The sequence below is a fragment of the Neltuma alba genome, unplaced genomic scaffold (assembly GCF_004799145.2).
Source record: "Neltuma alba isolate B1F8T4 unplaced genomic scaffold, ASM479914v2 tig00010387_pilon, whole genome shotgun sequence".
Lineage (NCBI taxonomy): Eukaryota > Viridiplantae > Streptophyta > Magnoliopsida > Fabales > Fabaceae > Neltuma > Neltuma alba.
The window spans coordinates 1-53,309 of NW_021635290.1; the positions used below are offsets into that span (position 1 = coordinate 1).

The following is a 53,309-nucleotide window of genomic DNA, read 5'->3' on the forward strand; positions in this document are numbered from 1 at the left end:
ATATACGTGCACCGGCAGTGCTCACCTTCTTATAGACGATACAAATAATATTTCCATAGAGCAAGTAAAGTTACATGCCCATATAACATATATAATAAAATAAGTATTAACTTATTAAGATATTTTGCTACATATTTACAGAATATAACAGTTATTTCTGCTCTTCAACCAGCTCACCTTCTTCTCAAACAACCTCCTTATCCTTCGAGCTACTAGCCTTAACTGTTCATCATAAAATGGAGGGTGAGATTCTAAAGAATCCCCGTAGTAATAATTTCCATCAAACAAATGTGCAGATTACATAAAGCATGCAAAACAAGCCAAAGTGGAACATAACCTTGCAAGCTAATGCAATTAAATATTTATGTGCAATGACGTATAGACAATCTGAATAAATAATGCACAATAATTGGCAAATACTGCCCCATGTCTATCAGCTACACGTGATCATGGCTGAATATCCATGCAAGGAATTAAGGATTACATGTTCTCATGCTTTAGAAAAGCAATATGGCACAAATAGATATGCAGCAATCATACACAAGTGTAAGGTAGGAAAGAACTACTACTTGGCTGTTTCCCTCCAAATCAAACCTTACCGTTCTCCTTTCTTTCCGCTTCTTGGTGGGCTTGAGCAGATATAAAACATATCATATTGGTAAGGGTAGATTAACACTTGATCCAACTGTGTCTCATAAATTAAGTAACTCTTTAGATCTCAAATCTTCTTTAATCTCTACCCTTTTGGTAGTAGCCGGTCATCCTGGACAATTTTTTTTCTGTTTAAACCATTCTCTTTGGAAGGCTTCCTCCCTTATCTTAACCCATTCTCAATCCATAATGTTACTTTACTTAGTAACTAGTCATCTTGATTAAATATATTATCTTTAATTATTGCATTTAAGGGTAACTCCGTGTCCCCAATTCCAAATTAAGTTCCACTATTAAGTGGTTGGTTTCATGGAAAAAGTACAGATATATACATACACACACACACAACACATTTATGTGTATTACTTTAATCCTCATTTAACTTCATTTTTTCCAAAATAATTCCATAAGCTCTCTTAGTTTTTATTCACAATTAACTTAATACTTATCATTTGATTCCAAGCTAGGAGATTTCAATTTCTAACCATCTATTGATCTTCTTAATCTTTGATCTAACATTCCTCCAACCACCTTTCCAATAACTTCTATTGATTGTCACTTGTTAACCCATACCTTAAAATAATTTCCAAACATCATAAACATTAGTCCATTTACAATGTCCATTCACTATTTGGAAACCTCAAACAAACCCCAACAATGAATTTCAAATCAATTCCTAGCTTAATTCCCTTCATCCTCAAAACAGCCACCAAATTAATTCCTAAGTTCAATCATTTAATCTTTAAAACTTCCTATTGTTTTCTTTCTATTACGATTGATCTATTCCTTACTATTCTGTTAATCCTTTCCCAAAATCTTTCTGCAATATCTCCATTCAAAACCCCAGGCTCTAGCCTGTTCACAACCCATAGTACTAAATTCCAACTTAACAATCCATTAAAAACCCGACTTCACACTCAACAAAACAGGAAGTTTAAGTTTAACCATTACTTCCACAAACAAACACCTACTGTATTGCATCTAGATATTTTAAACTTATTCTTACTTATCATTCCCAACACCTATGCATTCAGAAACTTAAACTCCTGTTCGACCTTCATTGAGCAATATCAAACGGTAAGCATTTGGACACAAGCATCACATATATATCTATATATTTCACGGTTCTAGTCCCCCATAGATTATCCTATCAGACACGCTCTCAGAAAACAACAACCGCATTCCGTCACCGTTTTGGAATTGTCCCAGCATCAACTTTCAACTTAAATTCTATTTTTGAATCATCATTTTCGAAACATAGCAGCAACTTCGCATACAGCCAGCAATTGCACATGCATAAATACCGTGTTATTACTTTCTTCCATCTCTAAGTTTCAACACCACCCAGAGGCTCATTTTAATCCCTGTTTCGGTCGAACCAGAACAGGGGAAAAGAGTTATGCACGTCTATATCCTTATATCAGTTTCAGCCTTCAACTTAGCTCCATAAACTCGAAGCTTATGAACCATAGAGCATATACCCCCACACACTCTGTTAAGACAGTAACGTAGAGGCAAAGAAAGGGACATGCAAGCTCAAAAACAAGCATCATACACTTCAATCTACCCATAGAATTCGAATCCATCGATCCATCTCTTCACTGGTTCATTTTCTCTCTCTAAGCTCATCTCTCTCTCTCCCCTCAACTTCGCCGGTAACGTGAACCAAAACCAGAAAATGAAGACAGCAATAAACTCGTGAAGCTCACCTTGTGCAGGATCCAATCTTGCATGCAATGGATACCACCTCCGGTCACTCCTCCAGCTCCGCCAACTCAGTTTCTCCCGTGCTCTCCCTCTCTCGCTCTCCATCTCTATCTCTCTTTTCTTTTGGACACCGAACGAAATGAATTAAGCGCATGGGTGATCAGCTGTTAAATGGAGGAGTGAATCAGGTGGCTAAAAGAGAAGGCAGCACGTGTGTTACAAAGTTCTTGGACCATTTTGCCCTTACACTCAATGCTTTCTTTCATTTTCATCCTTCCTCTATAATTCTGAGATAAATAGATAAACCCAAAAATTATTCTCCCATGTTTTATATGGAGCTTTCTTTCCATTAGCTTCTTTGACCCATAAAATAATTTCTCTAAAAATTTTGGGTAAAAAATTAACTCATAACTATGTTTCTTGAATTTTTCAAGAAAATAACTCTTAATTCCAGAAATTAATCCTTAACCCATTTTAAGGATTTTATGCCTCAAATAACTTCTTCACCTCATAATATAATTTCTCTAAAATTTTCTAGTTAATTAGAAACCTCTAAGTATTTTCTAAGAAAATAACCCATTGTGCTATGAAAATAGCTTTAAAATCATTTAAGTAACTTTTTGGGGAATGAACTTTTCCAAAATATTTCTAAACCTTGAAAATCAATATTCCATAATTTTCCCCAATTGTGCTTGAGCTATTAAATAATTTTAATGAATTTTCTCTTTTCTGTTTATCCTGAGTCAGAAAATTCAAGATGTTACAACACTCATCATACGCACAACCTACTTATTATCATGGGATATAGAACCTATGGTCTCTTTTATGAAAGAAGACATGGGGTGCCAGTTGAGCTATAAGCTCTTGACGCTTGTAGCTGAATTAAGAAGAGACTTGGGATCCATACAAAGCAACATGAGCTTAAAGCTTTACCAAGTTTTTTTTTTAATAAGCTTCACTACTATCAAATCCTTCTATTCAGGACATACAAACACTTTTCATTTACAGTTTATACCAGAGGAAAACATTATATTCATAACCCTAGCAGAGCCTCTCTCTCTTCCTTCAGATTTTCTAATTTTCGCACATCTGACCCCTCCAGCGACTATATAGATTCAACCCCTTTCGCCGCGGCAAACCTGGAACTTTGCCACGGCGAACTAATCCCGAGAGGGATTACTCGCCTATTACTCGCCGAGGCAAACTCCAATCTTTGCCACAATGAAAGCTTCTCAAGAGGAAACTCTCGCTCGCCCAGAAAATCTTCGCCGCAGCGTGCCCTAACTTCGCCGCGGCAAGACCTTCTCGACAGGGAAACCTCGCTCACTTGAACAACTTCACCATGGTCAAACCTTCTCGAAAAGACACTCCCCCCTGGAACTCCCGGTTCGCCACAGCGAACATACCCTGAGAGGGGTTTGTTCACCTATTCCTCCAACATACCTTAATTCCAACCCAAACATCAAGATCAACATTAAATCACTAATCTATCCTCAAAATCAACCAAAAAGAGGCTATTAAAACTCGATAAAACTCAGGATGTTATAGCCACAGCAACTCTAACAAAGAGGAAGGATAGCATTTGGTGTGAGGCGTCGTGGTGCCTGTTCTTACCCACCACGGTGCCCAATCTACCTCAAGAACCAGCTATTCAGTGTAATCCATCACGGCCTTTGCTCACATCCGCCGCGATGCCAAGACTGCTTCAAGGAGCTACCATTCGGTGTAGGTCATCACAGCACCTGACCATATTCGCTGTAGTGCCTGACAAACTCAATTATTTTTATATATTTTGATATCTTTTATATGGGTTTTGTCAACTTAATTAATTCTTTTGGCCTCAATTGATTTAATATATTTTATTTTGAATTATTATTTTATAGGGGCAAAAATGTCATATTTTAGTTTAATTGTGACTAACTGATTTTTGAAGACAATTAATGTTACATTATCTTTAAATTTTGTTTGCAGGTTTTTGGAAGAATTAAAAATAAAAATAAAAATAAAAAATATAATAAAAATAAATTATATATAATAATAATAAAAGGGGGAGCAAAACGTAGTGTTTTGCCCCCCAACCTAATCTACTATTATCATCAACACCTTCATATTCAAGAGATGGGGCCAAAGGACGTGCTCATGAGCTGGACGGCGAGGAAAAAAAACAGGGAGAGGACCAACGGTGAGCAAGAGAGAACAAAGGACCATAGATTCACGGCGATCACACTTCCATTCCTTTGAGTCTTCATCTTCCATCGACAGCATCTCTTCTTCTTTCTTCTCTACGACTTCTTCCTGGTGGCAGGGACAGATCAACAATGACAGAGAAAAAGGAGAGATCAGTGACGGCGTGATAGCACCAGAGACTAGAAAATAGTGAGCTTCCGTGGTGAAATCGCTCCTCCAGATTCCATCTCTGTTGGTCTTCATGGCTAAACCAAATTGGAATATTAGTGGAGCTGTAGTGATGGTTAGGAGTAGCTAAATCCTTCCAATTCTCTAGAGCAATGGTTATGGCTTGAAGTTAAAGCTTCAAAGGGGAGTTTCAGCTCTTCCAATCTTTACTTCTTTCATTGTAATTGTGATTTCTAGGTCTTAAAATAAATTTTATAATGTTTGAATGTACTGTGATGATTTATATTTATATTGAAATTGGTTATAGTTGATGGGATCTTTGATTAGCATTTAACATTATGCTGTGATTAGCTTTAATTTCTTTACATTTTACTGGGTGGGACTATGTTTTAAAATTATTGTGAACATTCAGTGGTAATTCAAGGTGGCTTGGTTATTGAACTAAAAATGTTAATTGCTTTTCTTTGATTCTCTTTGGCTAATTGTGCTGAAACAGTTTAATTATGAGTAATTAATAAGTAAGGTGGCTTAGTATTGATTATTCTAATTAAATCGAGTCTAAGGGGTGGCCCTTAGAGTCTTTTGAATTTAGCTAACTTCCAAATTAGTTGAAGTAATGATAACCTTAATCATTGTACTAGAGGATTGCTTTTCCATTTGCTGTCACTTGTTAATTCTCTTTGTTTATTTCATTCATATCCATTTTATAAACCAAAAATCCAAAAATTATTTACTCATTTTACATCCTTTTAAATTTCGCCAATTAGTTACTTAAAAAGAAAATCAACTCCTTTCAAGTCAATTTTTTTATTTTTGATACTTAGTTTGCTTAGAATTTCAAATAAAGGCTCCTCAAAGTGAAACGACATGAGTTTTGCACTATATTGCATTACTTGGATTTATTTTTGATTGGGGAACCCCAAGACGAACGACAAAGGCTCTCATCAGCACGCAACCCTTTCCTTAAGAACCCTATTTGGCATAATCCGCCGCAACGGATGACCATATCTGTTGCGGCGTCTACCTCCTCATAGCTATGCATTTTGCAATGTAACTTAAAAAGTAGGGCATATATGTGGGGAGACTCGTGGGATTCAGATATACTTTGATTTTGGGGCTTATTTGGAGGCTTGCTCTACTAGGGTTTGGAGGTTTTAAAGCTTGGGAACATTGGGCTTGAAGTTACAAGAGATTGAAAGCTTCTTCCTTCATTTTTCTTGGTTTTCTTCTTCTCCTCTCCTTTGTTTCTGTAATGGTTAGGAACTATCTTTATAGTTGTGGCTCTTTGCTAAACATGTGCAGCTAGAATAGTCATCCTAGGGTTTATTTTGACCTATTGTGTGGATTAAGACTTGTTTTAACTCTCTTTTTAGTGCTAATGATAATGTTATGTTGTTTTTTTAGCTTGAGCTTAATGCTTCCTTGTGATTGGCCACCATTCGAAATGATTAGTTGATTGGTTGAAGCTTGAGAAAGTTAAATTAATCCTTGAACTTAGGTAAAAATGTGCTAGACTAGAAATTTATCATATTAAATGGAAGGTTTGTTGATAGAATAGAGATATATCTATTGATCTAGCATAGTCTAAAAAGGGTTTTGGTTTTCAAAGTGCAACATTTTCAAACAAATGCAAGAGATCTCTATATTTTATTGAGATTGCAAAAATTTGGTTTTGACTTGAGAAAGTTTAATCAATTTTGTGAATCTCAGGCTAACTGAACTTATTGTTAACCACTATTTGAGAAGTGTCTAATCAAGTGTTATGAAGTATATTAGTGAAAATAACCCTAGACCCTTATTTGTCTCAAAATCAAGTTTATTTCACTTCAATTCAAATCTTTGTTTTTTCTGATCTCATTACACAACCTCTTTTACAACTTTTGCTTCACTTGACCTAATCAAGAACACAATTATGATTTTTAACTCGTCTGACCTTAGTCTCTGAGGGAATGATACTTTTTATATTACTTGTGACTCGACCGCTTGCGATTAAGCTATTTGGCGAATAGCAATACAGGCCAAAGTAGAACACAACATTATAGTGCAGATAGTTAACATTTTTGAGAAATCCATAGATTAAATAAGGGTAAAATTTAAAAAGTTATTTTTTAATAGAGAATTAATACAATTTAAAATTTTTTTTAGCTTTGGTCTATATGAAAAATATCGATGGTGTCTTCTAAATTCTAAATAGTACTAAGAGTATATAGGTGGGAAACATATTATAACAACCATAGTAAAATGGGAGAATTTTAGTAGAGGACCATTGTAGCATCTTATTTTTAAAAAGGACCAAAAATTTTTGAAATCTCAGTTCAGACTTTAAAGTTTGAAATGAAAATAAGTTTGAAAACAAAATATTCAAAATACTCTTAACTTGAAATAAAGAGCCAGAAAAAAAAATGAAAAATTTGAGGGGGGGGGGGGGAAAGAAAAGATGGGTACATCAAATCTACAATAATGGCCGAATGGGGTGTCGCGTGTTGTATTATTAAGTACGTTATATATTTTACATTTCATTTAATTTACATTTTTGTCATTTATTCTGTTAAATTGTCTTAAACTCCTCTAAAATTGAAAGGATTAGTAGTGTTTCAATAATTATAATATATTAATTTGAAAAAATAAATTAATAATTTTATTTAATTCTACTTAGTTTTATTAATTTTCTCATTCTAAAAATTATAGTCTATTTTATCTTTTTTTTTTTGCATCATATATGATTAAATAGATTAGATGGGCAAAAAGATAACTCGAAAGTACGTCTATGAAAATAAATATTTATAAGATTTTTCATATCATAACACTTGCTATTCTGCATATGATGACTTGTTAAAATATTTATTAACAGTTATAAATTCATTAACGAATACAATAAGCTATAATTTTTAGAATGAGAAAATGAATAAAATTAAGTAAGATTAAAGAAAAGTATTAATATTTTTTTTCAAATTGACATATTATAATTATTTAAACATCACAAATCCTTTCAATTTTAGAGGAGTTTTAGAAAATTTTGTAAGAATAAAATAAATTACAAAAATATAAATTATATGAAATGTAAAATATATAACACAAACTTAATAATACGACTTAACAGTGCGACACTCCATTAAGCCATTATTGTAAAGATTTCATCTAGTTCTAGCTGGTCTTTTGATTTTTCTTGCTCAAGTTTTTTAGTTTTTTTTTCCCTGGCTCTTTATTCAAGTCAATGGTATTTTGGACATTCTGTTTTCATTTTTTTTTTCATTTCAGACCTCAAGGTTTGAATTGAGATTTCAGAACCTTTTTGGTCCTTCTTTTTAAAACAGATGTTACAATGGTCCTTTATTAAAATGCTTCCCAGTAAAATAGTCACTGACAATGTGCCTGTGTGATAAGGCATTTGAGGGAGGAAAAAGTAACTTATAGGTGTAATAAGACAGTTTACAAATTAGAGAGTTATTTCTCATAGCTTTTGATTAATCTAACTTAGGGTCAAAAGTTATTTTCTTAAACACGATTATAAAAGCACCTAAAACTTATTTATGACTCATGCAAAAGTCGCTTTTTAAAATTAAAAGATATTTTTGCCCTTATATTTATGTCTTATTTATGCTTCTCTCTCTATATATATTTCTGTGCTTTCTAATTAGTTTTTAGTTATGTTTTTAATATTCTCTTAAATAAAAATAATTTTTAACAGTTTTTTAAAAAAATTATTTTTAATTTTATAATATTTTTTAATTTTTACTATTATTTTATTTTATATTTACATAAATTATGTAGAGTATATCATTCAATTATTTATGTAATATTATTTGGTTAAAAAATTTTCACATTACAATGATTTCTAATTTAAATATATTTTATTCATTAAATATAACTTCTTCCTATTATAGTAGTTTAAAATTATTATATTTTATAAATTCATATTTTTAATCATTTTTTATTATTTAATATAAGTCATACCCAATTTGGTCATTCTACAAACTAAGCTTACTTATTCAATCATTATTTATTTTATAATAAGGACTATATTAGACTTTAATTTTTGCCTGTTGTGATGCTTAAAATACTCATATGTGAGCCCAAGAAGTGAAGGGAGGTGACAATAATCATGGGGAAAAACTTTGTTGAACAGCTCTTCAGTAAGAAAGAATGAAAGTTAATTCTCAAGTAAAAGCAAATCTTGAAGTATAGAATCCGTTAACCATGGCTGTGACAATTTAGCATCGCTGTACACCACATCCATCTCATAAGACATGACAAAGAGTTCAATAATGAAGTCAGAATCCATTAATGTTAGTTTCACGAGTTCTTGTTCAGTAAGGTTAATGGTCTTTGACAAAGTACAGAATTTTGGCTCTAATTGTTTTACAAAATGAACCAGATCTTTCAAGTTTGACAAAGCTCTTTGAGTAAATCTTTTGACAATATTTGTTTATCCCTTTCCATCTCTTATAGCCGCTCATTACCATAATAATAATGAGAAGGGCCATTTGAGACAATTCTGGAGTGCAAGCCTCTTCTTCCATGGGCACCCTGTAGATAAACATTCTAATAATAGAAAATGTTGATGTCTATGGTCACCTCATCTTCCGCTCAAGACGATTGGTTTAGAATGAAACTAGAAATTACATAATATACACACATGCAAACATAGAAAGAGTCTCCTGTTCCAAAATTTAAGATTAAAAAAAGGAACACGCCACCACAAAAATGAGCTTTTTAACGCTTCAAACTTGATTGTTAAATAGAAAAGCACAGAATAAGTTGAGGTAGAGGTCGAGGAGTACTTAATTGATGATTATTAATTCGACCAACAAATTTATTGACAAAATATTTGGTAATTAAATAAATAACTGTCAGATAAGTTTAATTTTTTTATTTCTTTAAATTTTTTTATTAATTGATCATTGTTCATAAACAACCATCAAATAGTTATTGGAGACAAATTTGATAGCCTTTTTTATAAGAATAATTAATCTCCAAGTCCTTATAATTTTATCTGATTATTAACCAGGTCCAGATAAATTTTTTTCTTTTTATTAGATCCTTTCAATTTCATGTGTTTTTAATAGGTCCCTTTTTTTTTCTTTTTATCATACCCTTATAGTTTCATTTATTTTTTATTTAGGTCCTTTGTAGTTTTAAAAAAATTATTTATTAACTTTATTCTTTAAAATTAATTTCATTTTTAAATTAATAATTATATAATTGGACAAAATAATTAATAATTAATCAGAGCAATCAATTATCCTTAACTATAAATTATTTATAATTATATTCTAATTTTAGAAAATTTAATTATTATAATTTCAATTTTGTAATTATAAAAATTTGAATTGAAAAAATAATATATATTTAACTAAAATTTTAAAAGAATATTAACATAAGATTATTATAATAATTTATTATTTATAGAATTATTATTTATAAAATAAAGAATAAAACTACAAGGATGTAATTAAAAATAAGTTAAACAATAAGGACTTGATTAAAAACATATGAAATTATAAGGGCTTGATAAAAAAAAAAAATTATAATGACATGATTAAAAATCGGTTGAAACTATAAAGACTTGCATATTAATTATCCTTTTTTGTAAATAACCATCAAATGTTAACTATTTAATTTTTTTTATAGTTAACTGACAAATATTCCATTTGAAAATCTAGTTTCAAGACCCATTTTCATTTCTAAACTTTGCCTGATGATCAAAAGAAACAAGGATGATAAAAAAAAAAATTCTAAACTTTGCCTCAAATCACTTTGTTCTATTTGTTGGACATAATAGCCTATGGCATTATATTTAATATAAGTTTTGATTTTAAATGTTAAAGAAGTTAACTATAATAAAGATTTATCGTTTTAATATATGTGTGTGTGTGAGACAATGGATTTGGGTGTTATATATAAGACCAAATTAAATATACAACTAGTTCTTAAGAATTGAAAATAGTAGTAGTTAACCACAACTATACATGGAAGAAGTGTTTAAAGTGTTTTTACTCATCTTATTCCATATTATTTATATATGGAAAAAATTAATTAATTGCATACAACTTACTTCTATATTTTATCAAATCACTGTTCTCCTTGAAGTCTTGCTTTTTAAGGTATTTATATGTATCCAAGCTATATATGTTCAAAAGATATGTCATTACATAAATTATAAGACTTCTCATATCCATGACATAGTAGCATCGCATTCGTTATTCCGATTCATCATTACTCTCATGGAGATTGACACTTAAACTAACGTCTTGATTTACGTAGACTTCATAGGACAAATGACTGAAAGTTGTCCAAAGTAGAGGAAAAGAGAGCATCAAATGAAAGAATTGAAGATATCATTAGTTCATTACCGTGTCATGTAAAGAATGAAGAACTTAGGACCCGTTTGGTTCAATCCCATATGTGTAATAATAATCCTTATCACACTATCATAGACGACATGTTTGGTTGCATTTAATGATGATAAAAAAGATGAAATTGGTAATAAAGATTGCACATTTTTGGATAATACCTATTTCTAAGGGGGACCCTATGAATGATCATTGCAAAGCTGCAATTCCTTATAAAATGTCCATTTAGTCCACAACAACCCATGTGAAAAGAAGGTACCTTCTCCCCCCCCCCCAAAAGAAACCTCTTCCCCCGTCTCCCTCCTTCCATTACCATCATTGCTCCCTCTCCAGCCGCATTTTCCTGCCTCAATTATCATCATTGCATTACATGGATTCCCCTTACTTGTGCCTACTTTTCCACATCACTAATGGAGGCTGCATCAGCAATTTCCGAAGGAAAGCTGGGATCTGCGTGCGTCGAAAATCCTAAACCGTTTACCATAGGTTTCACGCCAGAATGGCAATTCAGATCAGAGATTGACGCACTGAAATCGAGGATGAACCTTTAGAATAATCCTCCCATTGCATAGTGCTCAACGGGAACACGCCGAGTTGACCCAATTGCTCTATGAATGCTCTTCGTCCTTCAAGATCTGGTTCATGGCAGCCAATCTCACAATCCCTGAAGCCACATTAATGAAGAAGCCAATTAGTGGAAGCAAGATCCATGTGGTTTGGGAAGTAATATCCTAAACCCTTGCATGGTGTTCAATGATGGGATCCCTAAGCCTTCACTGACAAATGATGATTTAATGCCAGTCCATTTTTCTTTTTTTTGGGAGGCGTTATGGGTTACCTACCAAAAGTGTTTTAGAATTAATATATTAATTTACTTATGATTGTTGATTGCATTTACCTCCAAATGTAATCCAACTTCACATTCAAAAGCTGGTCAAAGAGGACAAAATGAAAAAAATGATAATATTGGAAGAGGAGATGATTTGTTGAACACTTATGGCCGTTGAGAATATGTTATGCGTTTCATCATGAAATCCAATGTGCGAAGTAGGACTAATATTCAATATTATTTCCAGTTCTTAATATAAGAGCTAATTGATTAATTTCAGTATATTAAAAAATTAGTTAAAGTAGTTATTTAAATAGGTATTGTTTTTCCTAAAATATCCTTATTAATCATGTATGTTAGAACTACTATTTGATGAAATCTCTAACATGTGTAACTACTACGAAGATATCTAAAAAAAAAAGGATGAATATGAGAGACAAAGTAGATTGGGATATTATATTTAGGACCGAATTAAATATTAAACTAGTTCTTATATTAAGGATTAGAGGCAGTATATCAAAAATTATAATATAAAATTCGTAGCAAACTCACTATTCATTGATCATAAATAATACCACTGATATCAAACTCCACGCGATGTAGTATCGTATTATACCTTTTCAGTAGCAAACGCGAGTGTGCACACAATAGTTAAAGTCCTACTTATCACTCATTTAAAAATTATATATCCATCTTTCATTATTAACATGACTAGAGAGTATATTTTAATTTCTATTGTACAAGCTTTAAATCTACTTCGACAATGACGCTAGGAAGATATAAAATATTGCTTGAACAACGTTTATAATTATAAGGCTACACATACCCCACACACACACGCTTGAGATTTCTCATATTATTTATGAAGGTTTTCGGGCATACCTGGAGTCTGCAATGTAATCAGGTTGCCACGCGGAGGTCCGATCACGGTGACGGAGTCGGATCTGTGTTTTCACAGCAAATGCACCACGAGAGAGAGAGAGCTGAAGAGAGGAAGTGTTTTTCTGAATGAAATAAAAAATGAACCCGCCGGTGTGTTATGGAGAGGAAAGAAAAACTGAAATTATACATGGCGGCAGTTTTTTCCTTTTTGTAACTACCTCCACTTATCCATTCCTCGTAACCGTGCGATTCCAAAAACAAGACCCACATTTCTTGTTATTTTCACCAGGACCCCAATTGTAATTGGGCTTGGGTCCAATCCACCAAGGGTGGACTGGCCCATTTTCCTACATCTCCCACTCACACTTGGTGGATTAGATGTCGCGGGCTAGTCTCTTCACCTTCCCTCAATTTCATACTTAGTGCTTTGCCGTGACCGCGTGGGCATGACGTCTTCGCTTAGGTCCCTGTACTAGAAATCCCTTTTAAAGGATCAGCACAAGTCACCCTCTCCTTTGTGTAGCTTGAATTTTAAAATTATGCCTCAGATGTCCTAGATTTACTTATATACACTTTTCCACGGTAAATCTAATCCCTCTCGAGTCAATGGTTGACTCAGATTACCTTTCTCGTATGTCTAGTATCCACACTTATGACCACAAAATGTCATAAGGGACATGTCACAGACACTAGCATAGGTGTGTATATCACAGTTAATCTTCCTTTCGCCCAAATATCACTTTGAAATGAATCAGTCGCTTTCTTAGCATACTACCTTAGATCGCATCAATCATGACCATAGGACATATGCCAAAGTAGCAGTCACTAAAACATATCTTCATGATATTGTCAAAGTCAAAGGACACCAATAGGAGGATAATTCCTCCCTGGGACTCACACAGCAATGAAGCAGGGATCTTTCACTTGCTTCCCTTTTTGCGGTTCTCTCAGCACATGTGGTATGAAACACATGCTACGGTGTTACTCTTTTACTATAAGAGCGTATGTCGATTTAGATTTATTATCAACACCGTACAGACTTAGGTCCAGACACACTCAGTATCTAAACCCAAATTCTTCAACTCTGCTCATTGTTATGACGTCGACGTTGAAGAGTTTGTTGTCTGGCTACAGGTATTATGGAAGTGGGATTCCAAACTTCGATCCAGCTTTATCAACGTGGATCTCATCTTGACTTGCTACACTTTAGTCAAGGCGACATAAAGTTTGTGTTTCTTCTCTACCATATCAGCATTCATTGCTGCTTTACTGGTGAACACAAATGTCTCATCTTTGTTCACTCCACCTGAGTGTCAAAGGCGGTTGCCCGTGTGAGAGAGCCAACCTTTTAACCTGTACGACATACTAGACATTGTATACTTTCAGACAGACACATAAAGTGATAACGAAATATAATTTCATTAATGAAGCATTCATATTACACTTTACGTATGCCAAGGGCTTGTACATGTTCTTTAAAACTTTTTCGCCTATTGGCTTTGTCAGAGGATCTGCTACCATACATTTGGTTGAAATGTATTGTACAGTAACAATCTTTTGTGCTATGTAATCTCTAACAAAATTATACTTGATGTCAATGTGCTTGGTTTTGCTGTGATACTTAGGATCTTTAGTATAGGCTATGGCTGCAGTATTGTCACAGTATACCATCACCGGATTGGTACTCTCGTTTCCAAATCCAAGGTGTTCTATAAATCTCTTCAGCCATAAAGCCTCTTGCACTGCTGCAGTGCATGCCACAAACTCAGCTTCCATTGAATGTAAGGCAATGCACGTTTGCTTCTTGCTACTCCAACATATGGCGCCATTGTTGAGTAAGAAGGTATAACCTGAAGTTGACCTTCGTTCTTCTTCATCTCCGCCTACATCAGCATCGGAGTACCCAACAAGACGCAGGTCACCTCCTTCGTAGCACAGTGCATAATTGGAAGTGCCCTTTAAGTATCTCAAGATCCTCTTCACTGCTTTCCAATGCTTTTCACCGGGGTTAGACTGGAATCTGCTCACCAGTCCCACTGCATAACAGATGTCTGGTCTTGTACACATCATTGCGTACATCAGACTACCAACAGCACTGGCATATGGAACTCTTTCCATCTTCTTTTTATCAGATTCGGTTTTGGGACACATGTCAGAACTCAAAGCCACTCCAGTGGCAACGGGTGTACTCATGGGATTGCAGTCTTTCATGTTAAATCGCTCAAGAATCTTGTTGATATAATTCTCTTGTGAAAGAGAGAGGATTCGTTTTGAACGATTTCTTTGGATCTTAACTCCAAGTATATACTCTGCTTCACCCATGTCTTTCATTTCAAAATTCGACGAAAGCCATTCTTTAATAGCCACCACCGAATCTAGACTATTTCCGGCTAATAGTATATCGTCTACATATAAGGATAATATGACAAAATTACCCTCAAACCGCTTAATGTAGACGCAGTGGTCTTCCTCTATCATTTGGAAGTCATATGAGGTTATTGCTTTGTGAAACCTCAAATACCACTGTCTGGATGATGTTTCAATCCATAAATGGACCTTTTGAGTTTACAAACTTTATTTTCTTTTCCTTTTTCAATGAAACCTAATGGTTGTTCCATATAGATTTCTTCATCCAGATCACCATTCAGAAATGCGGTTTTTACATCCATCTGATGTAATTCTAAATCTAAACTGTTTACTATTGCCAGAATAAGTCTAATAGAATTGAAACGCACAACAGGTGAGAATGTATCTTCATAATCTATTCCTTCCTGTTGTGTGTACCCCTTTGCCACTAATCGAGCCTTGTATTTGTCAATTGATCCATCCACTTTTCTTTTAATTTTGAGAACCCACTTGTTCCCAATGGCTTTACGCCCTTTTGGAAGATCAACTAACACCCAAACTTGGTTCTTTTTCATTGAGTCCATTTCTTCTTCCATAGCTTTCATCCATTCATCTTTTGCAGGACCTGACAAGGCTTCTCGTACAGAACGGGGCTCATCATCCCCTTCTGGAGTAACTAAGAGAGATTCGCCTTCTATTTGAAAGCGTCTTTTGGGAACACTTTCCCTGTTACTCCTTCTGACGGGAGCTATTTGCTTATCTTTCTTTCTTTGTTCAGGTCTTGGTGTTGACCTTTCTTGGCTCCCACTCAGATTGACACACCTAGACGATTCTGGTCTGTCAATTTGTTCTGCACTGACTTGTTCCTGTGTCTCATAAAGAGATACAGTGCGGTCAACATCTCCTCTTTAGGAAATTCAGTCTCAATGAATGTGGCATCTCTTGATTCCATTTCAGTCACTGTTCCATCTTCGTTTTCACCTATGAAAACGTATCCTTTAGATTGTTCAGAGTACCTTATAAAGATACATTTCTTTCCTCTAGGACCCAATTTCCCATGCTTGTGGGAATCATCATGAACATATGCCGCTGACCCCCAGGGTCTTAGGACACTTAGATCCGGTTTGCGTTTTGTCCATAATTCATAGGGTGTGGAAGCGACTGATTTTGAGGGCACACGGTTAAGTATGAAGGTTGCCGTTAACAAAGCATCACCCCAATATGAAATTGGTAGGTTTGCTTGAGCCATCATAGACCTAACCATGTCTAGAAGAGTTCTATTCCTCCTCTCAGCCACTCCATTCTGTTGTGGAGTGCCAGGGATAGTCAGTTGTCTAATTATCCCTTTTTCCTCACAGAGCTGTTTAAATTGATCAGATAAATATTCACGACCTCGATCAGTACGTAATGCTTTAATTTTACTATCTATTTGATTCTCTACCTCATTTATGTATCGTCTAAAGCACTCAAGTGCTTCAGACTTATGCGAGATCAAATAGACATGACCATATCGTGAAAAATCGTCAATAAAGGTAATAAAATACCAAGCTCCGTGTCTCGCCCTCACACTCATTGGACCACAGATATCAGAATGGATTAATTGCAATGGATTTTCAGCTCTTGTTCCCTTACCGAAAGGTTTTCTAGTTGCCTTACCAGCTAGACAATTTTCACATAAGGACATTTCCATGTTAGGGATTGTGCCCAACATTCCTTCTTTTGCTAGTTTAATCATTCTATTTTGATTAATATGTCCTAGTCTAGCATGCCAGATATTCATATCAGGATTGCTTGAAGAAATAGCAAAACAATCATGAGCGTTAAAACCAAAAGCAAGATCCATAACAAAAAATTTCTGGAATCTGAATGCTGAACCATAAAATTCAGAGTTGAAGGAAATGTCTGCAACTTTATCATGAAAATAAACATTAAACCCAAAGTCTACTAAGCAAATAACAGAAATTAAATTCCGTCGGATGTCGGGAGCATGAAGCACATCATGGAGTATCAAGGTCTTTCCACCACGCAAAGCAAGCTTGCAGGTGCCAATCCCTCGAACCTCGATTCTCGCATTGTTCCCAACATAAAGCCACTTGCTTTGATACGGCAACCGACGGTATTCCACGAAGGATCCCCGATCCCTGCTTACGTGGTCTGTGGAGCCTGAGTCTATAATCCAAGAAGAAGAAACAGGTTCTGTTAGAAAAACAGTACTAGAAACATATGAAACATGTGAATTCACATAATTCACTAATACCTTTTCGCTTTCAGCCTGTTTGGAACAGTCACGTGCGAAATGGCCCATTTGTTGGCAGGCGAAGCATTTGACCTTCTTCAGGTCTAGCTTCTTCTTCCCGCCTTTCTTTCCCTTCTTCTTAAATTGTTTCTTGCCCTTTTTAAATTGAGGACCGCCCTTCTTCCCTTTCTTTTGGGGCTTCTTGCCCTTTTTGAAATTGGGCTTAGATTGGGAAGTACCAGCATCCTCAGTTAAATAAGTTTGTCCAGAGCTCTTGTAAGCCTCTAGACGTTCATCTTCCAGCTCCAGATGCTTAGCTACATCATTAAAAGTGATGATGTTTTCATTGTGGGTTAGGTTGACTTTCATGTGCTCCCAACTTGCAGGGAGTGACCTGATGACAGCCTGCACTTGCTGCTCATCAGACAGATTATGTCCAGCTTCCTTCAGTTCCCGGATCATATTGGCCATCTCTCTCAGATGTTGCTTCATAGGATTGTTTGGCTTGAGCTTATAGGTATCGAACTTAATCGTCAACCTCTAAGCTTGGTCGTAGAGACTCCGCCAAACTTATCCTTCAATGCTATCCACATGGCCTGTGCAGTTTTGTGCGACTCAAACTCACACATCAGGTCATCAGCCATGGAGCTCAAAAGCGTGATTCTTGCTATGCTATTCTTCTTTTTCCAGGTTAGATATGCCTCTTGGTCTCTCCTGTGCTGGTTTGTGTTGCCAGCCTCAGGTTCAACCATAGCAGTGGTGAGAGGCTCTATCGCATCCTGTTCCTCTAGGATATACTGGACCTTTCGGTGCCAGATGTCCCAGTTGTCCCCGTTAAGCTTTTCTCCCTTGTTCAATTCAGCAATTATGTTCTTGGTTGCCATTCTTAGTTCTGTGACAAATCTATCCCACATTAATCTATGTTCTCTTTAAAGAGAACCGAACCAAAGAACATTTCAGTTATATAGCACAATGAAGTATACAATGTAATGTGCCTATATTATCCTCGATCAGTAAATAATGAAATTACAAGATCTATGATCAAGAGAATACGTTTGTACCTCCCATCACACAGATACTAGCAATAATCATCATGTCCTATCAAGGATTTTATATAAGCACTTCAAAGATTGTAACCTTTAGAAGTCTCATCTTCTAAAAGCTCCCACTTATAAAAGGCATACATATGATATTCATAAATAATCATACAACAATAATTCAAGTAATTTCATTAAATGAAATAACATACTTAGTCTGTTTACAATGCATGAAACCACAAATTCATGGCGAATACAAATATTACATCATTTGATATGAACATAAATGTAATCAAGCATTGCTTTTCTTAGGCTTCTAAGTTTGCGCGTTTTGTTCATAAAGGAGGACACTAGCTCTATGGCCCAAATCCAGTAAGACTTTCTTATGGGTTTGCCTTTAGGTCCGCCTCTAACTCTTATTGCTCTTATGTACTCCATTATGACTCTAAGGTAGAATTCTGTATTCTTCTTATCGGTCATGTAATGGACGTAGCTAGCGAGCACACCATTGATGCCTTTTATGTTTGTCAATTTAGCTGCATCACTTTCAGCTATTCTCATAGCTAAAGCAGGGGTACAGGGTTGATCCACCTCTTCGCCTTCCTCTACTTCGGTTTTATTGGGAAGATCTAGCGAATCATTACAGACCAAATGAGGTTCGGTACGGAGGGGTTCAGTGGGAAATAAAGATTCTGACTCAGGTCCAGAATCCATTAACTCCTCCGGGATTTCTTGAGGAACCTCTTCAGGGTCCTCTTCAGGATCCTCATCCTCTGGTTCATATTCTGGAACTGCATTATCCATGTATAGTATTCCAATGAACCATCTTGGATATTTTCAGTGCTACTAGAAGCCTCTTGCTTCATTTTCACCTAGAACAAAATAATTTAAATTATTTTGAATATTCTGGAATTTATTTCCGCATGAAAATACCAGAAAATACACTGAAATACTCACAAATAGATCCTTAATTATCTCCAAAATTATCAAATTATATATCAAAATGAAGATCTTGATTTTAGGGATTTTTAGAGACAAACGCACCTCAAACGGACCTTCCACGCGCCTACACGCGCCCCTAGAAGGAAAAATTAGCGAAAAATGAAAAAAAAATTTCCCACTCGCCCTGTCGGCGCGTGTACTTCACGCGCCACCATGCAGCCTGCCGCCGGTGACACGCGCGTACCTGCGGCTTCCACGCGCCACCACCTGTCAGGTGGTGGTCCCCACGTGCCAAGGTGGGGTGCCACGTGGCAGAACGCGCCACGTGGCGCTGCTTGGTCCAAAATTTTTTTTTTAATTCTCGGTTTTTTTTTAAAATTAAAAGTTTTGGGGCCGGTTGGGTTTGGGTCCATTTCGGCCCAACCGGTTCCCTTCAAATTTTTTTTTTTTTTTGATCTGGGCTGGATCCTGCCTCCAGCCCAGTACACCCTTTCCCTTTTTTTTTTTTTTTTGGTCTGCTGGATCCTACGTCCAGCCCAGTAAATAATTTTTTTTTTTTTAGGAGGGGCCAAAACGACGCCGTTTTGGCCCCTGGAGGTCACCTTCAACTCAACCTCCAGCCGGGTCGCCTTGACCCGGCTTCTGCAACCGGGTCGGGTCCGACGGACCCGTCGGACCCGATTTCTTCTCTCTCCTCCGTATCTCCCGCCGTCGGTGTGTCCGTTTTTAGTGTACTTTATATCATTTTCTTCGTTTTTTCGAGTTCTACGCAATGGGATAAATTTTGAAGCCTAAAAACTTGATTTTAAGCAACCAAAAACGAACACGTACGGCCAAAATATATACTGTATAAAACGATTTTCAGAGGCAGAGAAGCAACCCAATATGTCTAAACATAAATATAAGATACAAAAACTATCATACTGAAAGTAAAATGGAGGATTTGCATAATATATTGAAGCAAATCGCAAGTTACTCAGACCGAACAATCAGAAAAAAATACTGATATGAAAACGCAGGCCACAGAATCTACAGAAATATCACATGCTCTGATACCAATGTAGGTTTTCGGCATACCTGGAGTCTGCAATGTAATCAGGTTGCCACGCGGAGGTCCGATCACGGTGACGGAGTCGGATCTGTGTTTTCACAGCAAATGCACCACGAGAGAGAGAGAGAGCCGAAAGAAGTGTTTTTTCTGGAAAAATAAAAAACCCGCGGGTGTGTTGAATGGAGAGGAAGGAAAAAACGGAAGTTAATCTGGCGGCAGTTTTTTTAACTACCTCCACTTATCATTCCTCATACCGTGCGGTTCCAAAACAAAAGGGGAAAATTACGACTAATGACCCACATTTCTTGTTATTTTCACCAGGACCCCAATGATAATGGGCTTGGGTCCAATCCACCAAGGGTGGACTGGCCCATTTCCTACAAGAAATATTAAAATTTAAAACAGACGAGTATATCATTTTAATTATAGATGATTTTCTTCTTCGATTTTAAAAGCCGTAAAACCTCCCCTGAATCAATAGTTATAAAGCACAAACATTCCTTTTATTTTTAACATTTTATTTCCATCACTACCCATTCGTTATTTATAATTAAGTCATACGTGTTGGATCAAAGTACCTCTCCTGAGACACAGATGCTAGGTTAAAAATTGATAATACATTCGTCCTAATTATAAGACCTCGTTTAGTCTACAAACGAAAATCTTATAAGTAGGATCAGATGTAATATTAAATAATAGGTGTTTTAATATATAATAATCATTTCATAATAACTAAATGATTTTGGTGCACGGAATTGCAGAAATTGTCTCAACGCCCACCAAGCGGTAGCTAGTCGCTTTTATTTTTGAAATATATAGATTCATTTGATTTGTGGCTGGCCAAAAAAAAAATCCCTTTTATTTGAAAACGTCCATGGAAGAGAAATGAAACGTAACTCGTATCAGCAATTCGCCTTCAGAGTACCGTCATCTGAAACATCGAAGAGTATTAAAAATGAGTTGTGCCTTTCACTCCAAAACAAAAAAGAGATGTGCCTCTTTGTATTGATCCAGTGAGTTAACATTAACAACTAATAGAGGTGAATGTATCAATTTAAACACGTACTTCTAATTCCAGTATAAATCGAAGGACTCTAAATTACATTATTGAATTAAAGTAAAATAGTATAACAGTCTCTCTCTCTCTCTCTCTCTCTCTCTCTCTCTCTCCTCTCTCTCTCTCTCTGTCTCACACACACACGCAGTCTCTTACACGTACATGGAACAATAGACTTTGTACACACACTAAATAACTTAAAAAAAGGCTTCTCACCCTATTTACGTATGTAAACGATAAGTTGGAACTGCTAGCAAATGCTTGGCTCTTGGAATTGAGAGACCAAACTCTTCATTCATGTCCAAGTCACTGGGAGACATACCATAAGGAAGTTCCCAAGAAAAGCAATGAACCAATTGAGCTAAAACAAATTTAACACTAGTCATACCCAAGTTCATGCCAGGACAACCTCTGCGACCTGAGCCAAATGGTAACAGTTGAAAATCGTGTCCTCGAACGTCAATATTGCTGTCAACAAATCTCTCAGGATGGAACATATGCGCATTTTCAGACCAAACCTTAGGATCACGTCCTATGGCCCACACATTTACAATTACCCTTGTCTTTTTCCTTATATAGCACCCATTGATTGTAACATCCTCCATACTCTCTCGAGGGACAAGTAAAGGTGCAACTGGATATAGTCTAAGAGTCTCTTTGATTACCATATCTAAATAACTTAACTTCGCTAAATCAGACTCTTCCACCATTCTCGTCATTCCAACAACGTTTGTGTAGCTCATTTTGAAGATTTTTCATCACTCTTGGATGCCTCAAAAGTTCGGATAAAGCCCACTCAATTACAACAATAGAAGTGTCAGTTGCCCCTCCAACCATATCTGATAAAATAGCTTTGATGTTGGCTTTATCTATCACATGGTCTTGGTCGTCCTGTAGATCCACAGGTTGGTGCATCAAGGAAAGCAATATGTGTATGAAGTCGTTATGGTGTTGTAAATTTTGTCCTTTTGACGTGTTTTCATGCTCCATCACTATCTTATCCAACACATCCTCGAGCGCCTTGTTGTTTCTCTTTAACTTTCGTGTCAAGCCCTGGCAACATCAATTCAATAGCTCACTATATATGAAGGATAACACCAATCTGGAAAGTCTAGATATGATCTGAACAGTCCAGACCTCATTTTCTTTTATTTTAAGTTTTAAAATAATTATTTTAATAGGTATAGAATCTAAAATAAAGATAATGTGTTAATTATCATTTTCCAAAAATATTTTTATTTAAAATAATTAATGAAAAATTTTAAATTTAGACCATCCAAATCTGATAAAACCCAATTAAATGTGTATTTTTTTAAAGTTCATACTATATATGTTTAATTTCTATCTAGAAACGCAAGGAAAAATATTTAAAAACAATCAATGCTCAAGGCGAAAAGATTATAGGCACATAACATACCTGGAGATCAAATACACCGAGCCAAGGGACATAATCAGCGAGATTAAATGCTCCCACCAAGCTCATTGCCTCCTTAATCAGCCCTTTTAGGTTAAACCTATCGTCCTTGGCGCGTCCCAGGACCATCCGATAAATTATGTTCTCTATAAGCTCCCCCACCATCTCACTAATATCAACAACCTCACGCGCCGCCGCGGCTCTCTCTAGGGACTTCACCGTCACTCCCACCTCCTCCTTTCTCAAAGGTGCAAACATCTCCACTCTTGATGCGCTTAGAAGGTGAATGGTGCACAGTTTCCTCACATGTCTCCAGTACGGACCATACTCGGCAAACACCACTCCCTTGTTGGCTCCTTTAGAAAACGGATCCGCCGCCCGTATTTTGGGTCGGGTCGCAAAAACAGTGTCATGAGTCTTGAGGAATTGAACGGCAGCTTCAGGGGACGAAACGACAATCGCAGGAACTTGTCCCAACTTCAACGACATGATGGGACCATATTTTTGGGCCAGCGATCGAAGGCTACGGTGTGGTCGTTTACCCAACATGTGGAGGTTACCAATGATTGGGAGGGGCGGTGGCCCCTGTGGTTGGTTCTGACCATCTTTGTGTCGTTTTGGGAAGAGGATATTAGTGGATAGGACCAATATCAATGTCAACAAAAGGATCGCAGGAATCGCTAGTGTTGAAGGAAACATGTCTGGTTGTTTTGCTTCGGAAACCGATCAAAGAGGGAATAAATTTTGTGCTTATGCTTGATAGTGGCGGATTGAATGCTAATATATATGTGAAATAGGTAGGATCCTGTTCCTATGACGTGATCAGCAAGATAATACGTAAATAGATAGAAACAAACAAAGACCTAAGAAATTAAAAAAACAAAAGTGTCAAACCCTCGAGAAAGAGAATCCAAACTCATCAACCTCTTTCGTATATATAAAATTGTGAGCTTTTGTCTCCCGATAAATGGATATGGACATTTGTTGAGTTCACACTACGTATATTATATTCAAGCATCGTCATCTTCTTTGTTCCCAGTAATTTTTTGACCAGATTGCTGTTGAATTGAAGGAAGCTCTTCCATGGACATAGTCCTCTACTTCTTGCCCAAGGATAAATTAAATTCTCGGTGTCCAAAATCCACACTTGGTGCTCAAGAAAGATGGAAACTTCCATGGAGCCTGCGTCAATTACCATCCATGAAGCTCCATTGCCATGATCAGATGGCTAAGGCAATATAATTGAGTAATTTAATTATTGGGCGCTACACATCATCACCAAATGATAAAATCAGAGCTTAATTAGAACCATCCCCTCATAAGAATAATAATCTTCACCGATAGAATCTTATGAATTAACTTTTAAAAGTACTATCAAACATTAGGGTTATAAGATAATATGTGTGTATTGGCACGGCAAATGCACGGACCGTCACAAGTTAAGACATTATATGTTTATGTAAAATCATGCGACATTAACAATCACTATTCTGATAATGAATATAAGCATATGATAAAGAATTGTTGCTTGCCCAAGAAAGAAGGAAAAAAACAAAGTAGTTTGGGTAAATCAGTTATTGTTTTGTCTAGTTTTCTTTGAGGAAGATTTAAAAAAAATGAAATTTATGGCATATTTAATTTAAACTTTGTTTTGTTTCTTAAATTTAGATTTAAATTTCTGCTTCCACCGGAATACCCGAAATTGTGCCTCTAATTAAAGTGTCAAATTGATCATACTTGATAACAAATTACTAAATCGTTTGAAGGAAATATCTTTATTTGTAATATACTATTTGTAAAATCCATATACTTATACAGATAGTGGTTTATATATATGTATATATATATATATATTTGGTATACTAAAAGTTTAGATGAGTTGGGTTTTAGAGGCTTACCATGACCAAGGTATACTTTGAAGCTCAGAAAACGCTTATTTGATGCCCACCAATGCGGTCCTTACATAGGTAATGGGATTCACATTCACGATCTTACAGGTTATGAGCCGACTTTTTACCAATTAAGCCAACTCTTGTTGGTAGTTTATATACACATATATACAGCGTATGTCTGACTGCTTGGGTAAAATAAAAACAAGGGGAGAGAAACAATTATATGTAGACTATAGAAAATCTTACACGTTAAGCTATATATGTTTGACATTATTGAAATAAATTTCAACACACACACAAGCACAGTACATTCTTCATGCGATTTCCATAAATTAAAACAACACACATATACAATAGAACGCATCAAGTTAAACTAAAAAACTGATCGACGGAAAAGTATGAAGAATCTTGCTAATATAAAAATACCCACATAATTCCTCAAACGATAGGCCTTGTAATCTGAGCCTTTATTTTCAGACAAGGTACACTGGATGCATAACTAAAGGCATAGCCTAAAACCCTAGACCTTGATAATCAGTTTGAATAGTCCGTATGTAATCTACAAGTTGGAACAACCTGCAAATGCTTCGTTCTTCGGACTGTGAGGCCAAACTTTTCATTCATATCCAAGTCACTTGGACACACGCCACAAGGAAGCTCCCAACTAAAGCAATGCACCAATTGAGCTACAACTAACTTAACTGTGGTCATACCCATTTGAAGTCCAGGACATCTTCTACGACCTGAACCAAATGGTAAAAATTGATAATTATGCCCATGAATATCTATATTGTTATCAACGAACCTTTCTGGATAGAACATATAAGCATCATCGGACCATAACTTAGGATCTCGTCCGATAGCCCATGCATTCATCATGATCCTGGACTTTTTTCTTATGCAATATCCATTAACTGTGACATCCTTCATACTTTCTCGAGGGATAAGTAAAGGAGCAGGTGGATGTAATCTAAGAGTCTCCTTAATGACCATATATGAGTAACTTAACTCTGCTAAATCAGCCTCATCCACCATTCTGTTCATTCCAACCACATTTTGTAGCTCATTTTGGAGATTTTTAATCACTCTTGGATGCCTCAAGAGTTCAGATAGAGCGCAGTCAACCACAATGACAGAAGCGTCAGTTGCGGCAAAAATCATATATGCTAAAATAGCCTTGAGGTGGTCTCTATCAATAACATTGTTTTGGTCGTCATACAAATCCGTAGGTTGACGTATCAAGGAAAGCATTATGTGTACGAAGTCGACGTGATTCTGGCCATTTTGTTCTCTTGTAGCTTATTCCTGCTCTCTGACTATTTTTTCCAACACACACTACAAAAAAATAGACTTTAGGCGACAACTTTCGACGGCAACAAAAAAAGTCGCCGCTGAAAGTCCACTTTCATCGGCGAAACCAAAAAGTCGCCACTGAAAATTCGCCATTGAAACCAAGACTTTCAGTGGCGACAAAAGTGTCGCCGCTGAAAGTAGACCTTCAGCGGTGACTTTTTTTGTCATCGCCGAAAGTGGATTTTTAGCGGCGACTTTTTTAGTCACTGCTAAAAGTTCGTTATTAAAACCAAGACTTTCAACGGCGACAAAAGTGTCGCCGCCGAAAGTAGACCTTCAGCGGTGACTTTTTTTGTCGCCGCCGAAAGTAGAGTTTTAGCGGCGACTTTTTTAGTCGCCGCTGAAAGTTCATTATTAAAACCAAGACTTTCAGTGGCAACAAAAGTGTCGCTGCTGAAAGTAGACCTTCAGCGGCGACTTATTTTGTCGCCGCCGAAAGTGGACTTTCAGCGGTGACTTTTTTTGTCACCGCTGAAAGTATAATATAATAATATATATTTTATTTTACAATATTAATAAACAAATTTAATCTGGCTCAGCAGCAAGAAGATTGGACACGAAAGGAGGCGGTCACGAGTTCGAACCTGGAAGAAGACACATTTAAGGTGAAAATATTTGGACGATGACGTGGCGAGGAGGAGTGATGTGGAGGTGGCTAGTGATGATGTGGCTGCCGGTGGCAATGACGTGGAGGTCGACAGTGATGACGTGGCAGCCAGAGACGATGACATGGCACCGGCGGTGATGACGTGGCATTGGTAAAGCCAATTCTTCTTAGGCATTACTTTCAGCGGTGACAAAAAAGTCACCGCAGAAAACACTTTCGGCAGTGACATTTGTCGCCGCTTAAAAGTCTTTCAGCGGCGACAAGAGTGTCACCGCCGAAAGTGTTTTCTGCGGCGACATTTGTTGCCGCCGAAACTTCTAAAAGTCGCCGCTGAAAGTATCTTTGAGCGGCGACCTTTTTAGTCGCCACTGAAAGTTTTCAGCGACAGCTGCTACGGCAACGACTTTTCAGGGGCGACTTGTCGCCGCAAAAAACTTTCGGCGGTGACTGTTGTACTTTCAGCGGAGACAAGTCAATTTTTTTGTAGTGACATCGTCCAGTGCCATAACGTTTCTCTTTAATGTTCGTGTCAAACGCTGTCATTAATTAGTCAAATAGGTCATTCGATTCAGAGTTTCACACACAGACACACATATATCTATATATCAATGTTTTCGCCAGCTGTTATGCATAAACACACCGCTTTATCTGTATAACTTTAGAGGGTATCGAAGAAACTATTTACTGTTAAAGAAAAATGGAAGGAAATCCAATTATCATGCGCTTAAAATGATCGACTACTAGCACAAAATTAAAGCAAATTCTTTAATTTAATAAGTCATCAATGAAAGTTAACAATGTAAGTTGAAGTAAGATGTCCTTCACAAATATTCCACGCGTGCTAGCATTAAGAAGAAAATTGGGTGCCATTATTCTTGATGTTATTTTTCATGTAGGCAAATCTTTAAGCTTAAACAGGCCTTTTTATTCCTCTGTCTGAATGTAGAGAAAAGTAGGGGAAGAGAAAATTATGAGAAACGTAAGACAAAATAGAAGAGAAAAGCAACAAGCGAGATACCGTATACAGTATACCTAGCCACGGGACATAATCAACCAGATTAAACTGTCCCGCCAAGCTCAGTGCCTCCTGAACAAGCCCTTTTAAGTTAAAACCTATCATCCTTAGCACATCCCAGGATCATCCTGTTAATTTTATTTAGTTTTATTTAGTTTGCGCAGTTTAATTTTCTTAAACGAACAAGCAACATGAGAGAAAATGAACATAACATATCTATATATCGTCACTTGTATGCGTTGTATATAAAAATGAAATGAAAGAAAATGAGTCTTTTATGTATGATGTTATTTTATTTTATTTTATTTTGTAAAATACAAATTTCAACCTAAGACTATTTGGTCTAGTAGCACAAGATGTGCTCTTGGTGGCAACAGGTCTAGAGTTTGATTCCAACTATTGATCAAACTCTATGAGCATCAATATAATGCGGTTGTTATGTTCTTCATCTATTGTTAAGAAAAAATTAATAATATTTATGTAAAAACTATTAAAAAATATGGAAGGAAAGACCCAATCATAACACAAATTACATAATCTTAAACAATTCAGGCTATAAAGAAAATTACACTAACATGATTGAGCACAACAATCACTCTGCTAGGCAATATGATGGAAGAGCTACTAAGTGATTAGCTCTTGGAATCAATAGTCCAAATTTCTCAGTCATATCCACTTCATCAGGAGAAACGCCTTGTGGAAGTTCCCAATTAAAGCAATGCATTAATTGTGCTATAACCAGCTTAACAGTAATTAACCCTAACTGCATGCCAGGGCATCCTCTTCGACCTGAACCAAATGGTATCAGTTGGAAGTCTTTTCCTCGGAGATCTACATTGCTATTCAGGAACCTCTCTGGATAAAATGCTTCCGCATTATCTGACCATATCTTAGGATCCCGTCCTATTGCCCACACATTCACAATCACTCGTGACTTGTTCCTTATATAATATCCATTGATAGTTATATCCTTGGTGCTGACTCGAGGGAGCAGCAATGGCGCAACAGGATGTAGTCTCAAAGTCTCTTTGACCACCATGTCCAAGTAAGTCAACCTCGGCAAATCAACCTCCTCGACCAAATTGCTTTTTCCTACAAGGTTTTCCAGCTCATGTTGGAGTTTTTTCATTACTCTGGGATTCTTCAAGAGTTCTGAGAAAACCCAGAGACTAACAGTGACGGAAGTGTCTATTGCACCAGAAAGCAAGTCCAAAAGTATGGCCTTGATATTGGTTCGATCTTTGACTGGATTTTGTTCATCGTCATGAGAATCCTTCAAGCAAGAGAGTAATATGTCCACGATGTCCTTGTGTTGCATTTTCTGCAGTACTGTTTGTGCCTCTTCATGCTCTTTGATGATCGTTTCTAACATTTCATCAATTTCCTTACCATTCGTCTTTAAGCGTTTTGTAAAACCCTGGATCAATAATACCTGGTTAATTTGAGTAACAGTAACAAATTTTTGTAGGATTAATGTAAACTATGTATATATATTATAAAATTTTGTACAAAATTATGCTTCTCCGGTCCTTAATATAGGACCCAATTGTTGAGTTGGTTTTGGTCCTAAATATAAGACTCATTTCTTATATTTATCAATTTTCTCTAAATTACCCCCATGGATACTCCCTCAACCATAATCAGGTAGAAGAGGGAGAGGGAGCATTAAGAAAGATAATTATAGTGTTTTAAAAAAAATGTGTCACATTTCTTATAATTAACTAACTTACCTTACTTTCTTAATTTAATCAAATTAGTTAAATGGGTCTTATATTAAGAATCAGAAGAGTACTTTTCATAAAACTAAAATTTTGCGGCTTATTTCTAACTTCACGTGTGGCCTGAGTTAACAATCTAGTTTCACTCAAATTCTTTTATCCTCTTTAAAATTTAAATTTTGTAATCATATTTTTTAGCTTAGTTTTTATCTATTCTCTCTGTTTGATTATATTTTACTGAGAATCACTTATTGGTAAACAAAGCAACCAACTGTATAATTTAAATAAAAAAATTTCAGTAAAAATAAAAGGAGAGCAAAGTAACCAACTGTATAATTATAATAAAAGGCATATTGACCATTTGACACGCAAATTTTTGGCTTGTATGAGATTTTGATTCTGGACCCACAGAACAAATTAAATACACACAAGCAAAGGAGAAAGAAAAATAAAATGTAGCCTTTTTTACATGGGTTTGAGAATTCTAACAAAACTTATTGCGAAGGGCTAATTTATTGTAAAAATCGCAAAAAAAAAACCTTAAAAATTCTTTTCAAAGTGACTTTTTTTTTTTGAAGGTAAACAAACAGGGCCCAAAGCCCAAAAGTACCCTCAAAAGATCAACCTACGAAACCTAACCTTCCCCAACACGTTCAGATTCACTTCCAGTTCCGACTTCAGACGCCTCCATTTCCAACCTTATCCTCAAAGGTAACAGCGGCAAGTCCCAGATCTGAAAATCCCTAACCATTCGAAGTCCAATTTTTGCCAGACTATCTGCACAGCCATTCATCTTTTTCAGAATCGCTGTGATCTTCAACTCCCATCTCCTTTCAATAATCTCCCAAGCTTTCCTTTTCAATCCACACTGCAGATTCCAATCTTTTTAGAGTAACCACTGATCCATTTTTCATCACTGTTTCTGATTAGTCCCCCACAGGCCGCAAATCTAGGGTCCCCAAGACAGGAATCATCAGAGTTAAGTTTCACCCAATCTCTGTTAGCTTTGCACCATTTCACAGTCTTACTAGCGCATTCATTTTTTCGCTGGGTATCTTTGGTTTTTTCCTGTATACACTCAACAGCTAGTCAGCTAGGGTCTGACATTTCATTATCAGTTCACTCGGATCCTTTGTCTTTTTGCTAAAGATCTTGTCGTTCCTATTTCTCCGCAGATTCCAAAACATGAGATTTGAAAATAATTTATTTTTTTAAAATCAGCTCAAATAATAATTATTTCATGTTTAATCTCTTATAATAATTTTTGATAACTTAGACGAGGACTTGTTTAGACATTTACAAAATTAACATTTTGTTTAATACCTACAAAAGTAACTTTTATCTCGACTTATTTTATAAATTAAAATAAAAATAAAAATCAATCAGGATAATATGATTTATTTTTAAATAGGTTTTTATAAAAAAAATCAATTTAATAGAAACTTATTTGAATAACATGTTGGGGAAAAAAAAGAGATTTGAATCTTAAAATATTAAAAGGTGAAGAAGAAATTTATCCATCATAATATTAAAAAGAGGCATCAAACATCGTGATAAAATACCGAGAGTAAAAATGTACGTGAACTCTTTAAAAACGGGACAAAAATGTTACTCTATTGAGTTGGTTTTGGTCCTAAATATAAAACTCATTTCTCATATTTATCAATAATCTCTAAATTACTCCTATGGATACTCCCTCAACCATAATCAAATAGAAGAGGGAGAGGGGGTATTAAGAAAGATGATTATGGTGTTTTAGAAAAAACGTATCATATTTATTACAATTAACTAACTTACCTAACTTTCTTAATCTAATCAAATTAGTTAAATGGATCTTATATTAAGGACAGGAGGAGTATTTCCGTTTATTTTCCAAAACGTTTGTCACCTTTACATTTGGTGGGTCCCATATTACTGTCTCGGTGTCATCTAATATCACCCCATCCATGCCCCCCTCCAATCACAATACACCAACTCATTAAGTCACAATCGAATAGCAGCAACAACTTCTGGTTCTAATGGCTTCCCAATGCTCAAACGGAATGCCCATTTTCTTCCAAAAATGGTCCCCACCAAAGCCTATTTTTTCTTCCTGGCGGCTTCATCAGCGATGTCATCCGATCTTTGCATCCTACTGTTCATGGGCATTTTTGTCTCCTATATTTTATTATAGTGTCTGGTATTTTTTTTAATATTATAATGGGTAAATTTGCCCATTCACCTAATAGTAAAATTAAAATTTAAAAAAAATTGAGGCTATGTAAGATATTCGGACGAAATTATATATTAAAAGTGTCATGAGAAAGCTTCCCACGCAAAATTAATGAGCTGTTGTTCTGTTAGGAATACGAAATTAAAGGAAAATTACATATAAATCTCAAATAAAAACTTGTAACAAATTAAAATGTTTGAAACGTGGTGTGACTTTCTATACCCAGAAAGAAAAACGCGTGAAGGTGACGTTGGTTTCTCTGTTTTCGGTCAATGGTTTCTCTGTGGTGCAAATAACATGTGGCGGTGAATGAATACTGAACTGAATAATCCTTCCCTAATAATCCTTCTCTTCTATCAGCCACTAGATAAATAGAGCACTATTTTCCTCCTCCTCGTTTTTCACCTTAATCGCGTACCATTTCACTAAGAAAAGAAAGAAACAGTACTAAATCTGGATGATCCTGGAACCTTCACTTAACCCCAGGTCGACAAGACCGAACACATACGGATTGCTATAATGCACCGTGAGGATCAAAGACAGATGCCCAAATCTCCTTCAGAGTCTTTTTCCTTTTCAGTGAATATAGCAAGGACTGCCCCCAAACACCTCTCTCTTGCAGAATAAGATCACTCAATGTTCAAGCTATTAAAAATAATCTTATTAGAGTCACTGTCAACTACTCTTCCTATCCTAAATATAACACTAATTTTGTAGTGTAATTACTGCAAAATACGTGTTATATTTACACTACAACATTGATGTTATATTTAGGACCGAAAGGAGTACTAAATATGAGTACTTTTTTTAGTGAAAATGCAAATCTTGATTTGTTATGTTTTTGAGAATTATTTTTTTCTGCTAAACTTAATTTTCGTTGGCTAACTCAAAACATATTTGGACCTTGACACCTTGCCATTTTTTTGGGGACTAGGCTTCGCCAACATTTCTCTTTAGTTCCTTTTTTTTTCGTTTGTTATTTGTTTGGGTACACAAACGAGGCAATAGCCCAAATAATAGCTCGCCCATATGCTCGCTGACTCGCTGGCAAAAGATGGGCTCTCAAGGTCGTCTTTGTTCAGCACATGTCCTACTCATTTGAGGAGTATTTACGAAACGATTTGCTGGGATTTAATCCCCTGAGTATTTAGTTTACTTTTTGGGCTTTTGCCCTGTTGTATACCCAAAAAAAAAAATAGCTCGCCCATATTGTGCCTATTCAAATATTTTATTTTATTTTATTTTTTTCTGAACGAGTTCTAATATTTTATTCAAATGTCACAAAATAGACGAAGCGCTACCTCTCAAAGGGGGGAAGAAAAGATAACCAATATATAAAGCTTAATTGAAAATATGGGAGCACAATTGACATTATAAAATAAATTTATCACATAATTAATTTTTAACCATTCCGTTAAAGATTACACTGACATATGGCTAACCAAAACTGCTACAATAACATGCCTTGCATTGATTATGATATAAGGGGTGGAGCCATTATTGGGCTGCAAAACGCCTCAAACTAAGATTCGTCAATTAATTGGTAGGCGATAAGATGGGAGAACTAGCAAGTGATTAGCTCTTGGCATTGACAAACCAAATGTCTCAGTCATATCCAACTCATCTGGAGACTTGTCCTCCGGAAGTTTCCAGTTGAAGCAGTGCACTAACTGTGCTAAAATAAGCTTAACAGTAATTAAACCCAATTGCAAACCAGGGCAGCCTCTTCGACCAGAACCAAATGGTAAGAATTGGAACTCATGTCCTCGATAGTCCATATTGCCCTCCAAGAACCTCTCTGGACAGAATTCTTCCACATTATCAGACCATACCTTAGGATCTCTTCCTATGCTCCATGAATTCACTATGATTCGAGAATTCTTCCTTATGTAATAGCCATTGATTATGATATCTTCCCCGCACACACGAGGGACTAGTAAGGGTCCAACTGGGTATAGTCTCATAGTCTCTTTAACCACCATATCTAAGTAACTCAACCTTGGCAAATCGGCTTCCTCGACCATTTTGCTTTTTCCTACTTGATTTTCTAGTTCAAGTTGGAGTTTTTTCATCACTCTTGGATTCCTTAAGAGTTCTGGAAAAGCCCACAGAATGACAGCAGAAGAAGTGTCTAATGCAGCAGCAGTCATATCCAGAAGCATGGCTTTGATGTTGGTTCGATCTATGACAAAGTTGTGGTGATCATCGTAATTGGTATCCATGCAAGAGAGTAGTATGTCCACAAAGTCCTTGTGTCGTCTATTCTGTTCTTCTGGTGCTGCCTCTTCATGCTCTCTAACAATGGTCTCTAATATCTCATCAACTTCCTTGCTCGTCTTCACCAAACGTCTTGTAAAGCCCTAAATCAAAAGAAATATACTTTAACGAAACTTAAATATGTTGGGTATAATTTCAACCTTTTTTTGTTTAACGAAACTTGAGCCCTCGATGGGACTTCTTATAATGCAATGCCGACAGAAATTTAATGGTATAGAATTGAAGGACATGTGATTCCCTCTATTTTGTGGATGCGGAAAGAGATTTCTGGCTCCACGACACCAAAAGGATACGTGCCCATCATCAGCATGTGGGATGCAGACTTACAACTCAACCACCAGAGCTAAAATCTTTCTATAACAGCAAAAACAAATTGCCCCCAACCATTAAAACTAACCACGTGCCATGGTTTCAATTTGATTTTGTAATGGTGAGCTGGCGTTGGCTTACTAAATCTTTCCAAAAGTTAATTATTCCATGCTGCTTAATCAATTATAGACCTGTTTAGAACAGTTTATAAGTAGTTTTTTAATAGTGAATTACAGAATACGAGACAAATATGTATGTGAGAAGAGTTTTATCTCAACTTACGTGAAACGTGTTTATAGGAAATTTTCACCATGATCCCAAACAGGCACTATATTGCTTGCGCATAATTTCATCCATTTTCTCTTACTTTTTAGAAACTTGTGTTGGAAATTGTGCCCTAGGGGTCAATCATTATGTTTTGAACATTGTTAATTTATGAATTTATTAATTACGTTATCATATTATTTGCATGTTTACTGTGATGACTATCCTTGGATAACTCATGGTTTATCCTAAATGTCCCTGGTCGGTCATCTATGTGGGAGCAAAGATGAAATAAGACCAGTATGACTTTAAAGATATATAGAGATATAAATGAAAGTCATAGGCACATGTAAGAGTACAAGGTGTTGGACCGACCCGCTATGAGAGAGCTGCATGGGTTAAGTCATAAGCTTCTCTCATATACAAACCATGTCACTGTGCCCTTTGACCTGAGATCATCATGGATTCCTACATGAGAAACGCTTAGCTTTGACCTAGTCAAAAGTCACTTTTGACCGAGTGATCATAAAGACTATGTTCAGGCTTAGTGGTTTTTCATGCGGAGGAATGTGAATGGTCAAGATGGAATTTGTCCCTCACATTCGTAGGGAGACATTACTAGGCCCCTCGATGAGTGAGTCTGAGAAATGTATGACCATACTATAATGGAAAGGTAGTTTCGTTTCTATACTCAGACTACTCAGGGATCGAGAAAGTAACGGTCATGAATAGGAGGATGACGTTCTCCATGCCTCATCCATGACCAAAATGTCGTGTGACAAAAGGGACGTGATATGATTGTATGAAAGGTTACATCGTTCAACGATCCTCATATGATTTGGGTAGTCGTGATGTCTTGCTAGAGACCGCTTACGACTTGTGAGTCATTATAGTTAATGGCCCACTGCCAACTTCATATGGGCCTACAGGGTCGCACACAAAATAGCCCAACGCGAGTTATGGTGTCCAGATTCATTGAATCTAAGATATGTCCAGATTCAATGAATAATATAGGGTCGACATGTATATATATATTCGTATATATATTATATAAATATAAGAGATATTAATTGTTAGATTTAATTTATAAGGATAAATTAAATATATATAAATTAATTCCGTCATCTCTTTATTAATAAATAGGTGAATTGAATCTGTGAGACGGATTTAATTTAAACCATATTTATTTAATTGTTCTCTTATCTGATTAGGCAATATTTGATATTGTATTAATTTCGGAATTAATTTAGAGTTAATTTCGAAATTAAATATTATTCATTAAACCTATAGCATCCTATATATTTGATATGAGGAGCTAGGGTTTTAAGTGAGAGAGTACCAACAGATAAGAGACGGCCTAAGAGAGATAAGAGTGGACGGATTCTCTGAAAACCCTAGACGGACAAAAGGGCGCTAGCAAGCCGTCTATAACCGAGAGCTATTCGTGTGGATACCGGTAAGGAAGCCGACCGGAGTTGTCGACTTCGAACGATAAAGGAGGCGAGCAGAGGCATCCTGAACGGTGGAATCACCAAGCCACTCGGAAACCGAACACCGAAGGTAATACTTCTTACTACCTGACTTAAACGCGATCGGTAGATCCGGGCAAGGGATTGAAAGTTTTAAAATTTTTAGTTTTTCTGCTGCGTGTCGTCTTTCAATACCCTTCAACTTGAACCTCTAACTTTCTAGCTACTATCTCCGGTCCTAATTATAAGACCTAGTTGATTAATTTGGGAAGATTAAAAAAAGAAGTTAAGTTAGTTATTTGTAATAAATATATGTTGTTTTCCTTAAAATATCCTTGCTAATCAAGTGTATTTGCTAGAACTACCATTATTAGAAGGATTACCTTGGAAAAAAAAACATAAATATGAAAGACAAAGTGGATTGGGGTTTTATATTTAAGACCAAAATAAAAGTCAAAATGAAGTCTTATATTAAGAATCAGAGCTAGTATAATCTAATTTGAATTGTTGTGTCCAATAGTTACTAATACCTTTTTTTTTTGGGGTCAAGATCAACTTATTCTATTTTTTAACATACGACCTATTTTTAAATTTGTAAAACATCTCAGACTAATTAAATTAACTAACTTCTTCTTCAATGTAATTCAATTAATTAAATAAATCTTATAAAAATCTCAAAGTAATAAAAAAACACATTAAAAATGGAACGAAATCCAATTAGAATATGCCAATAAGGTGATGACTTATATGAGAAAGAAGAATAGATTTTGTAGGGGTCCATTGAAGAGGGGCAGATTGGAGTGGAGCTAGGGGTGAGCAAATAGCCCATAACCCACTAGCCTGCCCATAACCCAATAATTTTTTGCCCATTAAAGCCCGCCCAATTAGCCCAAATAGAAGATAATAAACGGGCTGACTTAAATGGGCGGGACAGCCCATTAAACGGGACGGGCTATGGGCAAGGCTTTGGGCTGCCCATACCCACCCATTTAAGTTTTATTTTCTTTAAAAAATATTTTTTATTCTTTAGAGTTTAGACCTAGCTTCAGTAGCTGCCTTTCATTCAAGCTTTCATTATTTGCTTCTTTCCATTCTAGTTTCCAGTTTGGCACTTCCACTCTTTCAACTGAAGTACTGAACAGTGAACATTGAACAACTCTCTCAGTGTCACTCTACGTCTCCGCCACCTTCGATCTGTGCTTGCGTTTGAGCGTCTCTGCGATTCGACTTCAAGCCAGCTGCCCAGTTTGCTTCTAGCTCCAACGGTTTGTGAACTGTAATTGATTCGTCTGTGAGGGAGTGAGGCCGTGACTTTGCATCTTCATCTGCGACATTAGAGCTCCAGTGAATTAGTAATCATCTGCGAGCTTGTGACGCTGGGTTGCTGCATCTTCATCTTCGACATTAGAGCTCCAGTGATTGTTTGTACTGCGTCTTGCCATCTTCGAGTTCGACTTCAACTTCTCGGCAGCTTCTCGTGGTGGACTGGTAGCGGCGTCCCTCGATCTGTTGAAGATTGAAGCAAAGGTCACTATCGCTGGTGCCTGGTAGCTCACTGTTCGGTAAATTTTTGTTTTTGACTTCTCCTTGTTCCAGTGTTCCTCCATTTCGTTGCTCTCTGTTCGGCTGTTCCTCCATTTTGGACTTCTGGTAGCTCGCTAGTCACTATTTCGCTGAATGTTGATTAGTCATCCATATAAAGATGCTTTTGTTTAAAACATATGTCTATTAGCCTAATCACAATGCTACATGGCAAATTAAAATTTTGAGGGAGTTATCTAACAAGAGAAAAGTTTAACGAGACAAATTAAAATAATTGGAATAAAACATCAGCTTAAAACAGAACAAAGACGAGCAAAATGCTAATTTGCCTTCATGATCAGCAGAAGGGCGAGGATTTTTTTCTAAGAGAAGCTTCTATCATCATTTACCAGCAACTTATCTCCTTCGTAAAATTCAATCTAATTTTCCCCTCTTTTTCCCCTTGATTTTGTTTATTGTACAACATAATGATACGCATCACAGACGATCGCAAACACACTGGACAATTTCAACTCTTAGTAGATGCAGCGTTAATATGTTTGAATGTTGGGATCTATTATTCTATTTATGACTTACTTATACATAACTATAGTTCCCTGTTTGCTCAATGGCTTGGTATGATGCGCTAATATGTTTGAAAAACTAGCTTTATCTTTGTTTTCTTACATAAACGTGATTATAGTTTTCTTGGTTATTTCTCATTGTCATTGTGATTGATTTGGAATATGGAAGAAATGAGCAACTCAAAGTAAATAGCATGGATGATGTGCAAATGAATGAGGGGACACTAATGATGTTAAAACCACTACCACTACCACTATCACATCTCCTGTTGCTACTGGACAAGGACAACAGAATGCAACAATGTCAACAACTAATGTTGGAGGAGGAGGAGGACTTCCATTACCTAGGAAAAAAAGGAGACAAACATCTGAAGCATGGAAACATTTCACAAGGTTGCCACTAAGTGAAACAAAAGGTAAACATCGTGCACGTTGCAACTATTGTGGGACGGATTATGCAAGCCATCCAACTAATTGTGGGACAAAGCAATTGTTGCGGCATTATGAAAAGTGTCCAAAAAATCCAAATAAAGCAAGCAAGCAACAGTCAATCTTCTCAGTTAATTCTAGTAAATCATTGACTCATCAAGTATATGATGAAGAGGAATGTAGAAAGGCTATTGCACATTTTGTCATAAAGGATGAGATGCCTTTTCAAACTGTTGAGGGACAGGGTTTCAAAGACATGATACATCGATTTGAACCAAGATTCAAAATCCCCTCACGATGGATTGTTGCCAGGGATTGCTACCAGGTGTATCTTGAAGAAGCTAGAAAGTTGAAAAAATATTTTAAGCGATCTAAAGTCCGTGTGTCCCTCACCACAGATTGTTGGACTTCAATCCAAAATACCAACTACATGTGTTTGATTGCCCATTGGATTGATGATGATTGGAATTTACAGAAACAGATTTTGAATTTTTGTGTGATTGAAAACCATAAGGGAGATCCAATTGGTGCAAAACTTGAGACATGCTTATTGAATTGGGGCATTGATAAAGTTCTAACTGTCACTGTTGACAATGCTTCTTCCAATGATACAGCACTTGCTTATTTGAGAAAGCGTTTAAGGGGTTGGAATGGTCTCATACTTGATGGTGAATTTATGCATATGTGATGTGCAGCACATATTTTGAACCTGATTGTTTCTGAAGGATTAAAAGATATGAATAAGTCAATTGAGCTCATCCGGCATGCAATTAAGTTTGTTAGATCTTCTCCATCAAGGTTGAATAAATTCAAGGAGCTTATTGTTAAAGAGAGAATTGACTCCAAAAGTCTACTATGCTTGGATTGCCCCACTAGGTAATTTAGATAATTCTTTAATTATATTTGTTTTCATTACACTTTATGATATAATTTTGTTTCGTTAATAAAATTTTGTTTATGTTATTAGGTGGAATTCGACATATCTCATGCTTGACAGTGCTATAAAATTTGTTAAAGTCTTTGATCGAATGGAAGAAGAAGATGCAGATTACAAGGAGTATTTTAAAAAAAAAGGTTAGACTTGATTCAAGCCAAGATGATACAATCTATGATGGTGAAGCCACAACTCATCCTCCTAGTGCATATGATTGGGGTGTTGCAAAGGAGTTTCTCGTCTTCTTGAAGTTGTTCTACTCAATGACCTTAAAATTCTCTAGATCTAACTATGTGACCACAAATACATGCTTGTTACATATAGTTGCAATCCAGTCAAGTCTCCATAAAAGTGTAACTAGTGAATATTCATTGTTGACTGATATGGCCATCAGGATGCAATTAAAGTACAACAAGTATTGGGGAGATATTGAGAAAATGAATCCATTGCTGATTATAGGGGTAATCCTCGACCCTAGATACAAATTGACATATGTTAATGTTGTTTTTGATAGAGCTTTTTCCAATGATCCCATAAAGCGTGAGGTCACATTGAAGCATGTCATGAGTGTCTTGCATCGCCTATATGATGAGTATGCAGTTAATGTCAAACCTTCTGATGATGATGCATCAACATCCCAGCAATCATTGCAGCAAGTGGATTCTGTTGCTAGTGGTGATGTGGTCAATGAGTTAGTTCCTAATGTTGAAGAGGCTATTGAAGATGACCCTACCTACCAAGAGTTTTTAGTCACTGCAAGCACTGCATGTAAGAAACCTGAGCAAGTTTATGAGATTGATGAATATCTTCAAGCTGGATTATGTGGCCTTGTTAATCCTAAATTTGATCTTTTGGCATGGTGGAGAGTAAATGCTTCCAAATATAAAGTTCTTCATCTCATTGCACATGATTTGTTGGCTGTACCAGTTTCTACAGTCTCTTCAGAATCTGCCTTCAGTACTGGGGGTCGAGTGCTTGATACTTTTAGAAGTTTTTTATCTTCAAAGATGGCTGAGGCACTTGTATGTGCTCAGAATTGGCTATGTACAAATCATCCTAAGGCAAATGATTTGGATGTTGATAATTTTGATGAGAGTACAAGTATTGTTGTTGGTAATTGACTAATTTCTGTATCATTGAGTTTGCAGCATTGCATTATGTTTTTTATACTAATAGTCTAATATTAATGACATTAACTTATTTTTGTTTGTTTTGTTCTTACAGAGCAAGAGGCAGCAACCACACATTCAACAATTTCAAGTGATTCTGAAACAGAACATGATGATACTCAAGATCTAGCTGGATGATCAATTGATGATTTATGATATTGTTTCTTATTCAAAGTTTGTAACTTTCAAAGTTTGTGAGACTTTTTATGATTGGTGGCTACTTTTATGATTTTATTAGACTTTGATTGTTTGTGTCTTTGTGACTCTAACTGAAGTTATGTGATTGAATATGGTTAGTATTATGTGATGTTATTTCATATTTGATTTGCTGTTTGGTATACAAAATTTATTAATAACTTCATAAGATGACATATAAAAAAGTAGTCATGCTGAAAAAATTGTCAAAAAAAAAAACAAAAAAATAAATGGGTTACCCTTAACCTAGTTAGCCCAAACAGGCTGCCCTGTAGCCCATTTGCTACGGGCTAAAATGGGTTGCTACCGAATTATGGGCTAGCCATGCCTGTTTATTCATAAATAGACGGGCTACGGGTTAACCTTTGGGCTAGCCCAACGCACCCATTGCTCACCCATAAGTGGAGCGTATAAAATCAAAACGCAGGCGCTTTAGACACCGCTCATTAATTAAACTCTATCGCCGAATAAATTTTAATGATATACAGGGATGTGTCATTCCGCCTGGAGTCAGGAAGAGATTAATGGCCCCACCACTTTGAAAAAAACTTAGAAGTCTATTATAATATTATATTTTTATTTTTATATTAAATTTCACATAAAATGCGTAATAATTTAATATCTTATAATAATAATAATAATAAAATGATGTAGTTTAATTTTTTAAAAAATTTTAAAATCGCATTAAAGTATTACTTATTTTATATAAAATTTAATAGTAAAAAATATTTGGGAGGTTACAATATTACGAAAAACATAAGAGAGAGGTATATTATGAGCTATAAGGTCAGGCCATGCGCGGCCATAACTCTATCCATCCGTGAATGAATTATTTTGAAAAGACACCAATTCTTTTAAATTCCCATACCCATTCACCCTTTTGTGTTCAACACTTCACCTTGAACCGCTCTTGGATCAAAATCTGAGATGCAGCTAGACAACGGACAGATTTGGTTTGCTGGTTGAAACATTGAATACACTAGAAGGAAAAAGAACAGTAAATATGCAGTTGAGTTGATAATGGTACCTGGATATCAAATGGCGCCAAGAAAGGAACGAAATCTGCAATATTGAAGGCTCCAACCAAGTTCAGCGCTTCATGAATAAGATCCTTCAGATCAAATCTATCGTCCCTGTTGCGTCCAAATATCATTTTATACATTATGTCTTCTACAAGCCGCTCCACCTTCTCCGTCAGATCCACCACCTCACTCGCCGCCGCCGATTTCTCAATCGACTTCACCAGCTGTCTCAACTCCTCCCTTCTTAAGGGAGCAAACGTCTCCAATTTCGATGAGCTAACAAGCTGCAGAGTACAGAGCTTCCTCATATCGCGCCAGTAAGGGCCATATTCAGAGAAAACCATCCCCTTGGAGCCATAAGAAAGGAACTCCGACGCTTGAGTCCTTGGGCGGCTGGCAAAAACGACGTCGTGCGTCCTGAGGAAAAGCTCGGCGGCTTCAGGGGAAGAGACGACAACAGCAGGGACCTGTCCGAGTCGCAAGGACATGATGGGTCCATAGCGCTTCGCGAGAGACTGAAGGGATCGGTGCGGGAGAGTACCCAACTGGTGGAGGTTGCCGATCACCGGCCAGGCCGGTGGCCCTGGGGGTTGTTTCAGGCTATGCTTAGTTCGTCTAAGGCACAGGGATAGGAACAGAGCTGAGAGAAGGAAGAGAAGTGGAAGAAGGAGAAGGGAAGGGAAGGGCAAAGAGGAAGAAGGCAACATGTTTGATTTTTTGTCTGAGAGTAAATGAAGAAAAATGAAGGAGGCTAGCTTCAGTGGTTTGTATATATTACTAGAGGGTCCTTTGCTCAGTCATGGCGTATTTGGTTTGAAGAGAGGCTAGGAGAAGGAAAGGAAGGTAGGGCGAGAGAGGACAGAGGAGACTTTAATGTTATTTTGTTTAGTTTGATTGAGAGGAGGGAAAGAGAAAGATATTTAATGATTTTTTATTTAGCTAAGAGAAGGAATTGAGGGAGCAATAAGCAATTTATTATTTCATCCTGAGTTTATATTTTTATTTATATATTATATAAATCAATTCACATTTTAATTTAAATTACATAACTGATTGAAAATTTCAGCTAAATCATGTTATATGTGTATAAAAAAATGATATAATCTTTTTTATGTAAATTAATATAGTAATATATTTGAAGTAATTAAATTAACACATTTTATTTTTTATTTTTTACAAAAAACGAAATCTTTTCTCTTCTGCCCATTCTGTTCTAGCTTTAATATACAATCTAATTAATAAACTAATACGTTTGAAAAAAAAATCAAACCGCAAAGATACATAGAAATATTAGAACTGGAAGAAGACAATATGAATGGCTGCTATTCCTCTTCCACTCTCTCCTCCCCAAAACCATCACCTTCAACTCTTCTTCATCTCTTTCCTCCCCTTCTTCCACCGCCACCACTATCCCCTTCTCTATCTCCTAGCACCTTCTCGTCCAACTCCAAAATCAGCTTGCCGCTGCTGACTAATGCCAAGCCAAAAAAGAGACTCCCAACCTACTTATCATTTTCGTTGGCGGTGGCGCTCAGGAAGACAAGAAAGAAGAAGAAAGGAAGGAGTACACCGCCAACCAAGCTGGGAATATCACAAATATATAAGGATAAAATAGTCAGAAAATTTTTTACTTTCCTAAAAAAAAAAACCCTAATTTAAGGGGACCCAAATGAGGGTAAATGAGGGGAGGGGAGGAAAAATTTTGACTCTTCTTTCCTTCCAAATTTTCGTCCAAATAAGGGGAGGGGGTCATTTTCCCTCCCCTCCACCCTTCCTTCCAATCAAATACATCCTTAGAGTATGTTTGGCTCAATGAGAGGAAAGAGAGAGGAGGGATTTTAATGGAGGAAAAGGGAAGGGAGGAGAGTGGAAGGATTTTAATATTATCTTGTTTGGATTTATAAAAAACAAAAGGGTAGGGGAGGAAAAAATATTTTAATATAAACAATTTTGCTCTTATTTTATTTAAGATATAGGCATAATGATCACAACATGACAAAATATGGACATAATAGTCACAAAATGACAAAATATAGGTATAATGGTCACAACATGACAAAATATTACTCTTTCTTTTCAAATCCTCCTAATTTTGGAGGGGAGAAAAATTTCTCCTCCCCTCCTAAAATTTGTGTGCTGCCAAACAAGAGGAAATGATTAAAATCCTTCCCCTTTCCTTTCCTCTTTCCCAAATTCCTCATACCAAACACACCCTTAGGTTGTGGATGAAGATGTGAAAATTTGGGATCTCGGGTGTCATGTACCCACTCCGCCGCTTACTTTTGGGTGCTTCCTAAATTTTTTTTCATTTTTTTTATTATTAAGCTCTATGTAAAATAAGTTAAATTTTAATATCTTATAAACAAAATTCAGTTTTAATTTTTTATGATTTTTTAAATATTTGAGAATACTAAATTTTTAAAAAACCGTAAAAAATTGAAAACTGAATAATTTTTTGCGATATTAAAATTTTACTTATTTTATATAAAATCTAATAACAAAAATCTAAGGGACACAGCACCGCCCGAAAATTTGAAGGTGTGTTCTACCGAAAGAACACAAAATAAGGGCGTCCACGTGCGATTCAAGCTGGATTAGAATATTAGCGGCAATTTTGACCATCTATTGAATTTAAAAAATGGGAGAATTTCATATTTTCATTTAAATTCCAGTGCAATGAGAATTAAGAAATTTTAAGCTTTGAACTCATAGTTTTTGCTTAAAATGAGGGGGGGGGGATTAAGTTGGGAGAAAAGTTGATAAAAATAAGTCTGACTGTTGAAATAAAAAGCAAGTCCTAAAGAAAATTTAAAATCCGTTTACAAGCACATATACATTTTGACAACCAAAAACATACGCAAATTCAAGTTACATGCTAATAGATTCTGATAGGGAAATAACGAGTGTTCCTAGGTCAGTTATACATATTTTCATAACTAAGTACTCTTCCGGTTTTTAATATAAGACTCATTTAACTAATTTGATTAGATTAAGAAAGTTATGTAAGTTAGTTAATTATAAGAAATGTGACACGTTTTTCCTAAAACACCATAATCATCTTTCTTAATACCCCATCTCCTTCTTCTATTTGATTATGGTTGAGAAAGTATCCATAGGGGTAATTTAGAAAAAATTGATAAATATAAGAACCGGGTCTTATATTTAGAATCAAAATCAACTCAACAATTGGATCTTATATTAAGAATCGGAGGAGCATAACAAAAATAACAAGTATCAAATAAAAATTTAAGTCCAAATTTACATTATAAAATGCCCAAATTTCATTGTAATTTTTTTTATATATTCATGATAACAATTATATATATTCAAAATAAAATGCTCATTATTGTCAAAAAAAAAAAACGCTCATTTAATTTGTTATACATTGTTATCCTAGATAACGAGGATTGGATTGCGCGCGCGCGAATGACTCCGTTTATTTGAAGTTGTTTTATTAAAGTTTTTGACTTGAGTATTTTTTGATATTCAATTAGGTTATTGACAATTTTAACGTTGAAATATCTTATTTTAAAAAATGTAATATAATTTATTTATGTAGAAGTTAAGTTTAGATTATTTTGCATCATAGATAGGAGGATGAATTAATGTTGGACATTTTTTGTGTGGATAAAGTTAATGTTGGTTATTTTAAAATGGATGGAAATTGGTTTTTCTGACATTCAAAATGGATGCAAATTAAAATTAAGTAGAATGACGCATAATTGTGATCGAAACACAACAAACATCTACGTCCAATTAAGATATTTCTTGATTCTTAATGTTTCTTGATTTTTTTTGAAAAAAATATATAATTGTTACCATGAATATGTTAGAATGTAAATTTGAACTTGTAAATTTTCATATGATGAGCATTCATTATTTTGTCATGCCTAGTTGTCAACAAATGAAATATAGACTTCAGGATTACGGAAATTTTCAAAATATTTTGAAACTGAATTATAATTAAGGGTTGTTTTTATCAACATCGGTTTTTATCATCCCAACTGGATTTTGTAAATTAAAATTGTGATAAAAGTCAATTAATATAATCATACTTTTTATATTAAAAACAAGTCTCAATTTGAATATCTGTTTGGCTTGATGAAGCTGAAAGTTCCAAAATATGACTTTAGGTCTACTTTGACTTTTTGAAGGGGAAAAAACTCGTTTAACTCAAATGCCATTCCGCATACAATTTTTGAGCTCAAATTGACTTTCATGCTTTTAAAATGACTGGTAAGGACTTTTAAAATTAGGAAAGCGAATTTAAACAAGCCCCTAGGCCCTAGCTAGTGTTTTAAAACTTAGGCCCCATTGCTCTTTTATGTACCGGAAAATTAATCCTATAGTCCTTAGAGCCTGTTTGGTAGCCTGAAAATATACTGATGGAAACGGAGAATGGGATAATTTTCCTTCACAATATCCCTTTGGTTGCACCACTTTCCGGTAGAGCAAATTCTGGCGGCAGGAAATTTTTCCACGTTTAATGGAAAATCTGTTCCCTCACATATAGGTGGGAATTGGGATCTGATTTTCCTACACAGAAAATTCCCATGTGGCCCCTGATCTTCTTCCTTCGTTCTTGCTCTCGCTTCGACATCGCGATGATACTGCTGCTCGCTGGTCCAAGCTACTTCTCTCCTCCCTCCTTGCAAGTTTCAGCCTCCGACACCCTCCCCTCCTCCCCTACCTAGGGGATGAGTTAAAGATACTTGCCAACTATAAGGACTGAGTTACTGAGAATGTCAGCTTTGATATTTTGTTTTCTGTCTATATGTAACATAAAGAGCCCATCCCAGTACCTTTTTATTATGCTCGAAATGATTTATAAGTAAATTTTTAATCATGATTTTATTATTACGATATAAGTATGTAAAGTGAGCTTTATCTCAAATTACATAAAAATACTTAAAGTATTTAAAATAAGCAAATGCAAATAAGCCCTCTGATTTGAAAGGGAAAATTAAAAAAGCAAAGGAAAAGCAAGTTGGAGTATGACTAACGAATAGTTTGGTAGAATGGAAAGTGTATCCTACAACAATCTTTTTCTATCGTAAGACCTATGAAAAATACTGTTCTCTGTAGAAATGAACGGGAAGTGTCGAAATTGTCTATTATTACTCTTCCCAACTTTTTGTTTAATATGTTATTTTCTAAGCAAGAATATTCAGGACATTCCAGCTCTATTTGTTTTTTGTTTTTAATTCATTTCTATCCTACCTAATACTATAACTAAAATAAATGTAATTTCACCCCCCCCCAAAAAAAAAGAAAACCCCGATTCCTCTTTTCATTTATTTAAAAAATTTTCCACTTGACCAAAGAAAACGTTAAGGGTTGGGAGACTGGTGAGGTTAAAACTTTCATCAAGTCTCCGTTAAAAAATGGTGATCAATTTAGAAAACTTATTTGGAAAAATGGAACGAAACCTGACATTATAAAATAAGTCCACTACATAACTTTCATACAATTTCAGCATAACTAACCAATCAAACTGATACTTCTACTGAACTGAAAAGACTGAGATTAATAACATTCATCAATTAGCTGGTACGCGATAAGATGGAAGTGTTAGATAAACAACATATATACATATATTATTCAAACAATCCAGATTATATACATATATGTATGTGATACTCAAAGGAGTTACAGCGGAAGACTTATAAATACCTCTCTCCATTAGCTCAGTTGATTTGATGTAGAACTCGATCTGAATAATGATAAGCTGTGGATTAAAGAACACAATTAGAGAAGAAAGAATGCAGGGAATCTTCCAACTGGCGATTGGGCACAGCGATGGCAACTGGGATGCAGCCGTCACCAGTGGGGAACCCTCAGAAGTGAGCAGAGATTAGGGTTTCGCTCCTGACTCAATGTACCGTATGTTATTTTCACCATCAGAAACTAACTTTAATTAATTGAGTCCATTACCCATCTTGGACTGGGCCCAAAATGACTACGGGCCACACTCAGAAATATTTATTAATTATCCTAATAATATCTAAATAGTTATATATTAATAATAAATATCTCACATTCTCCCACTTGGCCCGTATACTCAATGCCATTGCCCAGTCAAGATTAACTAAGGACATACTACAAGAATCATAGCGATAAGTCCTCTTTTATCGAGTATTACCTTCCATGTATTACAAGCAGCATCCTTACTTAATGGGTATCACTTTATGAATAAACTCAATGTTTATTCGGTTCCTGTCTCAATGTTTATCAATTTCAATATCACAAATGTATACAATCTTAAACAAGAAATGATAAACCATAAATTTGATTTCATTGCTCATACCTCAACTAGTCAAATGAAGGACGAAGTCCCATGTGAGGTACATGTGAAACGAAAACATTCGGTTTCAACCCTTTCGTCAAAGGATCAGCTAGCATATCATTTGTACTGATGCGTTCAACCGAAACTTGGCCATCCTGAACTCTTTCTTTCAGGCATAGGAATTTAAGTTCGACAAATTTGCTTCGACTTTTATTCCTTTTGTTATTTGCTATGGCCACCGCAGCTGCGTTATCACAGTACATTCTTATTGGCCTACAGATTGAGTCCACAATCTTGAGCCCAGCAATGAAATTCTTTATCCAGATTGCTTGTGAACTTGCCTCAAAACACGCAATGTACTCAGCATCACCAGTAGAAGGAGCTGTTAGCGTTTGCTTTGCACTTTTCCATGATATAGCTCCTCCTGCTAATAGGAAGATGTAACCGGTTGTAGATTTATTTGTATCTACACATCCTCCAAGATCTGAATCTGAGTACCCAATTACTTCCAAATTTTCTGTTCTTCTATATGTGAGCATATAGTGTTTAGTACCTTGTAGGTATCTGAACACCTTCTTTGCAGCTGTCCAATGTGCTTCCCCAGGATCACTTTGATATCTCCCCAACATACCCACAGCAAAAGCGATGTCAGGTCTTGTACAAACCTGTGCATACATCAAGCTTCCTACCGCTGAGGCATATGGGACCTTTTCCATATGTTTTCTTTCAAGCTCGATTTTGGACACTGATCTGAACTAAATTTATCTCCCTTTTCAATAGGAGCTACGTTAGATGAACAGTTTTTCATTCTGAATCGTTCAAGAATCTTGCCAATGTAAGCTTCTTGAGATAAGCCTACAAGACCCTGGGTTCTATCTCTATGAATCTTTATGCCAATGACATAAGATGCCTCACCCATGTCTTTCATGTCAAAACTCTTGAACAGAAACTGTTTCACCTCACGCAATAGTCCCAGATCATTTGTAGCAAGCAAAATGTCATCCACATACAAAATCAAGAATATGATCTTACTCCCACTAGCCTTGTGGTATATGCAGTCATCCATGATGTTCTCAACAAAACCAAATGATGTGATCACTTCATGGAACTTTAAGTACCACTGCCGTGAAGCCTGTTTTAGACCATATATTGATTTCTTTAGCTTGCATACCAACTGCTCTTTACCTTCTGCAACGAATCCCTCAGGTTGTTTCATATAGACTTCTTCCTCCAATTCACCATTGAGGAATGCAGTCTTCACATCCATTTGGTGCAACTCTAGATCAAAATGCGCAACCAATGCCATGATGATGCGGAATGAATCTTTCTTGGATACAGGTGAAAAAGTTTCCCTGTAGTCGATTCCTTCCACTTGTGTGAAACCCTTAGCAACCAACCTAGCCTTGTATCTATCAATGTTGCCTTGTGAGTCCCTTTTGGTTTTGTAAACCCATTTACAGCCAATGGCCTTAGACCCACTAGGCAACTCTACAAGCTCCCAAACATGGTTGTTTGCCATGGAATTCATTTCATCAATCATAGCATCATGCCATAATTTAGAGTTCGCACTCTTCATGGCCTGAGTAAACGTTAACGGATCATTTTCAACATTTACATCACAGTCAACTTCAGCAGAGTACACTATGTAGTCATTAGGTAATGCCGATCTTCTTTCTCTAGTTGACCTCCTTAATTCAACCTCTTGGGTTGATTCAAGCTGCTGACTAGGAACATCCTCTATCACATTTTGTGGAGGTTCCACTTGTGTGACAGTTTGATCAGCTTGTATGTGTTCCTCTTGTCCAGCATTGTCAACTTGAGCTTCAGGATTTACATCATGTTCAATGTCAACTCCAACAGTGGGAGAGTCATTAACTATTGATGGTCCCTCATCATAGGTGTTAGTGGTTTGCTCTATGTGATTATCTTGTGAACAATCACTCCCACTAATCACATCATTCTCAAGAAATTTGGCATTCCTAGATTCTACAAATCTTTTAGAAGGTGGAGGACAATAAAACTTATAACCTTTTGACCTTTCTGCATAGCCTACAAAGTAAGCTCTAATGGTCTTAGGGTCCAGTTTCTTTTCCTGTGGATTGTACACTCTTACTTCAGCAGGACAACCCCATACCCTGAAATGATTTAAACTGGGTTTCCAACCTTTCCAGATTTCAAAGGGTGTTTTGGACACTGCCTTTGTTGGAACCCTGTTTAATATGTAAGTGGCTGTCTTGAGTGCTTCCTTCCACAGGGAAGTTGGAAGTTTGGAGCTACTCAGCATGCTCCTAACCATATCCAATAAGGTCCTATTTCTTCTTTCAGCTACACCATTCATGTCAGGTGAGCCAGGCATGGTATATTGGGCTACTATACCTTGCTCTCGAAGAAATTCAGCAAATGGACCAGGTGCTTGTCCTTCACTGGTGTACCTGCCATAATACTCACCACCTCGATCTGATCTCACAATCTTGATTGGTTTCCCAATCTGTTTTTCTACTTCTGCTTTATATTCTTTAAAGGCATCTAGTGCCTCACTTTTATTATAAAGCATATAGACATACATGTATCGTGAGTAATCATCAATAAAGGTGATAAAATATTTTTGACCATGCGCAGTCAAGTCGGGGCAACAAATATCCGTGTGTATAATTTCTAGCAATTCAGAACTTCTCTTAGCCCCTTTATGTGACTTGTTGGTCTGCTTTCCTCTTATGCAGTCCACACAAGAATCAAACTCTGAATGGTCTAAAGATGGAAGAATTCCATCTTTACTTAACCTTTTGATTCTTTCACCGGAGATATGTCCCAATCTCCTATGCCACAGGCTAACAGAATTCTCATCAATGACACTTCTTTTAGTACCATGCGTAACAGAAAAAGATTGCGGAGAATCAGAAACAATTTTAAATAAACCATCAATCATAACTAAGTTCGCAATCAAAACAGAGTCTTTTGACAAGGTCATAAATTTCTTAGAAAGAACTAAATGGTAATCAAACGGAATCAGTCTTGACATGGAAATCAAATTCCTCTTATAAGAGGGAACATAAAAAACTTCATAAAGGTCCAAAACGCGATTATTTGAAAAAATTATGCGAAAAGTCCCAACAGCTTTCACAGGATCTCCTTTCCCACTGCCTGAAAGGACCGTTTCCTCATTGGGATGTGGAGGCCTGCTGGTTAGAAAGCCCTGCATGGTAGTCGAAATGTGGATCATTGAACCAGTGTCAATCCACCAAGTGTCATTATTAACGCTAGAAAAATTAGATTCAAAAGTAACACACGATGAAAACATACCTCTCTTTTCTAGCCATGCCTTCCTCTTGAGACACTCATCCCTCATGTGTCCCTTTTTCTTACAGAAGAAGCATCTGGCATTCCTTTTGTTAACAGCTGAAACAGCAGGGATTTTCTTCTTTTTCTTTTCCTCCTTCTTTTCTTTCTTTCCCCTTCTGCTGCCAGCCTTGGAACTTTCTGCTAAATGAGCCTCCTTTTGTGCAACCTTTCCACTCATCAGCAATCTAGTCTCTTCTTGAACACACATGGACAGCAGTTCATCCACTGACCATTTCTCCTTATGTGTGTTGTACGAGACCTTGAAAGCATCATATTGAGCAGGAAGTGAGTTCAAGATCAATTGCACTAAGAATGCTCGGTAGGTTCCATTTCAAAGGATTTCAGCTGAGAGGCTAGGTCTCTCATTTTCATTATATGTTGCCTCACACCACCAATACCTGTAAGCCTCATAACACATAATTCAGACATGATGGCACCACCCATCTGTTTGTCTGTTGGCTTGAACTGCTTGTCCAAGGCTTCCAGGTATCCTTTGGCTGTCTCACATTTAGGGACTGCTCCCTAATGCTTCTGGTGATCCTTTGTTGTATAAGCAGAAGAGATAAGCGGTTGCTCCGCTCCCACAATTCATACCTTTCTTTTGCCTCCTTATCATTTGAGGCATCATCTGGTCTAGGAGGCTTTTCATACCTCAAGGCATAATCCAAGTCCATACAACCGAGCTGCAGCAAAACATCATCTCTCCAATCAGCGTAGTTAGTGCTACCATCTAAGATGATTTTGTTGCTCACATCAGTCATGATTCTAGGGGCAGCAATTGGAACTGCAAATTGGAAACAGACAAATGAACAAAAAAAACCAAGCTCACAAGTTAGAATTTGAGGCAATCACAATTCACTGTGCCATGTATGCATGCTTAAATGAATAAAGCATACAAGTAATAAATACGTATCACTAATGTCTACCTGTGGGCAAAGATATTAGCATAGCATGTATTTATCTCAAATTGATGAAACTAGAATGCATTTGCATTTTCTAATACCTGTGGGCCACTTAGAAAATAACAAGGCCATTCTATCCCACCCTAATTAAATATGCAATTATGAGATATCTACCTGTGGGCAAAGATAAATCATAATTACACATTTAATTACAATTGATATTTCAAATCCATATGTGATTAATTAGTGCATGCGACATAATTAAGGATGCTGTGGCTATTCCTTAGAAGATGCATGCTAATCACAAATATCACAAATGTGCATTTAAATTCCAAATATGCACAACTTAATGGAGAATTTAACAAATCAATTTAATCAACTGAAGTAACTAAATAATTTAATTTAAATTCTCCCACTATTTCATGCACCCCAAGTTTAATTTAATTTGATAAATTAATTTCAATACATTTCAACTTCAAAAGAGTTTTACAAAATTCAAATAGTTAATTTAATTGCCCAAAAACATTATCCAAAATAGGCAATTAAATAACAAAACAAATTAAATTTTGTAAAACTTTTCCCAATGTCAAAATGTTAAAGAAATTAATTATCCTCAATTTAAACAATTATGGAGCACAAAACAGAATTCAAAGAAACATATTACAAAAAAAAATTAATTTATTTTGTACAATACATTCTGAAAAATTAAATTAAATGGCCCAAACAACCTTCTGGAAATAAAACCAAATGGCCCATACTTAAAAGTCTAAACAGAGCCCAAATAATCAATCCAGAAACGAAACAAAACAAACCAAAAAAAAAAAAGTCAAGGCCCAAAGTGAAGGTCCAGAAAACAAACTGAGACTAAAAAATAAATTTCCTCCATGCAAAACGAGCCCAACAAGGAGCCCAAAACGTTCTGTTCTGAAACTGTGCAGATTTTTTTTTTTTG

General features: G+C 36.1%; 3 protein-coding genes and 1 pseudogene across 3 annotated transcripts; all 4 read right to left on the reverse strand.

Annotated features, from left to right (window-relative positions):
- Positions 1-11,457: 11,457 nt before the first annotated feature.
- Positions 11,458-23,592, reverse strand: LOC114756325 (cytochrome P450 CYP736A12-like; annotated as a pseudogene).
- Positions 23,593-25,286: 1,694 nt separating this feature from the next.
- Positions 25,287-26,003, reverse strand: LOC114756323 (cytochrome P450 CYP736A12-like). The gene has a single exon (XM_028945266.1). The coding sequence runs from the start codon at positions 26,001-26,003 to the stop codon at positions 25,287-25,289; it is 717 nt and encodes a 238-aa protein (XP_028801099.1).
- A 2,313-nt stretch (positions 26,004-28,316) lies between these two features.
- On the reverse strand, positions 28,317-29,052 carry LOC114756326 (cytochrome P450 CYP736A12-like). Its single transcript, XM_028945269.1, has one exon. It carries the CDS (start codon positions 29,043-29,045, stop codon positions 28,320-28,322), a length of 726 nt encoding a protein of 241 aa, XP_028801102.1. The 5' UTR covers positions 29,046-29,052; the 3' UTR covers positions 28,317-28,319.
- A 4,046-nt stretch (positions 29,053-33,098) lies between these two features.
- Positions 33,099-42,537, reverse strand: LOC114756324 (cytochrome P450 CYP736A12-like). The gene is made up of 2 exons (XM_028945267.1): positions 41,836-42,537; positions 33,099-34,017 (listed from the first exon to the last, which is right to left on the reverse strand). The coding sequence occupies exons 1-2, from the start codon at positions 42,535-42,537 to the stop codon at positions 33,190-33,192; spliced, it is 1,530 nt and encodes a 509-aa protein (XP_028801100.1). The 3' UTR covers positions 33,099-33,189.
- Between the last annotated feature and the right edge of the window lie 10,772 nt (positions 42,538-53,309).

Bases quoted from the DNA above. Each gene is read 5' to 3' on its own strand.
- LOC114756323 (XM_028945266.1), bottom strand. From the start codon at position 26,003: ATGCTTTCCTTGATACGTCAACCTACGGATTTGTATGACGACCAAAAC.
- LOC114756326 (XM_028945269.1), bottom strand. From the start codon at position 29,045: ATGCAACACAAGGACATCGTGGACATATTACTCTCTTGCTTGAAGGAT.
- LOC114756324 (XM_028945267.1), bottom strand. From the start codon at position 42,537: ATGTTGCCTTCTTCCTCTTTGCCCTTCCCTTCCCTTCTCCTTCTTCCA. The intron at 34,018-41,835 runs GTACCATTATCA...CTTTTGATTTAG, and splicing joins TGGCGCCATTTGATATCCAG to GGCTTTACAAGACGTTTGGT.